The 72089-nt window shown below is 47.3% G+C and overlaps 1 protein-coding gene and 2 pseudogenes across 1 annotated transcript; all 3 read right to left on the bottom strand.

Moving 5' to 3' along the window:
* Nucleotides 1–31810: 31810 nt before the first annotated feature.
* On the bottom strand, nucleotides 31811–33944 carry LOC141026612 (disease resistance protein RPM1-like; annotated as a pseudogene).
* Nucleotides 33945–34845: 901 nt separating this feature from the next.
* Nucleotides 34846–40541, bottom strand: LOC109780909 (disease resistance protein RGA2-like; annotated as a pseudogene).
* A 23594-nt stretch (nucleotides 40542–64135) lies between these two features.
* LOC109780908 (ervatamin-B-like) lies at nucleotides 64136–65598 on the bottom strand. Its single transcript, XM_073503428.1, has 3 exons — nucleotides 65369–65598; nucleotides 64956–65161; nucleotides 64136–64710 (listed from the first exon to the last, which is right to left on the bottom strand). The coding sequence occupies exons 1-3, from the start codon at nucleotides 65596–65598 to the stop codon at nucleotides 64136–64138; spliced, it is 1011 nt and encodes a 336-aa protein (XP_073359529.1).
* Between the last annotated feature and the right edge of the window lie 6491 nt (nucleotides 65599–72089).

Here is a 72089-nt window from a genome sequence, read left to right as displayed (position 1 = left end):
GGCAGTGCCACAAATAAGTTGCACTATCATTATCAACTCTGCATCTTTTGGCTTCAACATTATGAATATGTGTATCACTACTATCGAGATTCATCAAAAATAGACCACTCTTCAAGGGTGCATGACCATAAAAGATATTACTCATATAAATAGAACAATCATTATTCTCTGATTTAAATGAATAACCGTCTCGCATCAACAAGATCCAGATATAATGTTCATGCTCATCGCTGGCACCAAATAACAATTATTTAGGTCTAATACTAATCCCGCAGGTAGATGTAGAGGTAGCGTGCCGACGGCGATCACATCGACTTTGGAACCGTTTTCCACGCGCATCGTCACCTCGTCCTTAGCCAGTGTCCGCTTAATCCGTAGTCCCTGTTTCGAGTTGCAAATATTAGCAACAGAACCAGTATCAAATACCCAGGTGCTACTGCGAGCTCTGGTAAGGTACACATCAATAACATGTATATCACATATACCTTTGTTCACCTTGCCATCCTCTTATCCGCCAAATACTTGGGGCAGTTCCGCTTCCAGTGACCAGTCTGCTTGCAGTAAAAACACTTAGTCTCAGGCTTAGGTCCAGAATTGGGTTTCTTCTCCTGAGCAGCAACTTGTTTGCTGTTCTTCTTGAAGTTCCCCTTTTTCTTCCCTTTGCCCTTTTTCTTGAAACTGGTGGTCTTATTAACCATCAACACTTGATGCTCCTTCTTGATTTCTACCTTCGTAGCCTTTAGCATTGCGAAGAGCTCGGGAATCGTCTTATCCATCCCTTGCATGTTATAGTTCATCATGAAGCTCTTGTAGCTTGGTGGCAGTGACTGAAGAATTCTGTCAATGAGGCTATCATCCGGAAGATTAACTCCTAGTTGAATCAAGTGATTGTTATACCCAGACATTCTGAGTATATGCTCACTGACAGAACTATTCTCCTCCATCTTGCAGCTGTAGAACTTATTGGAGACTTCATATCTCTCAATCCGGGCATTTGCTTGAAATATTAACTTCAACTCCTGGAACATCTCATATGCTCCATGATGTTCAAAACGTCATTGAAGTCCCAGTTCTAAGCCGTAAAGCATGGCACACTGAACTATCGAGTAGTCATAAGCTTTGCTCTGCCAGACGTTCATAACATATGGTGTTGCTCCCGCAGCAGGTTTGGCACCTAGCGGTGCTTCCAGGACGTAATTCTTCTGTGCAGCAATGAGGATAATCCTCAAGTTACGGACCCAGTCCGTGTAATTGCTACCATCATCTTTCAACTTTGCTTTCTCAAGGAATGCATTAAAATTCAACGGAATAACAGCATGAGCCATCTATCTACAACAACATAGACATGCAAAATACTATCAGGTACTAAGTTCATGATAGATTTAAGTTCAATTAATCATATTCCTTAAGAACTCCCACTTAGATAGACATCCCTCTAATCATCTAAGTGATCACGTGATCCAAATCAACTAAACCATAACCGATCATCACGTGAAATGGAGTAGTTTTCAATGGTGAACATCACTATGTTGACCATATCTACTAGATGATTCACGCTGTACCTTTCGGTCTCAGTGTTCCGAGGCCATATATGCATATGCTAGGCTCGTCAAGTTTAACCTGAGTATTCTGCGTGTGCAAAACTGGCTTGCACCCGTTGTAGATGGACATAGAGCTTATCACACCCGATCATCACGTGGTGTCTGGGCACGACGAACTTTGGCAACGGTGCATACTCAAGGAGAACACTTTCATCTTGAAATTTAGTGAGAGATCATCTTATAATGCTACCGTCAATCAAAGCAAGATAAGATGCATAAAAGATAAACATCACATGCAATCAATATAAGTGATATGATATGGCCATCATCATCTTGTGCTTGTGATCTCCATCTCCGAAGCACCATCATGATCACCATCGTCACCGGCGCGACACCTTGATCTCCATCGTAGCATCGTTTTCGTCTCGCCAACTATTGCTTGTACGACTATCGCTACCGCTTAGTGATAAAGTAAAGCAATTACGGGGCGATTGCATTGCATACAATAAAGCGACAACCATATGGCTCCTGCCAATTGCCGATAAGTCGGTTACAAAACATGATCATATCATACAATAAAATATAGCATCATGCCTTGACCATATCACATCACAACATGCCCTGCAAAAACAAGTTAGACGTCCTCTACTTTGTTGTTGCAAGTTTTACGTGGCTGCTACTGGCTGAGCAAGAACCGTTCTTACCTACGCATCAAAACCACAACGATAGTTCGTCAAGTTAGTGTTGTTTTAACATTCTCAAGGACCAGGCGTAGCCACACTCGGTTCAACTAAAGTTGGAGAAACTGACACCCGCCAGCCACCTGTGTGCAAAGCACGTCGGTAGAACCAGTCTCGCGTAAGCGTACGCGTAATGTCGGTACGGGCCGCTTCATCCAACAATACCACCGAACCAAAGTATGACATGCTGGTAAGCAGTATGACTTGTATCGCCCACAACTCACTTGTGTTCTACTCATGCATATAACATCAACGCATAAAACCAGGCTCGGATGCCACTGTTGGGGAAAGTAGTAATTTCAAAAAATTTCCTACGCACACGCAAGATCATGGTGATGCATAGCAACGAGAGGGGAGAGTGTGTCCATGTACCCTCGTAGACCGAAAGTGGAAGCGTTAGCACAACGCGGTTGATGTAGTCGTACGTCTTCACGATCCGACCGATCAAGTATCGAACGCACGACACCTCCGAGTTCAGCACACGTTCAACTCGATGACGTCCCTCGAACTCTGATCCAGCCGAGCTTTGAGGGGGAGTTCCGTCAGCACGACGACATGGTGACGACGATGATGTTCTACCGCCGCAGAGCTTTGCCTAAGGACCACTACGATATGACCGAGGCGGATTATGGTAAAGGGGGGCACCGCACACGGCTAAGAGATCCAAGGGATCAATTGTTGTGTCTCTAGGGGGTGCCTCCCTCCCCGTATATAAAGGAGTGGAGGAGGGGGAGGGGGCCGGCCACCCTTGGCGCGCCCCATGAGGAGTCTCTTTACTCGTTCCGTAATACATCATCCCGCAACTAACTCATTAGTTGCAATGCTTGCAAGGCTTATAGCGATGTGCATTACCGAGTGGGCCCAGAGATACCTCTCCGACAATCAGAGTGACAAATCCTAATCCCAAAATACGCCAACCCAACAAGTACCTTCGGATACACCTGTAGAGCACCTTTATAATCAACCAGTTACGTTGTGACGTTTGGTAGCACACAAAGTGTTCCTCCGGTAAATGGGAGTTGCATAATCTCATAGTCATAGGAACATGTATAAGTCATGAAGAATTCAATAGCAACATACTACGATCAAGTGCTAAGCTAATGGAATGGGTCAAGTCAATCACATCATTCTCCTAATGATGTGATCCCGTTAATCAAATGACAACTCATGTCAATGGTTAGGAAACATAACCATCTTCGATTAACGAGCTAGTCAAGTAAAGGCATACTAGTGACACTCTGTTTGTCTATGTGTTCGCACATGTATTATGTTTCTGGTTAATACAATTCTAGCATGAATAATAAACATTTATCATTATATAAGGAAATAAATAATAACTTTACTATTGCCTCTAGGGCATATTTCCTCCAAACCTATATGGCATCTTGTCATCTGGGTATTTTCTTGTCATCTGGGTCGCATCTATCACTTTTTAAACCTATCGGGTGCTTCGGTTACAAAACCATAAATGTTTCCTTTACTCTTGAGAAGTAATTATTATGTTATTCTTCTTTGGTCATGATTTACTATTTTCAAAGCACATGCAAGTTACTGTAATTTGACTGATATCATGTTGTACTAAGATATGCGACTTGATTGACATTGTATTGTGTAAGACAGATGGGAAATCAAGGGTTTAAATATTGCTCAGCTAAACAAAATGTTGACAAATTGTTGGTTGGCAAAACAGAACAGCGTCTCATTGTTGGTCGGGAAAGGGTCATGCTAGTACCAATGGAAAGTTGGTCGGAAAAAAGGATACCATCGCACAGTTGGTCGGGAAAGTTTCAGGACAAGGACAACAGAAAGTCGGTCGGCAAAGATTATACTGTCAAACAGTCGGTCGGGAAAACTTCAACAGCAGCGCCAGCTGAAAATCGGTCGGCAAACATTACCATCGGGTAGTCGGTCGGGAAAGATTCCGAGTAGGGCCAATAGAAAGTCGGTCGGCAATTCTCTTTATAGGCGTCCAACTGTCGGTCGGGAAAGATATGTCTGTCGGGAAAAAGCTTTCCCGTCTTGACTTTCCCCAACAAACGCTGTCAGTCGGCAATACTCTTTCCCGACCAAGTGTATGTCGTTAGACCTAATTTTTCCGACCAACTTGTTTGTTAGGGATGTGGTGCTGTGGTGTAGTGTATGTGTCGCCCTAGCATGAACGCTGTCTGGCTTAGTTGCACCACTAAATGAGCAATTTGTGTCAATCTATTGGTACCCACCTTTGTGAAAATTTTGAAACTCACGTTAAGAAGACATATGGGAATGAATTGTTCGATCTAAACTGCCTCTTCTTTCTTTGGCAACAGCGTAATCATGCCGAAGTTAAGATTAAACAACTCTAGATGACCGTTAAAGAAATCATGAAACATAGGCATAAGATCATCCTTAATAATATGCCAACATTTCTTATAGAATTCAGCAAGAAACCCATCTGGTCCCGGTGCTTTATTCGGTTTCATTTGTGAGATTGCATCCAGAACCTCTTTCTCAGTAAACCATGCAGACAGAATATCATTCTCCTCTACCTGGAGCCGAGGGATATCTCCAATAACAGATTCATCTAGGGCCACCGTGCTTGTTTCCGGAGGCCCAAAAAGTTGTTTATAATAATTAGAGATAGAGGCTTTCAGATTCTCATGCCCCACAATTGTCCCCTCATCCTGTTCAAGCTGTGTGATTTTCTTCTTCCTGTGTTTACCATTCGCAATCATATGAAAGAATTGTGTATTGTCATCTCCTTGGACAACCTTAAGCACTTTAGAACGCAATGCTCACTTGAGCTCCTCTTCTCTAAGGAGAGCTTGTAAGCCTTGCTCAGCTTCGAACTTGGTACTTGCTACCTCTTGAGCATGCATTTGTTTTTCCCTTGAAGAGGAAAGGGTGATGCAGCAAAGTAGCGTAAGTATTTCCCTCAGTTTTTGAGAACCAAGGTATCAATCCAGTAGGAGGTTACACGCGAGTCGCCTTGTACCTACACAAACAAATAAGAACCTTGCAACAAATGCGATAAAGGGGTTGTCAATCCCTTCACGGCCACTTGCAAAAATGAGATCTGATAGAGATGATAAGATAATATTTTTTGTATTTTTATGATAAAGACTGAAAGTAAAGATTGCAAAATAAACAAAGATAGAAATAGCTAGTTGACGGAAGATAGACCCGGGGGCCACAGGTTTCACTAGTGGCTTCTCTCAAGATAGCATAAGTATTACGGTGGGTGAACAAATTACTGTCGAGCAATTGATAGAAAAGTGCGTAATTATGAGAATATCTAGGCATGATCATGTATATAGGCATCACGTCCCCAACAAGTAGACCGACTCCTGCCTGCATCTACTACTATTACTCCACACATCGACCGCTATCCAGCATGCATCTAGAGGATTAAGTTCATAAGAACGGAGTAACGCATTAGGCAAGATGTCATGATGTAGAGGGATAAACTCAAGCTATATGATATAAACCCCATCTTTTATCCTCGATAGCAACAATACAATACGTGCCGTTTCCCCTACTGTCACAGGGATCAAGCACCGCATGATTGAACCCAAAGCTAAGTACTTCTCCCATTGCAAGAAAGATCAATATAGTAGGCCAAACCAAACTGATAATTCGAAGAGACTTGCAAAGATAACCAATCATAAATAAAAGAATTCAGAGACGATTCAAATATTGTTCATAGATAATCTTGATCATAAACCCACAATTCATCGGATCTCGACAAACACACCGCAAAAAGAGTTACAACGGATAGATCTCCAAGAAGATCGAGGAGAACTTTGTATTGAGATCCAAAGAGAGAGAAGAAGCCATCTAGATAATAACTATGGACCCGAAGGTCTGTGGTAAACTACTCACACATCATCGGAGAGGCTATGGTGTTGATGTAGAAGCCCTCCGTGATCGATTCCCCGTCCGGCGGAGCGCCGGAAAAGGCACCAAGATGGGATCTCACGGGTACAGAAGGTTGTGGCGGTGGAAATAGGTTTCCGTGGTGCTCCTGGATGGTTTCGGGGTACGTAGGTATATATAGGAGGAAGAAGTAGGTCGGTGGAGCCTCGAGGGGCCCACGAGAGTGGAGGGCGCACCCAAGGGGGTAGGCGCACCCCCTGCCTCGTGTCCTCCTCGTTGATTGCTGGACGTCCACTCCAAGTCCTATGGATCACGTTTGTTTCAAAAATAACTCTCCCGAAGGTTTCATTCCGTTTGGACTCCGTTTGATATTTCTTTTTGCGAAACACTGAAATAGGCAAAAAACAACAATTTGCACCGGTCCTTGGGTTAATAGGTTAGTCCCAAAAATAATACAAAAGTGTATAATAAAGCCCATTAAACATCCAAAATAGAATATATAATAGCATGGAGCAATCAAAAATTATAGATACGTTGGAGACGTATCAGTACTTTGCTCATTAACCGTAAGAAGGTTACCTTCAGCTTTTAAATCTAGCGCTGCAATTAATTGAGTGAGTCACTCTTTTTCTTGTTTGTAAATCTCGCTCTTGTTTCTGGCCCAACCTCGCAAAAACTGTCTCAGATGTCTGATTTTATTTTGCCATCTCTCAATACTAGTTCTTCCACTAACAGGCTTTTCCCATTCGCGTGCAATGATCACCAAAAAGTTTTCTTTCTCGAACCAACCTAGTTCGAGAGAAAAAACACTCTTGTTCGCAACATGTGTAGCCTCTCCCGAGTCTACAAGAAGTGGTGTGCGGTCTGAGAACGCTCTTTGCATCGCATGAACCGACACCAATGGATACTTTTGTTCCCATTCCACACTAGCGAGTACCCTATCCAACTTCTCATAACTCGGAGTGGGCAACGAATTGGCCCATGTAAATTGTCTACCGGTGAGCTCATTTTCTCTCAAATTAAGACTCTCGATAATCATGTTAAACATCATAGACCAATGTCCATCAAAATTGTCATTATTCTTTTCATCTCTCCTCCGAATTATATTAAAGTTCCCATCGACTAGCATTGGCAGAGTTTCATCTCCACAGATACACACCAATTCGGCTAAAAAGTCTGGTTGAGTTCAGGTTGTGCTGTCCCATATAAAGCCACGAGAGACCATCGGAAACCATCCAATTTTGATCTCACCCGAAACTTGACCGCAAAATCTTGCTGAACCACGTTAAGCACACAAGTGTTTCACACAGAACCCCTAGTAATATCCCACTAGATCTTCCTCTAGGAGGTAAGACTGCCAGTCAAAATCCATTCCTCCGGATAAATATCCAAGGAACTATGAGTTAAACTTATCTCGTCGTGTTTCCAATAGCGCAATAAAATCTAATTGTTGCACTATCGTTGTCTCCGCCAAGAACCTTCGTTTAGCCAAGTCAGCTAGACCTCTGCTATTCCAAAAGATTCCTTTCATAAGTCATCATGGAATTTTTTTTCTTAAGCTTAACCCTAGCACTTCTACGAACTGCCGAAGTAGGATAAATTTTCCGTTTCCAGGTTCGCTTCGGCTTCTCCCCATCACCCTCCGGGAGCGTTGGAACGGCAAAACATGAGACATTGCCCTCCATCATTAGAGGCTGTAAAGTGTCCGTAGTTTCCGACACCTCCTCATCTTCGGCCTCCGCACTAGGCAAGAGATTAATGCAAATGTTTTGAAGAGCAACCATTCCTAAATTTTTCATGTCATCGTCATTCATAGGTTTGACAGATGCAAGATTCCGAATTATTTCTGAAGCCCGCTCTGCTTCTAAGTCTAAAAGATCATTTACGGATTTCGTAACCACCTTCTCATTTGAACCCAAAGAATTACCTAAGTCGTTTGCCTTATCAACCAATTCATGCTCGGTGAAATGCATAATTGAACAACTCTTATCGAACGACATACCTGTAGTTGCCTCGACATCTTGAAGCATGCCCGCCCTCTTGGCGCGCGCTATCTGCAGGTCGTCAGCATCCGGCTGTCCTTGGATCCAGCTGCTGACACGCCTGTGAGCTGTCACCAGATCCGTGATCCCACCAAAAGCGATAAGCTCCTCCGCTGTCTTCTCCCGAGGCGTATGCACCTGACTCCCACACCCTTCCCTTAGTGCCGGTGAAGAAGGGTAAGGCGCGGTCGAGCGGGTATCACCAACGGTAGTAATGGGGGAAGGAGACCGTGGAGCCACCTGCTCGATAGTCCCACTCCCCCCCTCAGCATCAAAGTGGCATGGCCCCGTCCGTGCTGCTCCGTGAAGTCCCACGAAGAGGAGAAGCCGCGCGCTGATGACGGGAAAAATGGCGGGCGTGAGACACGCGTCCACGTCATTGATACAGAGTGAAATTTAAATGCATAAAATAAAAATAGGATCAAACATTGCAGGTACATTATTTCCAGATCTCTTACATTTACATAAAAATTATGTTAATTACATCTCCGAAGAGAAAACCCCTGATTAAGAATTCCAACATATCTATTACATAGGATTGCATCACATTCCTATTACAACATACTACAAGAGAAATCCTCCTCGCGGTCGACGAAAAACTCCTTCTTGGTGAGCTTGAAGTTTGGTTCCATGCAAGTACTCCTCTATGATTTTATGTGTGATGTTTGGGAATATATTTTCCTAGCATGCAACAATTTGTGTGTGTTCAACCTCATTTATATGCGGAATGCAGGTTGATTTTGGCTAGGCATAGTTTTATCCTACGTTCAGCATATAGGATATGTATATGTTTTCTTTGGGAATTTTATATGACATCTTTGGTTTTGGTGGCATGGATATATGTGACATGCCAATTTTAATAAGTTTTCCATCATCACATTACTACTATCACAGCGCGACACTGATATGGTGCCCGTGTGTAGCGTAATGGACTGAAGCTTTCTGACACAATTTTGATGCTTTTTATGGTGCATATGATATGTGCCATATTTTGTTGACTTTGACTTCACACGGTATCAAAACTAACCACGCGGTGCAATGATATGACACACACATATAACTTGACCCGAATGGAGTTTGTTTATGATATTTTTATTTGTTTAAAGCCTATGAGGGCTACATGAAATATGCCTTATCATGTATTTTGCATGAATTTTGTATGCATATTTGGATGTGGAGTGAACTTATTTTTTATTAAGTTCTGCTTTACCTGTATTACTACTAACACCGCGTGGCACTAAGATAATGCCCGCGTGCAGCGTAACCAAGCAAAGGTTTGTGGAGGAATTATGGTGTTGCATGAGTCGTATGACATCTATCATTTTTGTTTATGTTTGTACCTCACATGGTATTAGCACTAACTCCACATAGCGTCATTTCATTGACGCTAGTGTGTAGCATAGCCCAAGTAAAGTGAGTTTGTGATATCCATTTATGACGATGCTAATAGTTTAGGCTCTTATAGCATCGGAGCATTTCATGACATGTTTTATTTGACTTTGGACCAAATATGTGGCCTGAATACTTTCTTTATTTTTCTCTTACTTGTATTACTACTAACACCGTGTAGCATTATGATAACGCCCACGTGAAGCGCAACCAACTAAGATTGGTTTTTATGATGCAACATGTTTTATAATCCATCTTGCATGATTTTGGTTTTTGGGTGTGTAACATGAACACATTTTAAATTAAGTTTCGCCATGCTTGTATTACTACTAACACCGCGTTGCATTAAGATAATGCCCACGTGCAGCGTAACCAAGTGAGGGAATATATTTTTATGCTCTTGTTTGTATTGCAACTAGCGTGACACATAATGCCCGTGGCGCAACCAAACAAGAGACTATCATGAGTTCAGTTTGGTGCCTTCGTAATTTCATTCCAACTTAGTCGTATCCTTTTTTTATGATGACCAAATTAAGTTAATTTTTTATGAGGTTTCCGCACCTATGACACTCTCTTGATTTGTATCCATGTATAGAGACCAGACCAAGGAACGAGGCGTTCATCTTGGCTTGTATCGCTAAAGGGACCGAACCAAGACGGAGATCAATAGGACGAAGAGCACGCAACATTTAAAGGGCTAAAGGGACCGAACCAAGACGGAGATCAATAGGACGAAGCGCACGCAACATTTGAAGGAACCGTGCTTACAAGAACCATGCATGGTCCTTGACTCGTACCGCGATGGCCGAGCCGAAGGCGAAAGTTTGGGAACATGCTCCTTAATTTGTACCGCGATGGCCGAACCGAGGACAAAATTTTGGGAAGGATGCAACATACTCTTTAGTATGTACCGAAATGGCCAAATCAAAGGCAAAATTTTGAGATAGATTGAACATGCACCTTAGCCTGTACCGCAATGGCCGGACTAAGGGCAAGAATTTTGGGAAGATGAAACATGTTCCTTGATTTGTACCATGATGGCCGGACCAAGGGCTAGAAATTTAGAAGAAAAAGGAGAAGAAAGCTCACTGACCTGTACCACAATGGGGCCAAACCAGGGGCTAGTGGAGAGCCATGGAATCTCACCTTCAATCAACAGGACGCAGCACGCCTGCCTCTTTCTCTTTTTTTTTGTGAGTTCGTATGTGTGTGTGTTCTAGCAGAGCAGATGGGAAGACAAAATGAAGGGCCGACCCTAGAGCAGTGCATCTGCCTGGTATTTATAGGGGCTAGGGAGGAGCAGCGCTCGTTGGCTGTAGGGCGCGCCCACCCACGTCCCATCACATCGTGTGATCGTGCGGGAACGTGAGAACGTGAACTGCTTATTTTTTATTATTATTCCATTGATTACTAATTGATCCACGTAAGGTTGACCAATAACTAGCTCCATTACGTGATTAGTCACTATGGGCTGGCAATTTTTCCTTTTAAGTAACATGTGGGCCTTCACTAGTAGAGGAAGAGGCTTCCATACGCCCCCATTAGTCCCTAAAATAATCGAACCGCGACCAAAGGGGTCTTTAGTCGCGGTTCGGGAGGAGACCCGCGACCAACTATCTGGGCCCAGCGCGCTCGGTCGACAGCTGGCGGACGGGAGGGGCTTTAGTCCCGGTTGGCCTGGCCAACCGGGACTAAAGGTCCTCAGGCTGGCCCGAAGGCCTTTAGTTGCAGTTGGCCAGGCCAACCGGGACTAAAGGCCCATCCCTATATATAGGACTCAGCTCACTTCACTTAGCCACAATTCAGAAGGGGGGTGGTGGGTTTGCTTTTGGTTCCTCCTATGCACACAAGGTGTTCGATGAAATGCCCGAGAGCATGAAACAAACATGATATGAAGTGTCCGAGCCACACTTGAGCTTTCTCATTTATTTTTCCTCCGCGATCGCGGTTAGCAACTTGAACCTTTCATGTGTCATTGATAAAATATGCATGTGTGTAGTTCATTGTTTAATTTGTATTATTTCTAGCTAGTTAGTTTAACAAATGCATGATGGTTATTTGTATACTTTATATAATAATAATGCAGATGAATCGGCAATGGATGTACGGTCCCCGACTCTCCGGCGAGTTCACTACGGGTTTGAAAGATTTCCTCGTAGTGGCAAATGCGAACAAGCAGCGAGGTTTTATTATCTGTCCATGTGCTGTCTGTAAGAATCAGAAGGGTTACTCCTCCTCAAGAGACGTTCACATGCACCTGCTTCGGCACGGTTTCATGCGAAGCTATAATTGTTGGACCAAGCATGGAGAAAGAGGGGTTAGAATAGAAGAAGATGAAGAAGGGGATGATATCGATGACAACTATCATGATCATTTCGGTGATACTTTCATGGAGGATGATGCTCAAGGTGGGGAAGGGTTAGGTGAAGGTGAAGAAGAGGCACATGATGAGCCCGCTGATGATCTTGGTCGGACCATTGCTGATGCACGGAGACGCTGCGAAACTGACAAGGAGAGGGAGAATTTGGATCGCATGTTAGAGGATCACAAAAAGTCGTTGTACCCAGGATGCGATAATAGTATGAAAAAGCTGGGCTGCACACTGGATTTGCTAAAATGGAAGGCACAGGAAGGTGTAGCTGACTCATCATTTGAAAATTTGCTGAAAATGTTGAAGAATATGTTTCCGAAGAATAACGAGTTGCCTGCCAGTACGTACGAAGCAAAGAAGGTTGTCTGCCCTCTAGGTTTAGAGGTTCTGAAGATACATGCATGCATTAACGACTGTATCCTCTACCGCGGTGAATACGAGAATTTGAATGAATGCCCTGTATGCACTGCATTGCGTTATAAGATCAGAGGCGATGACCCTGGTGACGATGTTGAGGGCGAGAAACCCAAGAAGAGGGTTCCCGCCAAGGTGATGTGGTATGCTCCTATAATACCACGGTTGAAACGTCTGTTCAGGAACAAAAAGCATGCCAAGTCGTTGCGATGGCACAAAGAGGACCGTAAGTCCGACGGGGAGTTGAGACACACCGCTGATGGAACGCAATGGAGAAAGATCAACAGAGTGTTCAAAGATTTTGCAGCTGACGTAAGGAACATAAGATTTGGTCTAAGTACTGATGGCATGAATCCTTTTGGCGAGCAGAGCTCCAGCCATAGCACCTGGCCCGTGACTCTATGCATCTACAACCTTCCTCCTTGGTTGTGCATGAAGCGGAAGTTCATTATGATGCCAGTGCTCATCCAAGGTCCAAAGCAACCCGGGAACGACATCGATGTGTACCTAAGGCCATTAGTTGATGAACTTTTACAGTTGTGGGGCAGACCTGGTGTACGTGTCTGGGATGAGCACAAAGAAGAGGAATTTGACCTACGAGCGTTGCTTTTTGTAACCATCAACGACTGGCCTGCTCTCAGTAACCTTTCGGGACAGACAAATAAGGGATACAATGCATGCACGCACTCCTTACATGAGACTGAAAGTGTACGTTTGAGTAATTGTAAGAAGAACGTGTACCTGGGTCATCGTCGATTTCTTCCCCGAAATCATAACGTAAGAAAGAAAGGCAAGCATTTCAACGGCAAGGCAGATCACCGGCCGAAGCCTGCGGAACGTACTGGTGCTGAGATATTTGATATGGTCAAGGATTTGAAAGTCATCTTTGGAAAGGGTCCTGGCGGACAATCAGTTCCGCGGGGAGTTGACGGGCACGCACCCATGTGGAAGAAGAAATCTATATTTTGGGAGCTAGAATATTGGAAAGTCCTAGATGTCCGCTCTGCAATCGACGTGATGCATGTTACGAAGAATATTTGCGTGAACCTGCTAAGCTTCTTGGGCGTGTATGGGAAGACAAATGATACAAAGGAAGCACGGCAGGACCAGCAACTTTTGAAAGACCCAGATGACCGGCATCCGGAATGGTTTCAAGGTCGTGCCAGCTACGCTCTTACCAAAGAAGAGAAGGTCTTTTTTTTTGAATGCCTGAGCAGTATGAAGGTCCCGTCTGGCTTCTCGTCGAATATAAAGGGAATAATAAACATGGCGTACAAAAAGTTCCTAAACCTGAAGTCTCACGACTGCCACGTGATTATGACGCAAATGCTTCCGATTGCTTTGAGGGGGCTCCTACCGGAAAATGTTCGAGTAGCCATTGTGAAGCTATGTGCATTCCTCAATGCAATCTCTCAGAAGGTAATCAATCCAGAAGATCTACCACGGTTACAGAACGATGTGGTCCAATGCCTTGTCAGTTTCGAGTTGGTGTTCCCACCATCCTTCTTCGATATTATGACACACCTCCTGCCCCACCTAGTCGAAGAGATTTCCATTCTCGGTCCTGCATTTCTACAATATATGTTCCCCTTTGAGAGGTTCATGGGAGTATTAAAGAAATATGTTCGTAACTGTGCTAGGCCAGAAGGAAGCATCGTCAAGGGCTATGGAAATGAGGAGGTAATTGAGTTCTGTATTGACTATGTTCCTGACCTTAAGCCGATTGGTATTCCTCAATCGCGGCACGAGGGGAGACTAAGTGGAAAAGGCACGATCGGAAGGAAATCAACGATATGTATGGACGGTCATTCTATGACTGAAGCACACCACACAGTTTTGCAAAATTCCAGCTTGGTGGCTCCGTACTTCGAGCAACACAAGAATATTTTACGCTCGGACAACCCGGGGAAGCCTGAATCCTGGATTAGAAAGGCCCACATGGAGACTTTCGGCAGTTGGTTGCGAAAACATTTAATGAATGACAATGATGTTGGAGATCAGCTGTACATGTTGGCCAAGACACCATCTTCGACTATAACGACTTTCCAAGGGTACGAGATAAATGGGAATACATTTTACACCATCGCCCAAGATAAATAGAGCACCAACCAAAACAATGGTGTACGCTTTGATGCAGCAACCGAGAATGGGCAAAAGGTCACATATTATGGTTACATAGAGGAGATATGGGAACTTGACTATGGACCCTCCTTTAAGGTCCCTTTGTTCCGGTGCAAATGGTTCAAGCTAACAGGAGGTGGGGAAAGGTGGACGAGCAATACGGAATGACAATGGTGGATTTCAACAATCTTGGTTACCTTGACGAACCATTCGTCCTTGCCAAAGATGTCGCTCAGGTTTTTTATTTGAAGGACATGAGTAGCAAACCGAGGAAACGGAAAGATAAGAGAACGATCAGTACATCATGCGATGATCCAAAGCGCCACATTGTTCTTTCAGGGAAAAGAAACATCGTGGGAGTGGAGGACAAGACAGACATGTCAGAAGATTATAATATGTTTGGTGAAATTCCGCCCTTGAAAGTGAACAATGACCCAAGCATTAAGTTAAATGATGAGGATGCTCCATGGATACGGCACAATCGTAAGCAAGCAGGGACACAAGGGAAGAATTGATGTGTAATAATTTATTGTACCAAACTTTGTTGAATGGATCATGTGAATTAAAACGTACGATGGCGAATCCGGATGATTTGTATTTGGTCGATGCACTGACTGATGTATCAAACCTTTTGTCAAACCTTCAAGGGATCGAGGATGTAGAACAAAACAATCGGTCTGAATTTTTAAAATGAATTAGTTTTATTTTTCTAGATTTTTTATATATTATTTGTATTTTTAAGATTTTAAAATGAATTAGTTTTATTTTTTTGAATTTTTTGATATATTATTTCTATTTTTAAGATTTTAAAATGAATTAGTTTTATTTTTCTGGATTTTTTATATATTATTTGTATTTTTAAGATTTTAAAATGAATTAGTTTTATTTTTTTGAATTTTTTGATATATTATTTCTATTTTTAAGCTTTTAAAATGAATTAGTTTTATTTTTCTGAATTTTTTGATATATTATTTGTATTTTTAAGATTTTCAAATGAATTAGTTTTATTTTTTTGAATTTTTTGATATATTATTTCTATTTTTAAGATTTTAAAATGAATTAGTTTTATTTTTCTGGATTTTTTATATATTATTTGTATTTTTAAGATTTTAAAATGAATTAGTTTTATTTTATTGAATTTTTTGAGATATTATTTCTATTTTTAAGATTTTAAAATGAATTAGTTTTATTTTTCTGAATTTTTTGATATATTATTTGTATTTTTAAGATTTTCAAATGAAAAGTATATGAAAAAGGACCTTTAGTCGCGGTTCGTGACACGAACCGCGACTAAAGGCTCTTTTCGCGCGGGAACGAAAGCCCAACCGGGACTAAAGGGTACCTTTAGTCGCGGTTGGTGTCCCCAACCGGGACTAATGCTCTGTCTATATATACAACACTTAGTAAATTTTCCCCCACCTCCCATTCTCCTCTCGACGCCGACGCCCTGCCCCGACGCCGATCGATGCCGACGCCGCCAGGCTACTGCCCCGACGCCGATCGACGCCGACGCCCTGCCCCCAGTGAGCTCCCCCGCCCCCAGTGAGCTCTGCCCCCACTTCCCCTGCCCTACGCCGCCGCCCTTGCCCTGCACTGCCGCCGCCGCCCCTGCCCTGCCCTGCGCGCCGCCGCCACCGCTGCCCCTGCCCCTGCGCGCTGCCGCCGCTGCCCCCCAGTGAGCTCCGCTCCCCTTCCCCTGCGCGCCGCCACCGCTGCCCCTGCCCCTGCGCGCCGCCACTGCTGCCACTGCCCCTGCGCGCCTTGCCGTCCTCCGCCGCCCGCCGCCGCCTGCCTGCCGTCCTCCGCCTCCCGCCGCCGCCTGCCGTCCTCCTCAAACAAAAACCTGAGCAGAGAGGAAAAAGAAAAAGAAAAGGAAAAAGAAAAGGAGAGAGAGAGCATAGAGGAAAAAGAAAAGGAAAAAGAAAAGGAAAAAGAAAAGGAATTTTATTTGGGAATAATTGTATAAATCATTAAATTTGAGCGGCGGCGGAGGAAAAAGAACAGGAAAAAGAAAAGGAAAAAGAAAATACTTGGATGTGCTCAAACAAAAACTTCTATGCAAATTAGTGCTCAATAAAAAACTAAAAAGGAAAAAGAAAAGGAAAGAGAGAGCAGAGAGGAAAAAGAAAAGTAAAAAGAAAAGGAAATTTATTTGGGAATAATTGTATAAATTTGACCAAAAAAACATCAATTTTATTTTTTAATAGCTCTTAATCATTCAACCGTCGGTGCTCCTCCTCTATGTCCCCTTAATCTTATTTTTTAATTTCTTTATACTTAATTAATTTTTACTACATGCAGGAGTGACATATAGCGGACGATAGAGCCGAGCCGCTTAGGGATCCGGAGGCTGAACGTTATTTAATGGGCATCATAAACAACGAGATTCCTTATGTGCTGGGCTCAGAATATGAGCAAGAAGAGGATGTAGTCTCTTCTTTTCTGAACCTTGACAGTGGTACAGACATTGTCGATGATCAAGAAGGTGAAGGAATGGACATTGTCGACGGAGGTCAACCGTCAACAAACGACGATCTCGAATTGCAAGTAGCAACCACCTCCGGCGAGGTATATATATACATTGAGCCTCTCGTGATACAAACTTACTGAAATGTGAATACATATGTATTAACGCGCGCGACTCTCTTTCTTTTTTTAGCCCTCGGCCGGATCGAGTACGACAAAGCGTGGCAAATCCAAGGCGATGAAAACAGGAGAAACATATGCCATTGATTTTGTCAGTGAAACCGGCAAGCCCATACAGCACACCTCAAAGTTTATCAACCAAAGCGGAGTCGTTGTTAGAGACAACGTCCCGATCACCGTCCAGGAATGGAAGGAGCCAAAGAAGACACGTCTTGGTTTCAGTTTTGTCGACAAGAGAACGAAAAAGGATTGCTGGAGAAAGCTTATGGAACATTTCATTCTACCTCCGGAATACAACAAAGTCGATGAATTCGGTAACGAGGTTCCGGGTGGACGTGAGAGGAGGAGGCTAGTTAAAGAGTTCCCACTTCAGAAGATGGGCGAAGCATTCCGGAACTTCAAGAAAAATTTAACCCGTGACTATGTCAACAAGGGCAAGACTCCGGATTTCAATGGACAACATGAGAAACTGAAAGATGATTGGCCAGAATTTGTGAGGCAAAAGAAATCGGAGCATTTCAAGGAAATATCGAAAAAAATAAGGATAATGCGAGTAAGAAAAAGTTCCATCATATTATGGGGCCAGGAGGATACCGCCTTTCGGAGCCTAAGTGGCAGAAGATGGAGGAGGACCTAAGGGTGCGAGGAATCCCTCTAGGTAAAGAGGGATGGGACCCAAGGGCCAAAAGCTGGTGGTACGGGCATGGGGGATCGCTAGACCCGGAGACAGGGGTGTGTGTTCACCGGAAGAAAAAGTTTGCTCCCACCCAAGCCCTTATTGACGCAATGACCCAAGCTCAAGAGGGCTTTATCAAGTTCAACAGAGAGAAAGACGCACTGACAACAGCCCTCGGGAATGATGAACACGGAGGACGTGTACGAGGCAAAGGCAGAATTCCGTGGAAAGTAGGGTTTTCCCAGGACAATGACCCGTACTGTTACAGAAGCCGTAACAGAAAGACGGACCGGGATGCAGATATTTTGGCGAAGTTTGCATCGGAACTCCATGAGTTGAAGCAGACCATGCATGAACTAGTAAAAGAAAAATCGGCTGCAGGGCCGCATGAAGATCATGAAGCGGATCGCGGAAGCCAGCAGCGGAGAAGCAGCGTGGCTTCCACGGATGCCCCGCCTGGTGCTAATGCACCGATGATCGAGATTCATGCACCGGAGCCTCACTACCCCGTGGATGATGTAAAGGAGATGAAAGAATGTGATCTGCATTATCCCGTGGGGAACGTTTCCACGAAGGTAGCTAGCGGCAGTGCTTTACCCTGTACACCTGGAGCACTCCACCACAAAAACCCCATTGCATATGGCTATGCTCGTGTCACGGTGGAAGACATAGTCCAAGAGTTTGAGGACCTGGAGATTGACAAAGCTACACCCGAAGGGGAGAGAAGACTTGGAGATGTCAAGCGCCAGATCATTCTATGGAAAAAGAAGTACATAGTGTTTCCAGGTGAGGCGCCAAGGCTAACAAGTCCACCCCCATCCGATGGTGGTGGTGGTGGTGGTGGCGGCGGTGGCGGTGGTCATGGTGGTTCACCTACACCTCCTTCACGCCATTCGACGCCGTCCCCCGATCCACAACCTTCGGCGGGTAAGCAGCCGCCGCCCCCCAATCCTCCTCCGGGGGGTGCGACGCCCCCAATCCTCCTCCGGCGGGTACGACGCTCCCCAATCCACCTCCGGCGAAGAAGCAGAAGCAGGCGGACAGCAAGGAAACCCGCTCCTAGACTATTAACCCGGACCCTTATGTACCTAAGACCACAAGGGTACCGGAGCCATCACTGAAGCCTCTCCTCCCAAGGCCTTGGGAACTTAGTGAAGGTGAAACCAAATTGGCTGCGTCTGCTCATTATGAGAAATGGAAGGCGGATACGAAGGCGATAAAAGAGCCTGAGCCCAAGCAAGTATTCACTGAGAAGCAAAAGAAGTGGGCTAAGGTTTTTTTGACGACACCGTCCCAAGCCGAGCTGAATATGCCTGACGACTATGGACATGAACTTCGTAGGCAAGCAAAAATATTGAAGGAGGAGAAAGAAGAAAGTAAAAAAAGCGGGAAACAAGTTGACCAGCTCGGGATGCAGAATAAACAATCGATCCCCCCGCTCATAGTGAAAGCCGGTCCGGAAGAGGACCCCGAGATCATAGCAGCTGTGGCAGCACTTGGATTGACTGTAGCGAGTGCCATGAAACAAGCATCCGAGATGGGTTTGACTCTTCGTGCCTTCTTAGGCCTTGAGGATGCGCCAGTATGTGAGATAGCATTACAATATGTGCGGAATGGGCCTCTCGTCGAGCCTGCGCGGGAAAAGAGTCTACCACCACAAATGCAAAATCTGCTACGTTGGTACAAGCAATTCATAACATGGGCCGACAAAGAATATGTTTATGCGGATGTTACAGAGGAGCATCACACCAAACGGTACTCTGTACAAGTTCATATGAGTGAATTGTTCCAGCTGTTCAATCTGCGCGAGCTCGACAAATCTATCCTGAGTTGCTACGTTCTGTATGTGATTTATTTCTACCTCATCTCGTTCTTCATTGCCTGTACTATATATATATATATATATATATTGTCCTAACTATATTTTTGCGTACGCTATTATGCAGATTGAAGATTTGGGAATGCAAAATAAGAAACATCCATGATGTTGGGTTCATTGACCCACATATCGTAAATGGACATGTGTTACAAAATCACCCCGAAGACATGGAGAAAGACTTGTACAAGTTTCTTAGAAAGCATCAACTCAAAAGTCATATTCTATTTCCTTACCATTTTGGGTGAGTGTTTCTCTCTTGTGCCCATTCTCTTTTGTTTACTCCATGCATGGTATGTCTAATCGATGAGTTATGCATGACTGTGCATGTAACGTGTCCGCAGGTTCCACTGGATTCTGCTAAATATTGAACTTCACACCTCCAGAGTTCTAATCATGGACTCTATGGATTCGGATCCAAAGCGTTGGGCCGACATGAGAAAAATTCTGCAAAAGTAATTATTTTCAATCATTTGAGCTCTATATCGATCGGTCTCTTTCGTTTATTTCCTAATATCAAGTAACTAATAACTCCCTTGTTCATTTAATTTTCTTTGCCCTGTAGGGTTTGGAGACGGTTCTCAGAAGAAATTGTCGGTGAATTCTAACATGAGCTAGATTTTAGAAGGTTAGTTAATGTGGATAAGCAGCCACCGGGGACCAATCTATGTGGATACTATGTTTGTGAGAACATCCGGAGACACACCTCTGAGCGGAAGGCTTCGGATAGCGTGCGGAAGGCGACGGATAACTTGCGGAGGAGGCTTAGTCCAGAAGCTCGCTTCCGACCAATTCAAGATGAATTAGCAGGATTTTTCATTAGGGAAGTCATCAATCCTAAAGGAGAACACTATACCGAGGACGAAGAAATTTATATGCATACCCGAGATTGAAACTTGTTCGAAGTTGTATATGGTCATCCATCCTAATTGTGTATGTAAACTTGTTCGAAGTTGTATATGGTCACCCGAGATTGAATATATATTATATATTCCTCTTGAATTCTTCTTGTTTGAAATTTCATATGCATGTATATAGTAGCGTAGAATATGTGTACTGAAACTTCATCAAAATTAAAATAAAACACAAAATAAAAAATAAAAGAAAGAAAACACTACAAATTAAAAAGAAACCAGGTTTAGAGGGGCTAAAACCCTAAACCTACGGAGGAGGCCTTTAGTCCCGGTTAGCCACGAGAACCGGGACTAAAGGTCCTCCGCCCCGACGGATTCCTGGCGCCCACGTGGACGGGCCTTTAGTCGCGGTTCGTAAGAGGCGCGACTAAAGGGGGAGCCTTTAGTCGCGCATATTTAGTCCCGGTTGCACAGCCGGGATTAATGGCCTTTGCGAACCGGGACTAAAGACATATTTTCTACTAGTGCTTCCCCCACACTGTTCGCATGCATGCATGCACGTCAACTTTATGGGGAGTACGGCCATGCATTTGTGGACTCTTTTATGGGCTAAGCATGGTTAGCTACTAATGGCTCATTAAAATTTAGGGTGTGCATGCTAATTAATTATTATTTTTTGCATGCAACTCAAGGTCTATAATCAGATGTATATTTGACCAAGTATACTGCGTATATTTCATCGGGACGATATTTTTTTATGTGCCGTTTAAATATTTCATTCTGCCGATGGAACAAAGTCGAACATTTATCATATAGTCGCCATTTTGGTGATATTAGCGTCCCTCATGACAATTTTTTTATTTTCGCCGTTAGTAGCGGCGCGCATGTGTGCGAGCCATGTGCTCTCCATATTTTCATCAAAACTTGACGAGTTTCGTCGTATTTTAAAATGGTCGGTTTGATGTGTGCACTGTCGACAAAAAATATATCAGACGCCTATTTTGTCTATCATCACTTTGAGCGATTGATTATATTTTTAAGTGATTCTTCTCATTATAAAACGGATTTTTGCCGTTTTGAATATATATTTTATGTGGGTCATGGATTTTATTTTATCTTGGTCAAAATCTATGTCAACACGCGCCTCCTGCCCGCGCCCCTCCCCCAGCTCACTCGGGACCGCCGGATGAGAGAGGGCTCTGCGGACCTCCTGTCCGGGCCCCTCCCAGAGAAGCTCGAGGCCGCCGCGTGTGGGCGGGTGCTACATGCCTCCTGCCCACGGCACCCCCCACGCACAGTCAGCAAACCAGTGCCATCCGAACCAATGGTCATGGAGATGATCTGGGCACTCGTCCCCCAGTGACCAGGCGGCCACCGTTAGCACGTGTATGTCGCGCCTCCTGTGCGGCTGGCTCTAGGGTAACCATCGCCTCTCTCGGCGTGACCGTCAGCCCGGCGTCCGCCCGCTGAGAAGAGAGACCCGTCGGCGACTCACAAGGCAGCAGCACCGGTGGTAACTCAAGTTCCTCCGGATCGTCCACCTCTACTCGGTTGCTCCATAACCGACTAGGCGCAAACCTCGCTCCAAAAGTACCAAACCGAAGTGTGTTCATCGGAGTTCTGGACGGTGGCGCCTCATGGGCAAACATATCCGCCTTATCCGGCTGCGAATTCGGCCCCTTAGCCGACTCCCGTGGCGTATTCTCGGGCCCCTTATCCTGATTCCCGGGGGCTCTTTCCCCCTCAGTTGTGTCCATATCCTGAGGCTCATCGCGCTCCTGAGGAATCGGTGTGTCCTCAATCTCGATCTCTAGGACGTATGTGACTCCGGCTTGTGTCCACTTGACTACATCCGGCACAAACTCAACGCTGGCTACACTGACAAGTAACCTCGCGGCACCCTGTGCACGAGTGAAAGGCATGTCCACTGTTCTGTCTTGCCAATCAAAGATCCCATGCTCCAGGCTACCAGAAAGTGATTAATCGTTTTGGGTGGTGCACCATGGAACCGTACCCATACCTTCTCCAAAGGTGTACCCTCTGGTTGTTGCTGCTTCCACTCATCGAAAGCCATGATAATGTTGGTACTTGGAACTCTGCACATACCCCACTTAAGAATATGCAATTGATGCTCTTTAGTGGGAAAATCCACCTTGTAAGTCTGGTTCTCCAACTTGTCAAGAAGCCACTGATAATTACCCGATACCAACCCTCGCAACTACCTCACAATCTGAGCCTCTGTCATATTAATTCCCATTGGTAACCTTAACCACTACTGGGAAAGAGCTCTCCGCCACCTGGGTCAAAGGTGCCACCTCAGGAGACTAAAAAAACATCAACTATTTGCAGCACACTCTGAAAATGTTAACCCCTGGCTTGGGACCGGACAGGAGTGGGCAGTCACTGGTCACATGCTGCGATCTTTGGCAGTAGTCACAAAGTTCATTAGTACACTCTGCGACAAAGTGTCCCGGCTCGCCACTTCTATAGCAAGGTAGTTTCTTCTTCTTAATTTCCCACTTCGAAAGCTTTTCTCCATCCGCTTTGTCCGAGCCTTTGTCCCCCCCACCATCACTTATCTTAGCAGCTCCACTGGCCGCCGGAATAGTAAGCGCTGCCAGGGCCCTGATTGTGTCTACATCCACCGCGGGCAAAGTAGGTATAGCTGCCACCGCAGTTGTTGCGGTATCCATCACCGCCCCCGGTGGCGTGTGTGTCGTGTCGACAGCCGTTGGTGGTGGTGGTGGAGGTGGACGCGGTAGTGGTGGGCGCCTCCCATCCCTTCTCCCGCCGCGGCCATGCCCCCCGGAAACGGTCATTGGGGCCGGCGACTCCTTCAACAAAATTCCCGGGCAGACTCAGAAAGCCACGTCCTGGGCCGCCGCCATTGTGCCAGTTGTATCCTCGACTGCCACTCGAAGATGACCCACGGTGCCGACCCTCGCCATACACATCAGAGCCATCATCGCCCCACTGCCCGTACCGGTTGAAATGATGACCTTCTCTACCATAGCCGCCTTGGCCATGGCCATCCCAGCCCTGGTTTGCACCGTGCCAACGCCCCACGGCTTACGTTTTGCCGCCGGCGGCTGTGCCGGCTCCTCCGGCTGCCGCGCGTTCGACCGGCTATTAGCAGCTCGCGCCGGCGGTCCTGATGCTTGCGGACCTGAAGCGGCCGGCAGCGTCCCCTACCTCCTAGGAGGCGGAGCACCTCTACTGGCTCCAGCGGCGAGCGGCGGCCCTTGCCTTGCGGGCGGCGGTCCTCCGCGCACAGCCATCACGCCGGCGCCGGAGACCTTGGCTGCTCTCCCGGACCAAGCGAAGGGGACCCTGGTGATATAAAAACCCTAGCCGCAACCACGATAGACGACTCGGGCATCGTCACCTCATGCATGTACGTAGAAACGATCGTTAACGTGGCTTGGGTTTCCGACTGGGCCTCATGCCCCGAATAATCCAGAGAGCCCACGACCATCGCGGATTCCAATCCGTTATCGAGGCCTAGCAAAGAATTCAAGCGTGCCCTTCTAGCCGCTCGAATTGCGCTAGCCGTCGCCACCACCGACGACCGCTGCGGCGGCGGCCCCGATGGCCGACCTTTCTTTCATTTCTTCTTCCTAGTTACTAAAGTCCATGTCTCCGGAATGAAATCTGACAATGTAACGGGTGCGCGAGATACCTTAGGGATCGACCCGATCCATGGTTTCAAGATCTTCTTCAAGCTCTGAAGTTTGGACCGACGATGATCAAGTGCAGGTTTAAACTCCGGCTGACTCTCCGCTCCCGTTGAGGGAGTCCTGGATTAGGGGGTCCTCGGACAGTCGGACTATATACTTTGGCCGGACTTTTGGACTATGAAGATACAAGACTGAAGACTTCGTCCCGTGTCCAGGTGGGACTCTCCTTTGCGTGGAAGGCAAGCTTGGCAATTCGGATATGTAGATCTCCTCCCTAGTAACCGACTCTGTGTAACCCTAGCCCCCTCCGGTGTCTATATAAACGGAGGGTTTAGTCCGTAGGACAACAACAATCATAATCATAGGCTAGCCTCTAGGGTTTAGCCTCTACGATCTCGTGGTAGATCAACTCTTGTAATACTCATATCATCAAGATCAATCAAGCAGGAAGTAGGGTATTGCCTCCATCGAGAGGGCCCGAACCTGGGTAAACATTGTGTCCCCCGCCTCCTGTTACCATCCGCCTTAGACGCACAGTTCGGGACCCCCTACCCGTGATCCGCCGGTTTTGACACCGACATTGGTGCTTTCATTGAGAGTTCCACTGTGCCGTCACGATAAAGGCTTGATGGCTCCTTCGATCATCGGCAACGATGCAATCCAGGGTGAGGTTTTTCTCCCCGGACAGATCCTCGTATTCGGCGGCTTCGTACTACGGGCCAACTCGCTTGGCCATCTGGAGCAGATCGACAGCTACGCCCCTAGCCGTCAGGTCAGGTTTGGAAACTTAAACTATACTGCCAACGTCCGCGGAGACTTGATCTTCGACGGATTCGAGCCCATGTCAGGTGCGCCGCACAGTCACGATGAGCATGACTTAGCTCTGCCGTCGGACGGTGTTCATCACACCTATGGCCACTCCGGCCCTCAATCCGGAGCAGATCGTGCCGTCCGAGGACGGGTGGAGGGACCCCGCCACGGAGGCCGCACACTCTGCGGCGATAGAGCCGAATACTGACTTCACCTCCTATGAGACCTGTGTTGCCGGACCCTTGGATTCGTCCCCGGCCACGGGCTCCGAACCGCCTGCGTCCGTGCCTATCGAATTTGATTGGGCACCGATCATGAAGTTTTCCTCCGCGGATATCTTTCAGCACAAGCCCCTGGGCGACGTGCTAAATTCATTATGGTCTCTCTCCTTGTATGGAGGCCCTTGGCCGAACTATGTCCGGCTTGAGTGGGAAGCGGACGACGAAGAAATTCGTTTCCCACCCACCACCCACTTAATAGCCACTGTCGACGACTTAACTGACATGCTCGATTTCGGCTCCGAAGACATCGACGGTATGGACGACGATGCAGGAGAAGAACAGGAACCACCGCCCACAGGGCGCTGGACTGCCACCTCATCGTATGATATATACATGGTGGACACCCCCAAAGAAAGCGATGTCAATAAGGCAACGGAGGATAATCCCCCCGAGAAGCAATCTAAGCACCGGCGTCATCGGCGCCGCTCTAAGCCCCGCCATAGCAAAAGCAGCGATACCGGCACAAGAGACAATAACGCTGCGGATAGTACCGAAGACGAAGACAATCCCCTCCAGCCAGGTTTCGAGCGGGAGGATGGGCAAGCTAGCCCTGAGGAACAGCCAGCAGACGGAGAATCAGAGGATCCCAATTACATGCCCCTCTCCGAAGACGAGGTGAACCTCGGCGACGAAGAATTTATCACGCCCGAGGATCCCGTCGAGCAGGAGCGCTTCAAGCACCGGCTTATAGCCACAGCAAAAAGCCTGAAGAAAAAGCAACAACAGCTTCAAGCTGACCAAGATCTGCTAGCGGATAGATGGACCGAGGTCCTGGCGGCCGAGGAATACGAACTCGAGTGCCCAACCAAAAGTTACCCAGAGCGCAGGTTGCTACCCCAACTCGAGGAGGAGGCATTAAAGCCTACACTTCCAGTGTATGATGCGGCTGACTGGCCACCTCGTGGCCGAGACAAAGTGGCATATCAGCCCGAAGCCCAGCCCGCACCCCGCCGCCAATCAAACAAAAACACCAAGGCCCGGGGCAACACGCAGGACCTATGAGACGTATTGGAAAACAAATCAGGACATACAAGATCGATCTATGGATCACGGGGGCGCGCCCCAACGCGTGACGACGACCGTCACGCCGGATATAATAAAAGAAAATCCGGCTGGGCCAAATATAGCAGACAAGACTCGTAAGAACTGCGTCGTGACATAGCCCGGCACAGAGGCGCCGCACACCCCCTATGCTTCACGGATGAAGTAATGGATCACGAATTCCCACAAGGTTTTTAACCCGTGAACATTGAATCATATGATGGCACAACAGATCCCGCGGTATGGATTGAAGATTTCCTCCTCCACATCCACATGGCCCGTGGTGACGATCTACATGCCATCAAGTACCTCCCACTAAAACTCAAAGGGCCGGCTCGGCATTGGCTGAATAGCCTGCCGGAACTCCATTGGTAGTTGGGAGAATTTGGAAGACGCATTCCTTGACAACTTCCAGGGCACTTATGTGCCACCACCGGATGCCGATGACTTCAGTCACATAACCCAACAGCCAGGGGAATCAACCAGGAAATTCTGGACTCGGTTCCTAACTAAAAAGAACCAAATTGTCGACTGTCTGGATGCCGAGGCCTTAGCGGCATTTAAGCATACAATCCGCGACGAGTGGCTCGCCCGACACCTCGGCCAAGAGAAGCCGAAGTCCATGGCAGCCCTCACGACACTCATGACCCGCTTTTGTGCGGGCGAGGACAGCTGGCTGGCTCGCAGCCAAAACACATCAAGAAATCCTGGCAATTCAGATGCCAAAGACAGCAACGGCAGGCCACGTCGCAACAGACACAAGCGCCGCAACAACGGCGACAACGCCGAAGACACGGCAGTCAATGCCGGATTCAGTGGCTCTAAATCCGGTTAGCAGAAAAAGCCGTTCAAAAGAAGCAATCCGGGCCCGTCCAGTTTGGACAGCATACTCGATCGCTCGTGTCAAATTCACGGCACCCCCGATAAACCAGCCAACCATACCAACAGAGAATGCTGGGTGTTCAAACAGGCCGGCAAGATGAATGCCGAAAACAAGGAAAATGGGCTGCATAGCGACGATAAGGAGGAGCCCCGAACACAGGAGGACAAAAGAAATTTCCTCCCCAAGTGAAAACGATGAACATGATATATGCAACCCATATTCCCAACCGGCATTTCCAGCATTGCAGATCCGAGGCAAGTCTGTGAAAAGTGCAGAAAGAACGGCATTTCCAGCAACACCATTTACCATCTAGGTGGCAGTAAACTGGCAAGACAGCTGCAGCAGGCCAACACTATCAGCAACAGGCACTAGGGACTAGGCCCACATGGCAACCCGTCCATCAAGTTAGTTGCAGTAACAGGAACCCGTCAACATGGTTTGTGCCAGCAGCAAATATAGTATTACTCCCTCCGTTCCTAAATACTCCACCTTGATGACCATATATAAGTCTTTAAAGATTTCAATAAGAGTTATATACGGATGTACATAGACATATTTTAGAGTGTACATTCGCTCATTTTACTCCGTATGTAGTCCCAATTAAAATCTGTAAAAGGACTTATATTTAGGAACGGAGGGAGTATATTACATGAAAAGACAACGAAAAAACAAAAACATGAAAAGACGCTGCCGCTCTCTTGGATGATGTCCATAAATAACTTGATCAGAAAGGATGTCGTACTTGCCATTTTTTTAGTGCAAATCAGGGACCTCTTAATTGTGCAGCATATTCATTGGTGCCACATATCAAGCTTCTTATGAAAATATTTGTGTTAACATCCAGACCAAGTTTTCTGTTGAATAAGGAAGAGTAGTGTGCAGCAGGCAAGCAACTACCATGAAAATGACTTGGGCCAGCAGAGATACATAGTGACCTTTTGGAACCAGTAAGAGCCCTCAGATGATAATGTCGACCATATAGTCCAAAATTTTAAACTATGAGAGGGAGACGATAGTCGATTAGTTGACCAATTGGGAGTCCTGGCACCGCCGCGCTGCCCAGATCCTCTTTCCAGTGATCAAGCTCCATTGACTCGGTATCATTTCTACTTTCCCCTCCACAAGCTCATCCCTGCACTTATCTCATCAGTTGCTCACCGGCTTTTCATGCATGGAGTCTCTGTTTCCATTCAACTTCAAGCACCATGGGTCGTCATGCCGGTCTGTTCTTCCTGCTACTTGCAGCTGCACCACCATTGCTCTCCATGGCAGAAGGCTTTGGCTATCCAATAGTTCAACAACGATGCCTCACTCCTGAACAAGTTTCACTATGACGGAGAAGGCTTTGGCGACCCATTCTCCTCTATTCACAAAGTACCTACTATCGGCAGTCCTTTGCCATAGGATTCTTCTGTGCCCCACCTTGTGACATGTTCTACTTTGCCGTGTTCATTGCACAAAGGGACCCTGGCAGTTGGCGGCCATATCCTTCATGGGAACCCACAGGTGGTCTGGACTGCCGACCGGGCTAGTCCTGTTAAGGAGAATGCCACTGTTGAGATAACTTTGACAAAGAAGGAGCCGGAGGTCAAACGAAGAAAACATCGACAAGAAAGTTGAGATTGCGGTTGATAAGAAATCAGCTGAGACAGTCAAAGCAGCAGTAGCTGTGGCAAGAGAGAAAATGGCAGCTTCGTATGGTGTGTTGATTTCGGCTATCGTCAATTGGAGCAAGCAAAATCCAAATAAAGAGCCAGCGGACTTTCCCCCTTCCAACATCTTCAGCACCTACTCACGCAACAGCACCTGCTCCCGCACCTGCTCATAGCAGCCCGTCCTCTGTCTCTGGCTTGCTCGACGGGGCTTCGTCCTTGGCTGAGCTCGACGCCCTCACGGTACCTGTCACACGGGCCCTCTTCAATATATGTATAATCTCACGTTTCCGTTGCCTTTCGAATGTCTCACATCGCAGACATGTCTTTGCAGGCCGACGTAACCCCGTGCACCATACTGTACACCATCAGCGGCCAGAAGGTGGACGTGGGAAAGGCGACAATAGTGAAGCCGAAGGAACAATTGTTTGACCGCCGGACGATCCCCCCGACGTCTTCAAGGTTTTCGTGGCCAGTGTCGAACCGGGCCACGAGAATTTGGCTCCTCCGGTAGCACTAGGGGGAGATGACGACGAGACTCCGCGGCGGCTTGGCGATTGCAAGCGTTGGGTCCTGTTGTGGTTGAAGAGTCTGCTTCGTCTGGAGACGGCTGGGAGCACACCCACGACTAAGCAGACTCAACAAGATATGAACACCAACACCCCACCTACCCAATTAGCGTCGCCTGTCATGCCAGGTGGGGAAGAGGCTCCATTTGTGGCTGATAACGTCGCTGCCGTCGAAGAAGCAATGCATGATGCCATCGATGAGGATGACGATGACCCTCTAAAGTATCTCAATACCGGCGCCTATGACGACGGAGGATTCATGGCTCGGCAGTATGACTACTCAGGGTTTGAGCGTGATGAGTTGGTGCCTGAATTGCCGGAGGATGAACGTATTATAGGCTCACTTCCAGTAGCAAAGAAGCATGTGAAGAGACCGAGGAAAGGCAAAGTTGCTTCTATGATCCAGCCGCCTCCGCAGCCTCGGGTTCAAGACGGTATACCTATCATAGGTGAGGCAAAATGGCATATCCCGGTGATCCGATCCTACCTAAGGCAGCGGTAGAGGCCATGTACGACGATCTAAGGTGACTTCATGACGATGTGTTGCGGAGAGAGAAATGCTTGATCGCCTCAAAAAATCCAGGATACCCGCTCTACGTGGTTAACGTGCCGCAACAAAGGTTGTACGTCGACACATTCCCCGCGGAGAAGTTCGTCCTTCGATTTGATTACATCTTCGACATGTTTCACTTGAAAAGCTGGATTTTACATTTGTCTGCCTTTTTGCCTTGTACATGAACTACATCATCAAGATTGAGCAAATACCTTATATCTGTCTCGTTGACCCATACTTCATGCACGAGGGCTTCTTTGCAGTCTGCCCAAAGCACCGTGAATACGCGAGTAACTACATTGCCGATTTCATGGTCGGCAATAAGGACAAGGAGACGATTCGCGTGCCTTATCATCCCATGTAATTCATCTGCACGGATATCCTTCCTTCAATTTCAATCATTCATTTGCACGTGTGGAGGCTAATTTGAGGTGTACTTATTTTGCGCAGCGACGGGCGCACCGTCCTCATCATCCTTTACCCTCGATTCTCCCACGCTCTTTACTTGGACTCATCTAAGAACATGAAGAAAAAGGATTGCACCCACATCAAGTCTGTTCTCGACAGTGCTATCTTTATCTACGGCCTATGGGGTGGAGAGATCACATTGAAGAAGACAAGGAACCGCGCGCCCACCTTCGGCCATAAGACCGATTTCTGCTGCATCCAGCAACCGAGTGGTACTCTTAGTGATGGATTCTATGTCCTCCACCACATGCTAGAGTACAGACTGGATCAACAGAACCTTCGCATGTCACCTAGTTCCGGCTATGCCGATATTCTGCGATGGGCAAAGAACCTAGGAGATATCCTGGGTCATCGACTTCGAGCTAAGTTCTATCACATCCAGCGTGAACTTGCCCAAATCATCATGAGGAGGTCCTTAAAAAACAGGGATGTTCTACGAAGAAGGGCAAATTTCACGGGAAGACGTCCGAACATGAGTAGTCGCTCAGCGTCTCGACCTGAAGCCTTTCGCTGCGCTCGGGGACTATCTCCTAGACTTGGATGGACGGCACGACATGTTGGAGTGATTGACGATATATGACAATGTGTCCGTTTAGTCCATACTTTCTCTATGACGAAACTTTGAGTTATGCACGACGAAACTTTATTTGTGATTTAATTAAATTGTCCTCCTCAACTAGCGAAAATCACTCTAGTTAGGGCATTTTGGGTATGATGAACTTTGTTATTTATGCTTATGATATGTTGCTTCTATTTTTGCCAAGTTTGTCTCTTTCTGTTGCTCAACTATATATGTTTCATATTATCGACTCATGTGACGATGCAGGTACATAGATCAGCGATGGCGAAAAAGTGCTACGCCGGGAGTATACGATGAGTGGCCGGAGTGTCAGGCCCAGGTGTACCGGTTTCCGAGCGACAGCCAGAGAGGGTTCGATAGCAGAGCTGAAGCGGAAAATAGTTAGTTTAGGTTCACGCTAGTGCGAGAGAGGGATACGAACCAACGCCTCAAGAAGTACTTCATTATGTACGACGAGACATGTCTTGTAACTTGTATAGCTATATCGTGATTATGATGTGACGACAGGATTTGTGTTGGATGATATGATGAGACTATTATGTGTATGATACGATGAGCATATGGCATGTTTATGATGTGATTAGAATACTGTATAAAACCTGTACAAAAACATCACAAATATGTAGAAAAAAAAGATATGTGAAAATATAGTAGTAGCGCTCTTTAGTGCTCGACAAGAAAACGCTACTGCTAAGGAACTTAGCAGTAGCGCTGGTTTAGAAAGCGCTACTGCTAAGTAGGTATAGCAGTGGCGCGCGTCAAAACGTGCTACTGCTAAACATTAGCTATAGCGCGGTACCCCGCGCTACTGATAGCCCTTAGACCCGCACTACTGCTAGGCTTTTCTCTAGTAGTGACACCAAATGTTCTTAGCTCTATCAGAGCTCCAACTTCACGCATAAACTCCAGAGTGGCTTCTAGGCACACATGAGGCCACAATCCAGCCAAATGATGCATGCCATTAGGCACCTTGACTCCAATTTCATGTACATCTGATGCATCACTGAAATGTGTGTGAGTGCAGATATCTCAACTTCTGATGTTTTACAACATTGTTTGTCAAATACGTCAGCTTAGAATCTCAAGCATCCAAGACTTCCAATTATTTTAACCTTCCCACTGCTTCAGGCAGGGTTTCAATCTCGGTATCTCTAAAACCCAAATACCGCAGATTAAACAAGTCAAATATCTCATTGGGCAGCATTTTAATAAGGGTACCTTGCGGATCCAACATAGACAGCAGATTCGAAGATGTTATAAAGGCTTCAGCAAATAAACGTTGATATACCTCTGGAATACATGGAGTGCACAGAGTTGTGCTGCACCAGGCTCAGTCGTTCAAGGGTTTCCCCTAGACCAATATGGGGCGTTTATCCTCTACAGAGAATGCCCTAGTAGCCATCATAAACTTTAACGAAGCATTCCTCCTCGGCTTTGTTGAGGGCAAGAAGGCATATGACATCATGCATCCGACAATCTTTCAGTCGTCCGACATAATTCCTTTCACTACTTGTAATAGGCTTCGATTCCCAAGATCAACCAAGTATCCCTCTGCCACTTCCTCCAATGTTTTGCTCTTATCTTTTTCCCTGATAAACCCCGCCGCAATCCACTACCTCATTGTCTTCTTCCTCTTCAATACATAATCTTCTGGGGACAATGCATAGTGTAGGAAACAATTCTTCAAATCATACGGAAGGTCCTCCAAGCTGACCTTTAGGATCATATGAGCATCGGGGATGACATATTTTGCCAACTGAGAATCCAAACCCCTATACACATCCTCCCATTCAGCAGAAGTTGGGGGTTTCAAGGAGAGTAGGCGGCCAATGCAAGCAATAGAAATAGGCAAGCCTTGACACTTTGTTATGAACTTACGAGCCAATTCATGCAGTTCCACCGGGCACTCTTTGTCATTACTATTCCAAAAGGCTCCATTGCAAAATAACAGCCAGGAGTGATGTTCTTGTAGTGGTTCCAAGTGAATTGCAGACTCCCTAGTTGCCGACAGTGACACTTCATGCTTTCTCGAAGTGATAACAAATCGACTGTGTTAGAAGAGATAGCGAGGGATTGGCAGAATATGATGGACGTATTATTGAGCCTCGAGGGGAGTATATATTGAGTACAAGACTTGAAGGGTAAGACGCCTCTCCTGGAGATAAGGTAGGAGACAGATTACAAATCCTAGACTACCAAATACATGTATCCCAAATATATCTCTAACATTCCCCCGAAGTCGCAGCGGTAGCGTTGCGAACAACAGGAGCGTCGCGGACGGTCAGACTAGAGAGAATAGCAGCCGACAGGCTGGCAACCCCCCCCCCCCCCCCCCCCCCCCCCCCGCGCAGTTGTAGCGGGGGCGTCGTGGACGGTGTCGCACCGCAGACGTGCTAATTGTAGAGGAGGCCGACAAGTTGCTCAAGCGGATGATAACCCTTTGTGCCGATGTCGAGGTAACCGAGAGCGTAGGGTGGTTTAGCCGTGTGAAGAACGTTGTGGTCGATGTCGAGTCGGGGTAGCCGGTGTCGAGGGAGTCGCCGTGGAGCCGCGGCCGCAAGGAGTCGCCGAGTTAGTCATGGGCGCAATGGTGTCGAAATAGTGGTGCGTCGGGAAGAAGATGGTGTTGATGAAGCGTCGTGTCAGGTGTGCCAAACCCGGGGACACATTGTAGATGAAGGCACACATCGGTGTTGCCAGCACCGAGCACGCGTAGACGGACGAATACAAAGTTGACGAAGTGCCGCACTAGGCTTGCCAGGCCAGGGGACACGTCGTGGACGAAGGCACGCATCCGTGTTGTCAGCACCGGGCATGCATAGACGAGGGACCTGCATGAGATGTATGCCATGTTGGAGAAGTCAGAGGGGCCCACAGAGAAGATGTCGACGATGATTGCGGTGTCCATCGGCGTGGGCCGATGTCACCAATGGTGGTCGGAGTAGACGAAGTGGTCAGGGTAGATGACGGTGACGCTGGCGACGGGTTGGTTCTTGGAGAAAGACGAAGGGGGTGGACGGGCGGCGGCGGCTTCGGAGGTAGCGGTAGTGGCGACCGAAGATGAGCGGCGGCGGCCTAACAGGGACGGAGGCTAGGTTAGTTGCGCGGCGGCGGTGCTCGAAGTAGGCGAAGAACCCGACAGTATGACGAAGACCAGCGCGGATGGTGGCGTTCCCATGCCAAGTGAGGCGGCATGACGCATATCACGAGAGGTCGACGCGCGGGGACGGCGGTGGACCGCGGGCCGCTGCACTATGACCCGAAGGGGCGATGCAGTGCCGGCGGGCAAATCGGAGCGATGGCGGAAGACCTTAGGGCGCTTGCGGGGAATACGGGCCGCGGCGCTACAGTCAGAAGGGGCAGCACAGCGGCGGAGCGCGGGTTGGTGCAACCGCGGGGACGGCCTTGGGGCGGCGGCGGGGACCGCATAACGCGGCACTACGGCCCGAAGGGGCATCGCAGCAACAACGTGCGAGTCGATGCAGCCGTGAGGACAACCACGGGGTGGCGGTGCTGCGGCCCGATGGGGCGACGCAGCGGTAGCCCGATTCTCGATCGATGAAGAGGCGCGCTGTACTCGGGACAATCTTCACGGGACATGCGGACGCGCGCACAACCGACGAGCCAGGTCGGTCGCGCAGCGTAGATGGGGCAGATCGCAGCGGCGGGCAGGTGATCAATCCGATCGTGCGCGAGGCCGAGGACGCTGCTCGGTGGAGGCGGGATGATGGCGGAGTCCGAGATGAAGCCGGCGACGACAGACGGCGTGGGACGACGTGCAGAGAAGCTTAAAAGCATCGACACCCGGGCTACCAAAGCAGCGCTGGCGCCCGGCCAGCTAGGCCCGAGCGACCAATGGAGCAGCGGCGCCCGAGCTCGAGGCAACCGACGAGCCTGAAGCGACCGGGGACGAGGCCGGCGAGGCACACCTTAGGGCCGCCGTGCAGACACGGCGGAGGCAAGTGGCGATGGACGGCGTGGATCGACAGGCGGGCCGGTGCGCGAACGGCGGCATTGATGGGCCGCCGCATCGCGCGAGACCGCCGGGTCGGGGCGATGATGAGTCCGGTCAGAGCAAGGCGGCGACACCGGCGAAGGGCGAAGGCGGGCCGACGCGCGGACGGCGGCAGCCCTGACGGGCCGCCTCGACACGCGCGGCCGCCGGGTCGGAGGAGAGGCCGGCCGGTCGCGCCGGTGTTGGAGTAGAGGCGCGCGATAGGGGTCGACGACAGCGGCGGACGATGCAAACCGATCAAGCATAGATCGGAAAACCAAAAAAATATACGCCAATCAAGATGGCCGGTGGGAGAGAGAAATATCCGGAGCAAGGCCTCGGGAAAAAGACTCTCTAGGGCAGCCAGAACGACCGACGGACGAACTCTAGATACGGGTGGCGCGGCCTTCACATCTCGGAGGAAGGATCTCCAAACCAAATAATTGAAAATCAATTCTCCTTTCTTTACTAAATCCATTAATTGTAACCTCTTCTTGAAGAAATCCATTTGCCATCCGTAGTTGGATCAACATGTCCTTTTCCATCTCATAGTCCTTGGGAAAGACTGCACAGAAGGCAAAGCATTGCTTCATTTCACATGTCAAGTGCCTGTAGCTCAACTTCAATATGCTTGGGACCTCATCTCTGCCTCTATCACTATATCCCCAACTAGATCACTGATGGCGCGCGTTGCCGCACCCGTCAATTTATGCAATATAAAATTATATGAAATTTATTTAATAAATGTCCGAATATAACGCATTGTATAAATATATTTTTAGCTGGTTAATCAAAGAGTAGTTTTAATCAGCTCAGGTACAATGCAAATTATCTTGATGCTGCCTTTTTTTGTTTGGTCTAGAACCCTTGATTGAACTATCAATCCCTATCATTATTATATGATAAAATCATAAAATGGATGAGTGAGGAAACCACCAACGCCCATTTGGTCATAACTTCAGCAATAATCTCATAAACTCAATGTCGATCTCCCTTTAGGGTGACTTGAAAGAATTAATAGTTAGACATGCCCAGCTAGCAGATTTAATTTACAATCCGACAAAAGTGCCCAGGAGGGCTTGAAACAAATTCCAACCATGCATAGCAACCTACCCTTTTTTCTTTTCTTCTTTTTTTTTTACAAAGTACAGTGCTATAGAGCAAAAGAGATATGAATACACAAACCAGTAAAATACCTGAGGACATAGTGATGCACAGAAGCATGTACACGTGTTGCTGGCTGGGTGTGGTCACTGTGGTAGCCACTTGAACTTCATGGTTGTGCACCATGATATGGTGCATCAAGTCATCAACTTCTAGGAGCCCCACAGCAGCAGCAAAACCCTGTCCCCCACCACGCTGCGAGCATAGGGTAGTCTGTTGTAAATATATTTAGAGTTTAATAAATATATTATGAAATACTTGCACAACATTAATTTGTATATCCTTGCTTTGATGAGATCAAGGAAATGAGGACATATGCTACATCACTTGACTGTTGTTGTGCAACCGGTCCTTATCTCTGCAACCTACAAAACTAAGATGAGTATGTAGCCAGAAATTTACATTTGAGATACTGAACAAATATACACAGATGGGACAAGTGTGCAAATGACTAAATCACCTTGAAAATCCAATAAGAAAAGTTAGCAGGGAGTATATGGTCCCGATGAAGCTTTCTTATACAAAACATAAACAATTGAGACATTGTCCATCTTGAATTTAATTCACAAATAGTTTCACTTTGTATATCCCACCAGTGAAAGACATCACATGTTCTCCGCCTCCACAACTTATGCAAAATTAACTAACAGCTCCGAAAGTATAGAAACTATGAATTTGGCCTACTTCTATGAAGGAATAGAACTGAAGAAAAATGTCGAAGCACACTGCAAAAAACGTATTGTACCGAACTCAATGTGGTATGCCTCATATCAAACTATCTGGTACATAACAGCTATGATATGATAAAACTTGGAGGGCTAATATTCCAGTCATCCAATATGACTCCGGAGGAAAATGTACAGGCATGCATAACATGAATCCTGGAATAAGATCACAAATGGTGATAGAAAACATAGTGCAATACAAGCAGGAAATCCAGAAGAGGGATTTTTGCCCTATATTCTTTCAGAAAGCAAATTAAATGTTAAATTTATATAGATGGTATCATATCACAATTGTGTTACACATAAATTAGAAAGTAACGTGAAAATGTGAAATAGATGAGAGATCTGATTTACACGTAAGATTACCAATAAAAAGCTAATAAAAGAATGGGAGTGTATTTGGGGAGATCATTAGTGCGATGCACTCAATCGTTAGACTGCAAAATAAATAAAAAGTTGGCAGCGAACAACATATATGTTTATCATCATGATGCGATTGGAAATACTTTAATGTTTTAAGGCTCACCTTACAACAAATGTGATAAACATACAATTGTAATAATTGAATGACCAAAATAGGAAATCACCTCCCAAAATTCAAGAATGAAGGCAGAATCTTTGTAAGGTTCAAATATCATGAGAACACACCCATATAATATGTACTGGCTCAAACCATTACATAGATAAAATTCAATTAAAGTAAATTGAATAAGATTGATTCTCATACTAACAAAATACATACCGAGAATCGTTACAGAAACAATTAATTTGGGATGGAGCGTTGCATCCACCTGAGTGTCCTGTCGCCACCGAAGGGCTCTGGACACGAGTTGCCAATATTTTGGACTGAGCTGAAGCAACAAAAGAATTAATGCTACCAACTAATTCACAATAAAAATTCACATTTAGGAGATCATGGACTTAGTTTTTCGAACAATCATAAGCCATCAGATATGCACATCACAACTTTGCAACAATAGGACGACTGAGTTTTTAAAATGATTGTAGTTTATTGAAAAATTTAAAAACTTTGTTCGTTAGTACTTTACGATGTGAGATAGTTACATTAGATTGTAGAGATCCAGTTTATTGTCTTCTTCTTGGGAGGTTGATCGGTTCAAGAAGACATGATCATATGTTTATTAATTGCATGCATCGGTGGCATCCATGAGATCCCAATTCCCACAGTTGACCAAGAAGCTCTTGAACCTGAGAATAGAAAATTAACCATTGATGAGATTGCGCATATGATGGCCTTAAAAATGCAATTTTAATTTGCTTACCTGGGTCGCTACCCAGACTTGAGGATGTCTGCATCGTAGCACAATGTGACTTACTGGATCGGAGCCGCGGGCGCAACGGCGGTGGCGGCCTGCCACACAAATCAACAATTGGTGCAGAGTGTAGCACAATATGAACAACATATATGGCAAAAAAATAGAGGGTGGTGATTAGGTATGCAACAACCCAATCTGACTGGAATCATCACTAAATTTTGAGGCAACAAACTCGGAAATCATGCAGTGGAGAAAACGGCGCGAGAGATGAAAAAATCATCAAGCAAAGGGGACGTGCATATACAATACCATGGTGGCCGAACACAAAGATTCAGCATCGGATGCAAGGAGAGGAATCGGGAGGGCTTGGCTGTTATGTGTTGTCACCTCACACCAACACGAGAGGAGGGCTCAATCACTGTCGCCTCACGCCGCCATGAGTGGAGGGTATAGGGTTTCGCCGCTGTGGATTCAAGTGATGCACGGGGCAGGGGAGGATAGAAGAGGATCTGCGGCAGCGGCAAGGAGGGTCGTAGGGGATTGCCACATGCCCACAGAGAGAGGTTGAGGGAGAAGTAAGAAGAGGTGGGGGTGGCGATGGTGATGCCGTCGCAATCCAGTGGAAAGGGGGGCGAGAGCGAGGAGGGGATTAATTTTTTTTTGCATGATAATACGTGTCTCATTTATAAAACAAAGATCCGGTTACAAGGTACGTAAACACCGACATTACAAAACTGAAAAGATAGGATAATCCTATGCAAAATACCAGCGCTTGTTCCTCGAGTGAGGAGGGGATTAGGGTGTGGAGACATCGCCCATGCCTGTGTAACCGGCCGAGAGTGGACCCGCGAACCCAAATTACCACAGGCCTCCGAAAATGCAACGGGAGTAGCAGCCCATTAGGACACCAGGCCCAGTTCGCACCATCAATTCAGATCGAACGGCCATGAATGTCTCGTGCACGAAATCCAACGGTTCACAAGCGAGGATGAGTGAGAGGGCTCGCTTTAGGTTCAGCTATACAGTCCTAAATAAATAAATAAATGTTGCTATTTTCTTTGTCCCGGCATTCGCGCACTTGTCGTTTGGGGCTCATCAAGCCACCCATTGTCTTGAGAGCAAGAGGCAGCCCCCTGCATTTCTTGACAATATGTCTGCCAATGGTGACCAACTCTGTTTGCTCCTCTACACCACAAAATGCTTTGTTTGAGAAAAGCTGCCATGAGTCATCTTCACTTAGACACGCTAGCTCATGTGGTCCTAGCGTGCCCATTAAGGAGGCCACTTCCGTGCTTCGACACGTGACAAGTACAGTGGCGGAGCTAGGTAGAAACTGCTGTGGGGCCAAGGCTAAAACCTGACTGTTTGAGGGTGTACAATGCTAAAAAAAGTCACATCTAAGTCCTCCCCCCAAAAATTCTTCATAGTTTAGTACAAAGTTGGGGGGGGGGGGGGGGGGGGGGGGCTGAGGCCCCCAGACAAGTATAACACTTCCTGGTCCACCAACTGAACACAAGAGTGGCTTCAGCAAATCCTCCCACTTTCTCTCCTCTGTATTCCACACATCATCAAGGACAAGCATATATCTCTTCTGTCCAATGACTTCTTGAAGTCGTCCTTGCAGCAGCTCAATGGTGTCGGACAGGTCGCATCTTCCTTTGGTAGCCAATTTAGTGACTGACTTCACAAGAGCAGTGGCTTCAAAGTTTTCTGACACACAGTGCCACATGTTCAACTAGAAATGTTGCTCGACCCTAGGGTCATTGTACACCATCTTGGGAAGAGTCGTCTTGCCCAGGCCTCCCATCCCGAAGATGGCTAGCACCTGCACATTCTCCTGATCTTGCTGGGCGAGCAACAAATTTACCACCACCTTCTTGTCTTCATCCCTGCCGAAGTTCTCAGCAGGCCTATCCAGTCCTCTGTGTGTTTCCCGATCCCGATCAAACGGCGCCTCCGCACGGTTTTCTACCAGGTCAAACGTGTTGGCCTCTTCAACAAGCTTGTTTATCTTCTCGAGGACGTTGCTCAACTTCCTGCTCATGGTGAGGCTGAAGAGGAGCGGCCTGTGGCTGGTGAAATGGCTGATTACCTTGTGTGTCATGGAGGAGCCGGTACAGGAAGTCATCGACGGTCTAGAGGGCCTTCATCCACAGCTTGCCGTACCTACCAGTCTCGTTCTTCATCCCAGCGTCGGCAAGCTTGTACTGGACGGCCACCAGCTAGCGCTGCAGCTTGCGGCGGTCCCCATCGATGTTGTACATGTGGGTCATGGTCATGACAAGCGCGTCGCCAGCCTTGCCAGCCGTGACGTGAGCCACCGGGAGAAGCAGCGACTCGGCCATGGCACTTCTTCTCACCAAGCAATACGTGTGAAGTGGTCTGGAGGGGAAGTGAGTATGAGATGTTGTGGAGTTGAGATCAAGAAGGGAGGGACTATTATGAAGTGAAATTATTGTGATGGAGAAGAATTGTTGAAGATAGAAAATGCGTGTTGCTTGCTTGCTGCTCGATATTGTGTTCTTAACATCACTGACTTGTGGACCAGTGTGTACGCGGTTTCAAAGAAACTTCAAGAACTAGTGTGAACGAAGGAGGCCCTCTCAACCAATAGTGATGCCTTGGCGGCGATGAATCATGAATGCGTTGGCGTGAAGAGTTGAATCATGCACTACGAGAAAAAAGCCTAGCAGCAGCACAGGTTTAGGCCTATCAGTAGCACGGGACGATGCGTTACTGATAAGGCGCTACAGCTAACTGATAAGGCGTTGCTGTAGCCAGACCTCTTAACCTTGGAGACATATGCATGCCGTGACACTCTTGCTTTGGCGGATGACCTGGGACAGCAGAAGATTTCCGTGGCATCGGACTGCCAAGAGGCGGTTAATGATATCAACAGGGGAACAGGAGGCCCCAATGCTGCGTTGGTACATGAAATAATGAACCATTGTAATAGTTTTACTTCTTGCTCTTTTGTTTTCGAGCCTAGGAACTTCAATTATTCTCACAATCTCGCCAAATTTGCTTGTAACCTAGATATAGGTAGACATGTTTGGTTGGGCAATCCCCATGACCCCAATCTTGTACCTATGACAATTGCTCTTGAATAAATAAAGCAGGCGAGATTTCTCAAAAAAAAAAACTTACGTGTAGCAGTAGCGCGCTTTGGTGAAGAGCGCTGCCGATATTATTTGCAGCGCCTTTTACAGGGAAGCGCTACTGGTAAGGCGGCGCTACTGCTAACTTTGTTCCCCTCGCTACTACTAATTTTATTAGTTTTTTTTCTACATATTTGTTTTGTATTTGAATAGGCTTTATACAATAATATTTAGCATATCATACACATAAAAATGTAATCATAGCATATACATACAACTAGTCTCATCAAATCATGTCATCATCATAATCATCATCCAACACAAAGTGGTCTCTCGTCATCATCTCGAAAATAGCGATACAAGTCTCGATTAGTTGCAACTACATCGTCATCCATCTAAACAATGATATACGCGAGAAGAGCTATCACTTTGAGTGAGAGCGGAACTATGCTGTACATGAGTTCGTATCCCTCTCGCATTAGCGTGAACCTAAACTAACTACTGCCTGTCGCTCGGAAACCGTAAACCGGTACACCTGGGCCTGACACTCCGGCCACTCATCGTACATATACTCCTGGCGTAGCACTTCTTCACCATCGATGATCTATGCACCTGCATCGTCACATGAGTCGATGATATGCAACATATATAGTTGAGCAACAGAAAGAGACAGACTTGGCAAAAATAGAAGCAACATATCATAAGCATAAATAACAAAGTTGATCGTACCCAAAATGCCCTAACTAGAGTGATCGTCACTAGTCGAGGAGGACGGTTTAATTACATCACAAATAAAGTTTCGTCATGCATAACTCAAAGTTTCGTCATACAGAAAGTATGGACTAAACGGACACATTGTCATATATCGACAATCACTCCAACATGCCGTGTCATCCATCCAAGTCAGGGAGATAGTCCCCGAGCCTAGTGAAAGGCTTCATGTCGAGACGCTGAGAGGCTACCCGTGTTCGGACGTCTTCCCGCGACATTTGTCCTTCTTCGTAGAACATCCATGTTTTTCCGACGACCTCCTTCATGATGATTTGGGCAAGTTCGCGCTGGATGTGATAGAACTCAGCTCGAAGTCGATGATCCTCGATATCTCCTACGTTCTTTGCCCATTGCAGAATATGGGCGTCGCCGGATGTAGGTGACATGCGAAGGTTCTGGTGATCACGTCTGTACTCCAGCATGTGTTGTAGGACATAGAACCCATCATTAAGAGAATCACTCGGTTGCTGGATGCAACAGAAGTCGGTCTTCTGGCCGAAGCGAGCCTGCCGCCCCTTCTCTTCTTGTCCTGGACCTCTTCACCCCGTGCTTCGTAGTAAAACATAGCACTGTCGAGAACATCCTTGATGTGGGTGTAATCCTTTTTGTTAATGTTCTTCGACGAGTCCAAGTAAAGAGCGTGGGAGTATCGGGGCAGAGGATGATGAGGACGGCGCGCCCGCCGCTGCGCAAAATAAGTACACCTCAAATTAATTAGCCTCCACCGTGCAAATGAATGATTGAAATCGAAGGAAGGATATCCGCGCGGATGACTTACAAGGGATGCTAAGGCACGAGAATCGCCTCCTTGTCCTTATTGGCGAGCATGAAATTGACGATGTATTCCCTCGTGTATTCACGGTTCTTTGCGCAAACTCCCAAGAAGCCCTCGTGCATGAAGTACGGGTCAGCGACACAGATATGAGGTATCTGCTCAACCCCGGTGATGTAGTTCATGTGCAAGGCATAAAGCCGGACAAACGTAAAATCCAGCTTCTTCACGTGCAACATGTCGAATATGTAATCGAATCGAAGGAAGAACTTATCTGCGGGGAAGAAGTCAACGTACGACAATTGCCGCGGAACGTTAACCACGTAGAGTGGGTATCCTGGATCATTTGAGGCGATGAGGCCTTTCTCTATCCGCGGCACATCGTCATGAAGTCTCCTTAGATCGCCGAATCTGGCCCCTAGCGCTGCTGCAGGTAGGATTGGTTGACCGGGGATATGCAATTTATCCGCACTGGGGATATCTATACGGTCTTGAACCCGAGGCTGCTGAGGCGGCTGGATCATAGAATCAGCTTTCTTGCCTTTCCTCGATCTCTTCCTAGGCTTCTTTGCCGAAAGGTCGTTATAATACGTTGAGCCTTCGGAGGCGGCAATTCAGGCACCGACTGATGACGCTCAAACCCGGAGTAGGCGCCAGTATAGACATACTGTTGAGTGCCATCGTCATCCTCATCCTCATCCATGGCGACGTCATCAGCGACTAATGGAGCCTCTTCCTTACCCCGTCCGCTATCACCCAACCCGACACCCGACGCTAATTGGGTAGGTGGGGTGTTGATGTTCATACCTTGCTGAGGCTGCGTGCTCGTGGGTGTGCTCCCGGCCGCCTCCAGACGAAGCAGACTCTTTGGCCACAACAGGACCCACCCATTGCAACAATCACCAAGCCACCGCGGGGTCTCGTCGTCACCCCCCCTAGTACCAAAGGAGGCAAATTCTCGTGGCCCAGTTTGACACTGGCCACGGAAACCTTGAAGACGTTCGGGGGGATCGGCCGGCTATGGATCAATGGTTCCTTCGGCTTCATTATCGTCGCCTTCCCCACGTCCACCTTCTGGTCGCCGATGGTGTACAATATGGTGCACTGGGTTTCGTCGGCCTGCAAAGAAAAGTCTGCGACGTGAGACATCCGAAAGGCAACGAAAACGGGGGATTATACATTTATTGAAGGGGGCCGGTGTGACAGATACCGTGGGGGCGTCGAGCTCAGCTAAAGACGAAGCACCGCTGAGCATGTCCGGTGCGGGAGCCGGTGCGGGAGCAGGTGCAGCTGCAGGTGCTGGTGCAACGCTAGTCGAGCTCCTCCCCAAGAAGTCAGCAAGGGGAAAGTCCGCTGCATATTTTTCTGGATTTTGCCTAGTCCAATTGAAAACGGCCGGAACCAAGGAAGTAGAGATATCTACAACCATATATTTTGCGGCAACTACCGCTGTTGCGATTATCTGAGATGATTTCTTCTCAACTGTAATCTCAACCTTCTTGTTGATGTTTTCTTCGGTTAACCTCCGTCTTTCCTTTCTCTCCTCCATGGTCTCACTGTAGTAATTCTTCTATGTGGCGCCATCTCCGACACCGTGCACGCATGCATTCAACGGTCGAGTATCCACCGGGAGTCGTTTCAATATGTTCAACGCCCGGTTGAATGGAGTGTCCCACTTGGGCCTCGCCAACGCCTCAGATGGCGAGTCGCTTTCGGCCGCAATCCTGTGCTGCTCTCTCTGCAAAAGGCACAAGGATCGTTTACAAATATGCATGACTATCGTGTAGTCGAATTGATCAGAAACTAAAATTACCAGCAGTCTCATGAACTCCGTCGTGAGCGCGTTCGTCTCGAAAACCTTCTTCACTGGGTCCCAACGGTGCCGGGCCCTGAGGACGTCACGCTCCTGCGGGACGGTGAACTCCGCAAAGGGGTCTGGAATGCCCAGACTCGCGGCTTCCGCATCCTCCTTGGCCCATATGGACCTCTTCCCGCCGTAACCACGGCTTCCGAGGTGGTGGCACCCAATGTTCCTATGTTGAAGCCCCTTCATGTACTTCGACTTTTTTTTGGCATCTTCGGCCTCGCAAGCCGCCTTGAATATTTCAAATTGCTCTGTCGTGATTGTCGGATTATCCCTTACAATCTCGGAGTAGGGTTCTTTTTTGTCGATCTTTGCATTCACCCTTGTTTTCCAGGCGGCCAATGCGTTGCTAAACTTGGACATGGCGTGTTTGTTTATATTCTTCATTGCCGGGTCCTTATCTGGATCTTTATAATCCTTTTCATTCCGGCCCGGGAACAAGAATATCTGGTGCAGCTTCTTTAGGAGGGAGGGCCTCATATTATCTATCTTCTGTAGTTTCTCATCGTTGATGGTGGGGTTATCCGTACGATACAGCCTATTTGATTGCCGTAGCACGCGCGCGCTTCCTCGGGCGCGGCTGGCTCAAAATTGCCGTCGTCCACCGACGTGACCACCAGTCTAGTAGTCCTGAGTTTGTTAGGAAGCCGTTGCGTCTTTGCTTTCGGTTCTACACCGGCTCCGCTCCCCGAGGCAGCGCCGGCCTCAGTCTCGGCGCCGGTCTCGATGCCGGTCTGAGTCTCAGCGCCGGTCTCAGTCTATGCACCGGTCTGCGTGTCGTTCTCAGTCCCCGATGCGACCGGTGGGCCCAGCAACAACATCGGTTGATTGTCGGCAAGGCTCAAAAATTCGTCTGCCGCCAGGTAGACGTCGTCGCAATAACCAGAACCCTGTCCTTCATCGTTGCTAGCCATGTTTCCTACGATTAAATCTAGTCAATTAATTCTAGACCTAATAAAATGAATAATGACATAAAAAAGGCCTATGTTTTGCAGGAACGTTGACTCCTTCCCGGTGCGGCAAATCCTGGGCACTCGATATGTCCTACTTTGTAGCACAAGTCATGCCGAAATTCACGGAAAATTTCGGCATGACCATTGCTAAAAAGTGGACAAATCAAGAACCTGAAATTTGCTGAAACGGAAATGAATCGACATTCCGGCAAAACATAGGCCACTCAGCTTCATTCCCTGGAAACAACAAAAGGCCACTTGGGCACAATCGAAACATGGGCAAACACAATTGAGGAATTTGCATATATCCTGACCACTTCAAATTTGCATGTCCTAGCGTTTGACACTTCAAGAAAATCTACACAAATCTCATGCTCTCTCAAACTCAATTCAAAAACCAAATATAGATTATATTTAGTTAACTGCTGAACTAAACTTTACTCTAAACTAAACCCTACTGCCCTAATTAACATCTAGTTAAACAAGCTCAATTCAAAAACTAAACCCTACTGAACTAATTAACATCTATTATTACCCTAACTAAAAAACATCAACATTATCTACTACTTAACATTAACATCTATTAACTAAAAAGGATGGGTGGGGGGTTTACAAAGAGGGGAGAGACAGTGGCGGGGAGGTGCTCGGCGACGGAGGTAGGGGAGGTGAGGGCGGGCTCAGGATCGGGACGCGGCTGTCCTGGCGGGCTCGGGGGCGGTGAGGTCGAGGGCGGCGGCGGTGAGGTCGAGGGAGGCGACGGTGAGCACGAGGGCGGCCCAAGAGGCGGCGGCGGTGAGGCTGGGCGGCCTCGGGCGGCGGCCGTGAGGATGAGCGCGGCGTCGACGCCGGCAGGAGACGGCAGCAAAGTGGGGGCGACGGCGAAGTGGGGGAGACGGCGGCGAAGTGGGGCGAGGGATCGATTTGGGGGAGAAGTGGTGGCCGGGGGAAAACCGTTTTTGGTTAAGTCAAAAGTAACGGTAGCGCGTTACAGAAAACGCGGTATAGCTAAGTTAGCTATAGCGCGTTTCAGAGAACGCGCTACTGCTACGTCTTCATCATATTTTTTCTTTTTCATTTATTTTTCTTTACATTTTATATTTTTTTTCCTTTCTCCTTTTTCTATTTCTTTCATTTTCATTTACTTTTCTATTCGTTTTTCATTTTATTTTATTTTCGTTAGCTGTAGCGCTTTACGCATAAACGCGCTGCTATAAGTATATTAGCGGTAGCGCGGTTTTTGAAAGATCGCTACAACTATGTGTAGCCCATCGGCTAAGTGATTGGAATTTTAGTAGTAGCGAGTTTTTGGTGAGACGCGCTACTGATATATGTCCATCTGCAGCGCGCTTATTTTGCACGCGCTACTGCTGTCTAGCAGTAGCGTGCTTTTTTAACAAGCGCTACTGCTAAAGTTCTATGTATAACGTTTTCCCTAGCAGTGATGGTAAAGTAGACTCTTGACGTACTGGTTGTTGGGTTGGGTCTCGCTCTTCACTTCAGGGTCTGCTAGCAGCAGTCATAGACGACGCCCCACATCACATGTGGGTCATGGTCTGGACGAGTGCATGTGTCGGTGGGAAGAAGCAGTGTTGACCAGAACCGACAGGAGCTCTGTCATTGCATTAAAGGAGAGGAAAAAAACTGTACATTTTAGAGTTTACATGGGGAATAGGGAAAAAGACTAGTCCACTAAGCAACAAAGACAGATTTCAGTGGCAACAACTAAGGATTACTCTCTAAATGCCTCCCTGAATAAGCTAATATCATTGATCACCAGCATATAAACTTGATGAGGCAGCAGGAACTTGTTTTGGAACACCCTCCTGTTCCTTTCATTCCATAGATGCCAAGCTACATATGCAGCAAACGTAATCTGCTCCTTCCTGATATCTTTGGGAGCGATCAAATGCAGCTTGCGCCACCATCTTTTGACTGAATTGGAAAAAAGGGCCACGTCCATCAGCTGAGGGTGGATGGAGCTAGCCTCTGTCCAGACCTCTTTAGAGTAGGGGCAGCCCAGAAGGATGTGCATGGCAGTCTCAGGGGCTTGATCACAGAAGGAGCAGGTCGGATTGCAAGGCCATCCTCTAGTGGATAATCTGTCTGTGGTCCAGTTTCGGTTCTGGAGCAGCAACCAAAGATAGAATTTTATCTTGTTCTCAGCTTGACTTTCCAAGTTTTCTCCAGAAGTGGTTGCTTAATTCGCCCTATGAATTGGGCATCATAAGCATCTTTGGCCGTGTATATTCCTTTGGAGTTAAAAAGCCACAAAATGCTATCACTGTCCTCAGAAAGCTGCACTTCTTGGATCTACTCCCACAAGTTAACAAATTGCAGAACTTGCTCTTCGTTGCCTATCCTTTGTAGCCCCTTCATCCACTTGTTGTCGGCCAGAGCATCAGCCACCTTGAGGTTTTTCCTCCAGGCCAGCTTTGCAACATCTGGAGCCACCGCAATGGGTGCAACTGAAGGAAATATGCCCTAGAGGCAATAATAAAGTTGTTATTTATATTTTCTTATATCATGATAAATATTTATTATTCATGCTAAAATTGTATTAACCGGAAACTTAGTACATGTGTGAATACATAGACAAACAAAGTGTCACTAGTATGCCTCTACTTGATTAGCTCGTTGAATCAAAGATGGTTAAGTTTCCTAGCCATAGACATGAGTTGTCATTTGATTAAGGGGATCACATCATTAGAGAATGATGTGATTGACTTGACCCATTCCGTTAGCTTAGCATTTGATCGTTTAGTATATTTCTATTGCTTTCTTCATGACTTATACATATTCCTATGACTATGAGATTATGCAACTCCCGAATACCGGAGGAACACTTTGTGTGCTACCAAACGTCACAACGTAACTGGGTGATTATAAAGGTGCTCTACAGGTCTCTCCGATGGTACTTGTTGAGTTGGCATAGATCAAGATTAGGATTTGTCACTCCGATTGTCGGAGAGGTATCTCTGGGCCCTCGCGGTAATGCACATCACTATAAGCCTTGCAAGCAATGTAACTAAAGAGTTAGTTGCGGGATGATGCATTACGGAACGAGTAAAGAGACTTGCCGGTAACGAGATTGAACTAGGTATTGAGATACCGACGATCGAATCTGAGGCAAGTAACATACCGATGACAAAGGGAACAATGTATGTTGTTATGCGGTTTGACCGATAAAGAACTTCGTAGAATATGTAGGAACCAATATGAGCATCCAGGTTGCGTTGTTGGTTATTGACCGGAGATGAGTCTCGGTCATGTCTACATAGCTCTCGAACCCGTAGGGTCCGCACGCTAAACGTTCGGTGACGATCGGTATTATGAGTTTATGTGTTTTGATGTACCGAAGGTAGTTCGGAGTCCCGGATATGATCACGGACATGACGAGGAGTCTCGAAATGGTCGAGACATAAAGATCGATATATTGGAAGCCTATATTTGGACATCGGAATAGGTGCGGGTGAATTCGGGAATTTACCGGAGTACCGGGAGGTTACCGGAACCCCCCGGTAAGTGTATGGGCCTGATTGGGCCATAGTGGAGAGAGAGAGAGGAGGAGGCCAGGGCAGGCTGCGCACCCCCTTCCCCTCTGGTCCGAATTGGACTAGGAGGGGGGCAGCGCCCCCCTTTCCTTCCTACCTCTCTCCCCCTTCCTTCTCTCCTAGTCCAACTAGGGAAGGGGGAATCCTACTCCAAGTGGGAGTAGTACTCCAGGGTGCGCCATAGGAGGGCCGGCCCTCCCCCTCCTCCACTCCTTTATATACGGGGGAGGGGGGCACCCCATAGACACACAAGTTGATCATTGATTTTTTTAGCCGTGTGCGGTGCCCCCCTCCACCATAATCCACCTCGGTCATATCATAGCGGTGCTTAGGCGAAGCCCTGCGTCAGTAGCTTCATCATCACCGTCATCACGCCGTCGTGCTGACGGAACTCTCCCTCGAAGCTCTACTGGATCGTGAGTTCGTGGGACGTCACCGAGCTGAACATGTGCAGATCGCGGATGTGCCGTACGTTCGGTACTAGGATCGGTCGATCGTGAAGACGTACGACTACATCAACCGCGTTGTCATAACGCTTCCGCTTACGGTCTACGAGGGTACGTGGACGACACTCTCCCCTCTCGTTGCTATGCATCACCATGATCTTGCGTATGCGTAGGAAATTTTTTGAAATTACTATGTTCCCCAACAGCAACCGCATGCATCCACTTGTCCTTCTAGAAGTTCACCGTCGATCTTGCTGTTAATCGGTCTCTTCTGTGAGCAAAGTTGGTGAAGCAACCGAAGATGTGCTCCAGTGCTAGTATGAATACCCAGACCCAAAATGCAAGGGTGACCCAGAATGCAAGGGTGACCCAGAATGCAAGGGTGACATCGCAGCCAACCGGGACTGGCTATCTATCAGTTCCCTGAAAACACTATTTGACTTCAGTTGATTTCCCTTCCCTAACCTTATGCTGGAGACACCGCAACCATCATCACTGCTCATGTTGCCCTTGCATACGCGGTACAAAAAGCTTACAAAGACACGTGTTCCCTTCTAGTCGGTGTGAAAGCATTAGAAAACTAAGCCAAGATTCAGCAGTGACATTTTTGGAGGTGCATCATGGAACTTTCGAACCACCATCTAACTGAACTGATCAACATATTTATCACAAAAAGCACCGACTAGCTAAATGAAGACCAACCGTAATACAGCAGAAACTTCCCCTGGTCCATCAAACTGGTTGTATGCTTGTAAATTTAGTTGCTACGTGCCTAAACTGTTGCTTATTTTAGAGGTTTCTATTTTCTATAATGCCACAACTTCATGTTTGCATATTTACAAGTGTTTGTTGTCTATCCTTTCTTATTGGCTGGTCCACTCACTACTGTGGTACATTTTACATGTTCTAACAAATCAATCCTCTGAATTACAGGCCTTTCCATTGGATTTTAACTTCTGTGCGCACCTCAAAACACATGCATCTAAGAGTACATTGTGAGAGGGATTACATCTTTAGACGAGGGAGCTAACTTGGCATTCAAGCTAAGCCAAGATCCAACTCCTGCTGATCTATGACTACCTATATACAGTTAAGTTTGGAGGGCCCAATCGTGTATTCCACTGTCTTTGGCAGGTCAATCATCGGCTAGCACAGAGGGGGATGTGTGTCTGCCATCTATTCGGCCATGGCAACCAACTACTTCTCACTCTCATTGGCTCCCTACTTTAAGTTTTATTCGGCAGGAATGGCTGATATGCTGAAGCTCTAGCGACCCCGAGCCCGCCTGTCAGACCACCAAGAATTCTCTAATGGAGTGGGCTCTCAAAGTTGGCAAATCACGTTGTTTTCAAATGTTCTCATGTTCCATTTTTCTCTTGTTGGTCTTCGTGTTTCCTAGCATGTTGCTACTTTGCACCTTGCTATGGGTGAGAGAAGCTGCAACAGTATAAATTGATCGATGATGTTGGAATTTGGCCCTGCAGGATCGATCACATCAAATCACACCAACGCATGCACATACAACACTGATAGCCGAGGGCCCTTGTCGTTCCATTTGTTGTATTTATTTCTTGCTCTTTTTTCTGGTTTTCTCTTGGTGAAACCATCCATGAGGGCAAGGTGACATGACAAAGCAACACAACAACCACACATGTTGCCATCTATTCGGAGGTAAATAATTAAGGTGCTCTTTGATAAACTGCTTGAAATAGCAAGCGGTTTACTTAACCATAAGACGATTTCATCACGGGTTCATTTAAATACAGTTTCAGTTTACAGCAACATCATTTCAGGTTGAGTTTCCAGCATCATATGGTCATGCTCTCATGAACAAAGTTCAGCCTGCCGAAGAACACATATATTGGCATTGTTGCAGAGCTTCTCATATCCCCCTTGAGGACCGTGCTCTGCCAAGTATCACAAAGACATAAGTAGTAGTTCTTCTTCTTCTTTGCAGCTAAGAAATGGTTGCGGTCATGGAACTACATGATTGTCTTCAAAAACCAGAGCCAATTATTTCCAACACTGATTTAATGGAACCCGCTGTCGTGCTGTAGTTGTTGCATATACTTACAGCTGAAACCTAGTCTTGCCGAACGTCACTTGTGCTTGCGACAAGGGGCACCTCGTGGAAATTCCAGTAACACTCACATTGCCATGTCCTGCATGTGTCTATTTAATGACTGCATTGCGGATCTGGCCCCTCGTGAGATAGCCCGGGTTGGGGCTAGGTTCATGTGGACGAATAAGTAGGCTAACCCCATCCGGAGTGTTTTAGATCGGGTTTTTGTGTCGGCCCAATGGGAATTAATGTTCCCGCTGTGCTCACTCGGGGCGGTTACTCGGATTGGCTCCGACCATGTCCCCTTGCTCTTTTCGTCCGGGGATGATGCCCCCCGAGACCTCGTCGCTTTCACTTTGAGGCATTTTGGTTGGAGCAGCCGGGCTTCATGGAGATGGTGCGCGGCCACTGGATAAAGGCGGTTGCGGTCCCACCCCGTGTTTTTTGTGCTGTGGATGTCTGGCACCATTGTGCCAAAATGGCTAGACAACTCATGAGGGGCTGGGTCCGAACCTGGGTGCCGATCTTCGAGCCCGTAAAGGGGCCTTGTTTGACCAGATTAAGGTGCGGGATGGTCTTGTTGATGGACCGGAACTGTCTCCTGATGACTGGACTAGGAGGTTTCCCTCGAGGCCTCGCTCATGGATATCTATAAGTACGAGGAGCCATTTTGGCAGCGTCGGGGGGGGGGGGGGGGGGGGGGGCAGAACTGGCTCCTTAAGGGGGATGCAAACGCTGCTTACTTCCAGGCGTTAGCCAATGGCCGTAGCAGGAAGTGTGCCATCCCTTGCCTCTGGGACGGGGATGTCCTTCTGGAGAGCCTAGAGGACATCTCTGCCCATATTTACTCCTTTTATGGAGTTGTTTTCGGCTGAGCCCGTGGAGGTGTCTCCCTCCGCGAGTATTTTTGGCCGCCAAAGGACCAAATCACTGAGGAGGAGAATGCGGAGCTTACGCTCCCTTTCTCGTCTGAGGAGGTGGGGTGAGCGATTGCCTCTATGAAGGCTATCTCGGCCACGGGTCCGGATGACCTGTCGGTCGCATTCTTCCAGAAATTCTGGGAGGTCCTGCGCCCGGTCATTATGCCTATATTCCATGAGTTTTGTATTGGAACTTTGGATATGGCTAGAATAAATTATGGTGTTATTACCTTGATCACCAAGGTAATTGGGGCGATGGATATTCGGCAATTCCGCCCCATCACGGTGATTAACGTGTTGGAGCGAATCTTCGCGAAGGTGTGCGCGACCCGGCTATCCCCAATGGCAGAGAGGATGGCTCACCCCCTTCAGACCGCATTCTTGAAGGGCCGCCGGATCCATGATGGGATCCTGGCCCTTCACGAGATTGTCCACGAGGTGGCTTCGCGGGGCCATAAGGGTGTCTTCCTTAAATTGGACTTCCAGAAGGCATATGACCGTTTTGATTGGTCCTTTTTGAGGTTGGTTATGTAGTGGAGAGAATTTGGCGAGAGATGGTGTTCCTTGATCATGCAAATGGTTATATCGGGGAACACGGCGATTAATATCAATGGAGAGGTTGGGCCTTTCTTTCAGGCTTCCAGAGGTGTAAAGCAGGGTGGTCCTGTCTCCCCCTTGCTTTTCAACCTTGCTGTGGATGGCCTTCCGGGCATCCTAGATAAGGCCCAGTTGGCCAGCCACCTTAAGGGTGTGGTTAGTCATCTCATCCGGGAGGAGGTGTTACCCACTTGCAGTATGCGAATGACACCATGATCATGGTGGAAGGCTCGAACATGGACATTGTCAACCTTAAATTCCTCTTGCTCTGCTTTGAGGAAATGTCTGGTCTTAAGATAAATTTTGTCAAGAGTGAGGTGATGGTCCTAGGCTACTCAGAGCTTGAGCATCAGAGGATTGCGCACAAACTCAACTGTAGGCTGGCATCTTTCCCCATATCATACCTGGGGATGGCCCTGTCGGAGTCCCGGATCCTGGTGAGTGGGTTTGATCCGCTTGTGGGACGAGTAGCGTCCCGTGCGGAGCCCTCGTGCGGAAGGTTCACTTCTAAAGGAAGCAAAACAGTGCCGATTAGCTCTAACCTCGCTAACCTCCCCATGTATATGATGGGGATGTACATCTTGCCCGAAGATGTGCATAGCTCCTTTGACATGGAGCTGGCTAGGTTCTTCTGGCAGGCGGTGGATGGTCGCCCTAAATACCATATGGTGAAACGGGCGGACATCTGCTTGCCCAAGGATCGGGGTGGTCTAGGCATCTCGGCGTCTCAATGCATGAACGCGGCCCTCGTGCTGAGGTGGGTTTGGAGGATCTTGCGGGGCGATGGTGGGCTGTGGCTACAACTGATTCAGTCCAAGTACCTGCAGGGCCAGCCCCTCTTGGCGTGTTCCCACTCAGCTGGGTCACAGTTCTGGAAACATATCCAGGCCATCAAGGAAGAGATTAGGCTGGGTGTGTGCTTCTCGGTTGGCAACGGGTCTAGTACTCAGTTTTGGTTGGACCCTTAGATTGATGGGGAGCCGCTCCGGACTTGGTTCCCGAGGCTCTTTGCGATTTGTGACGACCCAAATGTGTTAGTTTCTGCGGCCGGTTTGGAGGAGGGGTGGAACATTATGTTCCGTCGCTCATTCGGTCCGAAGGAGGTGCCTGAATGAGAAAACTTGAGGGAAATAGTCCCTCGACCTTTGTCCCAGGCCTGAATGAGAAAACTTGAGGGAGACTGTTGGAAATATGCCCTAGAGGCAATAATCAAATGGTTATTGTTGTATTTCCTTGTTCAAGATAATTGTCTATTGTTCATGCTATAATTGTATTAACTAGAAACCGTAATACATGTGTGAATACATAGACCACAACATGTCCCTAGTAAGCCTCTAGTTGACTAGCTCGTTGATCAATAGATGGTTATGGTTTCCTGACCATGGACATTGGATGTCATTGATAACGGGATCACATCATTAGGAGAATGATGTGATGGACAAGACCCAATCCTAAGCATAGCACAAGATCATGTAGTTCGTTTGCTAGAGCTTTTCTAATGTCAAGTATCATTTCCTTAGACCATGAGATTGTGCAACTCCCGGATACCGCAGGAATGCTTTGGGTGTACCAAACGTCACAACGTAACTGGGTGGCTATAAAGGTGCACTACAGGTATCTCCGAAAGTGTCTGTTGGGTTGGCAGGAATCGAGACTGGGATTTGTCACTCCGTATGACGGAGAGGTATCTCTAGGCCCACTCGGTAATGCATCATCATAATGAGCTCAATGTGACTAAGGAGTTAGCCACGGGATCATGCGTTACGGTACGAGTAAAGAGACTTGCCGGTAACGAGATTGAACGAGGTATTGGGATACCGACGATCGAATCTCGGGCAAGTAACATACCGATAGACAAAGAGAATTGTATACGGGATTGATTGAATCCTCGACATCGTGGTTCATCCGATGAGATCATCGAGGAGCATGTGGGATCCAACATGGGTATCCAGATCTCGCTGTTGGTTATTGACCGGAGAGTCGTCTCGGTCATGTCTGCATGTCTCCCGAACCCGTAGGGTCTACACACTTAAGGTTCGGTGATGCTAGGGTTATAGAGATATTAGTATGCGGTAACCCAAAAGTTGTTCGGAGTCCCGGATGAGAACCCGGACGTCACGAGGAGTACCGGAATGGCCCGGAGGTAAAGGTTTATATATGGGAAGTCTTATTTTGGTCGCCGGAAAAGTTTCGCGCACTATCGGTATTGTACCGGGAGTGCCGAAAGGGGTCCGGGGGTCCACCAAAGGGGTCCACCAGCCCTGGGGGGAACATGGGCTGTAGGGGTGTGCGCCTTGGCCTATATGGGCCAAGGGCACAAGCCCCAAGAGGCCCATGCGCCAAGAGATAAGGGAAAGGGAGAGTCCTAAAGGGGGAAGGCACCTCCGAGGTGCCTTCGGGAGGATGGACTCCTCCCTGGCCGCACCCTTCCTTGGAGGAAGGGCCAAGGCTGCGCCCCCCCTCTCCCTTGGCCCTATATATAGTGGGGGGGAGGGCAGCAATACCTAAGCCCTGGCACCTCCCTCTCCCTCCCGTGACACCTCTTCCTCTCCGCTTGCGCTTGGCGAAGCCCTGTCGGGATCCCGCTACTTCCACCACCACGCCGTCGTGCTGCTGGATCTCCATCAACCTCTCCTCCCCCCTTGCTGGATCAAGAAGGAGGAGACGTCGCTGCTCCGTGCATGTGTTGAACGCGGACGTGCCGTCCGTTCGGCGCTAGGATCATCGGTGATTTGGATCACGACGAGTACAAATCCATCAACCTCGTCCTCTTGAACGCTTCCGCTCGCGATCTACAAGGGTATGTAGATGCACTCCTCCCCTCTCGTTGCTAGCATCTCCTAGATTGATCTTGGTGACACGTAGAAAATTTTGAATTATTGCTACGTTCCCCAACAGTGGCATCATGAGCCAGGTCTATGCGTAGATTCTATGCACGAGTAGAACACAAAGTAGTTGTGGGCGATGATTTGTTCAATTTGCTTACCGTTACTAGTCTTATCTTGATTCGGCGACATTGTGTGATGAAGCGGCCCGGACCGACCTTACACGTACACTTACGTGAGACAGGTTCCACCGACTGACATGCACTTGATGCATAAGGTGGCTAGCGGGTGTCTGTCTCTCCCACTTTAGTTGGATCAGATTAGATGAAAAGGGTCCTTATGACGGGTAAATAGCAATTGGCATATCACCGTTGTGGCTTTTGCGTAGGTAAGAAAAGTTCTTGCTAGAAACCCATAGCAGCCACGTAAAACATGCAACAACAATTAGAAGACGTCTAACTTGTTTTTGCAGGGTATGCTATGTGATGTGATATGGCCAAAAGGATGTGATGAATTATATATGTGATGTATGAGATTGATCATGTTCTTGTAATAGGAATCACGACTTGCATGTCGATGAGTATGACAACCGGCAGGAGCCATAGGAGTTGTCTTAATTTATTGTATGACCTGCGTGTCAATGGAAACGCCATGTAATTACTTTACTTTATTGCTAACCGTTAGCCATACTAGTAGAAGTAATAGTTGGCGAGACAACTTCATGAAGACACGATGATGGAGATCATGGTGTCATGCTGGTGACGAAGGTGATCATGCCGCGCCTCGAAGATGGAGATCAAAGGCGCAAGATGATATTGGCCATATCATGTCACTTTATGATTTGCATGTGATGTTTGTCATGTTTACATCTTATTTGCTTAGAACGACGGTAGCATAAATAAGATGATCCCCCTAACTGTGCACCGTTGCGAAGGTTCGTTGTTTCGAAGCACCACGTGATGATCGGGTGTGATAGATTCTAACGTCCGCATATAACGGGTGTTGACGAGCCTAGCATGTACAGACATGGCCTCGGAACACAAGCAAAACACTTAGGTTGACTTGACGATCCTAGCATGTACAGACATGGCCTCGGAACACAAGAGATCGAAAGGTCGAACATGAGTCGTATAGTAGATGCGATCAACATGGAGATGTTCACCGATGATGACTAGTCCGTCTCACGTGATGATCGGACACGGCCTAGTTTGACTCGGATCATGTATCACTTAGATGACCAGAGGGCTGTCTATCTAAGTGGGAGTTCATTAAATAATTTGATTGGATGAACTTACTTATCATGAACATAGTCAAAAGGTCTTTGCAAATTATGTCGTAGCTTACGCTTTAGTTCTACTAAGATATGTTCCTAGAGAAAATTTAGTTGAAAGTTGACAGTAGCAATTATGCGGGCTGGGTCCGTAAACTGAGGATTGTCCTCATTGCTGCACAGAAGGCTTATGTCCTTAATGCACCGCTCGGTGTGCTGAACCTCGAGCGTCGTTTGTGGATGTTGTGAACATCTGACATACATGTTTTGATGACTACGTGATAGTTCAGTGTGTAATGTTAAAACGGTATAGAATTGAGGCACCGAAGACGTTTTTGAAACGTCGCAGAACATATGAGATGTTCCAAAGACTGAAATTGGGATTTCAGACTAGTGCCCACGTCAAGAGGTATGAGACCTCTGACAAGTTTCTTAAGCCTGCAAACTAAGGGAGAAAAGCTCAACCGTTGAGCATGTGCTCAGATTGTCTGAGTACTACAATCGCTTGAATCGAGTAGGAGTTAATCTTCCAGATGAGATAGTGATGGTTCTCCAAAGTCACTGCCACCAAGCTACTAGAGCTTCGTGATGAACTATAACAAATCAGGGATAGACATGATGATCCTTGAGCTATTAGCGATGTTTGACACCATGAAAGTAGAAATCAAGTAGGAGCATCAATTGTTGATGGGTAGTAAAACCACTAGTTTCAAGAAGGGCAAGGGAAAGAAGGGATACTTCATGAAACGGCAAATCAATTGCTGCTCCAGCGAAGAAACCCAAGGTTGAACCCAAACCCGAGACTAAGTGCTTCTATAATGAGGGGAACGGTCACTGAAGCAGAACTACCCTAGATACTTGGTAGATGAGAAGGCAGGCAAGGTCGACAGAAGTATAATAGATATACATTATATTGATGTGTACTTTACTAGTACTCCTAGCAGCACCAGGGTATTAGATACCGGTTCAGTTGCTAAGTGTTGGTAACTCGAAATAAAAGGCTACGGAATAAACGGAGACTAGCTAAAGGTGAGATGACGATATGTGTTGGAAGTGTTTCCAAGGTTGATGTGATCAAGCATCACATGCTCCCTCTACCATCGAGATTGGTGTTAAACCTAAATAATTGTTATTTGGTTTTTGCGTTGAGCATAGACATGATTGGATTATGTTTATCGCAATACGGTTATTCATTTAAGGAGAATAATGGTTACTCTTTTTATTTGAATAATACCTTCAATGGTCTTGCACCTAAAATAAATGGTTTATTGAATCTCGATCGTAGTGATACACATGTTCATGCCAAAAGATATAAGATAGTAATGATAATACCACATACTTGTGGCACTGCTATTTGAGTCATATTGGGATAAAACGCATGAAGAAGCTCCATGTTGATGGATCTTTGGACTCACTCGTTTTTGAAAAGATTGAGACATGCGAACCATGTCTATTGGTATATATATGCATGAAGAAACTCCATACAGATGGATCGTTTGGACTCACTTGATTTTGAATCACTTGAGACATGCAAATCATACCACATGGGCAAGATGACTGAAAGGCCTCGTTTTCAGTAAGATGGAACAAGAAAGCAACTTGTTGGAAGTAATACATTTTGATGTGTGCAGTCCAATGAATGCTGACGCACGCAGTGGATATCGTTATGTTCTTACTTCACAGATGATTTGAGTAGATGCTGAGAATATTTACTTGATGAAACACAAGTCTGAATTATTGAAAGGTTCAAGTAATTTCAGAGTGAAGTTGAAGATCGTCGTGACAAGAGGATAAAATGTCTATGATATGATCATAGAGATGAATATCTGAGTTACGAGTTTGGCACACAATTAAGACATTGTGGAAAGTGTTTCACAACTAATACCGCCTGGAACACCATAGTGTGATGGTGTGTTCGAACATCATAACTGCACCCTATTGGATATGGTGCATACCAAGATGTCTCCCTTATCGAATTACACTATCGTTTATGGGTTAGGCATTAGAGACAACCGCATTCACTTTAAATAGGGCACCACGCAATTCCGTTGAGACGACACCGAATGAACTATGGTTTAGAGAAACCTAAGCAGTCGTTTCTTAAAAGTTTGGGGCTGCGACGCTTATGTGAAAAAGTTTCAGGCTGATAAGCTCAAACCCAAAGCGGATAAATGCATCTTCATAGAATACCCAAAACAGTTGGGTATACCTCCTATTTCAGATCTGGAAGCAAAAGTGATTGTTTCTAGAAACGGGTCCTTTCTCGAGGAAAAGTTTCTCTCGAAAGAATTGATTGGGAGGATGGTGGAGACTTGATGAGGTTATTGAACCATGACTTCAACTAATGTGTAGCAGGGCACAGGAAGTTGTTCCTGTGGCACCTACACCAATTGAAGTGGAAGCTTATGATAGTGATCATGAAACTTCAGATCAAGTCACTACCAAACCTCATAGGACGACAAGGATGCGTACTACTTCAGAGTGGTACGTAATCCTGTCTTGGAAGTCATGTTGCTAGACAACAATGAACCTACGAGCTATGGAGAAGCGATGATGGGCCCGGATTCCGACGAATGGCTCGAGGCCATAAAATCCGAGAGAAGATCCATGTATAAAAACAAAGTGTAGACTTTGGAAGAACTACTTGATGGTCGTAAGGCTGTTGGGTGCAGATGGATTTTAAAAGGGAAGACAGACAATGATGGTAAGCGTCACCATTAAGAAAGCTCGACTTGTCGTTAAGATGTTTTCCGGCAAGTTCAAGGAGTTGACTGCGATGAGACTTTCTCACTCGTAGCGATGCTAAGAGTCTATTGGAATTATATTAGCAGTTACTGCATTATTTATGAAATCTTGCAGATAGGATGTCAAAACATTGTATCCTCGACGATTTTCTTGAGGAAAGGTTGTATGTGATACAACCAGATGGTTTTGTCAATCCTGAAAGATGCTAACAAGTATGCAGAGCTCCAGCAATCCTTCTAAGGACTGGAGTAAGCATCTCGGAGTTGGAATGTACGCTTTGATGAGATGATCAAAGATTTTGGGTTTTTACAAAGTTTATGAGAAACTTGTATTTCCAAAGAAGTGAGTGGGAGCACTCTAGAATTTTTGATGAGTATATGTTGTTAACATATTGTTGATCAGAAATGATGTAGAATTTCTGGAAAGCATCCAGGGTTATTTGAAAAGTGTTTTTCAATGTAAAACCTGGATTAAGGTACTTGAACATTGAGCATCAAGATCTCTAAGGATAGCTAAAAACGCTTAATAGTACTTTCAAATGAATACATGCCGTGACAAGATTTTGAAGGAGTTTAAAAATAGATCAGCAAAGAAGGAGTTCTTGGCCGTGTTACAAGGTGTGAGTATTGAGTAAGACTCAAGACCTGACCACGGGAGAAGAGAGAGAAAGGACGAAGGTCGTCCCCTATGCTTTAGACGTAGGCTCTACATTATGCTATGCTGTGTACCGCACCTGAAGTGTGCCTTGCCATGAGTTAGTCATGGGGTACAATAGTGATCCGGGAATGGATCACATGACAGCGGTCGAACTTATCCTTAGTATCTAGTGGACTAAGGAATTTTCTCGATTATGGAGGGGGTAAAAGAGTTCGCGTAAGGGGTTACGTCGATGCAAACTTTCACACTAATCCGGATGACTCTGAGTAGAAAATCGGATTCGTATAGTAGAGCAATTATTTGGAATAGCTCCAACTAGCGCGTGGTAGCTGCATCTACAAGATGAAATAGAGATTTGCGAAGTACACACGGATCTGAATGTTGCAGACCCGTTGACTAAAACCTCTCTCACAAGCAGAACATGATCAAACCCTAGAACTCATTGAGTCTTAATCACATGATGATGTGAACTAGATTATTGACTCTAGTAAACTCTTTGGGTGTAGTCACATGGCGATGTGGACTATGAGTGTTAATCACATGGCGATGTGAACTAGATTATTGACTCTAGTGCAAGTGGGAGACTGTTGGAAATATGCCCTAGAGGCAATAATCAAATGGTTATTGTTGTATTTCCTTGTTCAAGATAATTGTCTATTGTTCATGCTATAATTGTATTAACTGGAAACCGTAATACATGTGTGAATACATAGACCACAACATGTCCCTAGTAAGCCTCTAGTTGACTAGCTCGTTGATCAATAGATGGTTATGGTTTCCTGACCATGGACATTGGATGTCATTGATAACGGGATCGCATCATTAGGAGAACGATGTGATGGACAAGACCCAATCCTAAGCATAGCACAAGATCGTGTAGTTCGTTTGCTACAGCTTTTCTAATGTCAAGTATCATTTCCTTAGACCATGAGATTATGCAACTCCCGGATACCGTAGGAATGCTTTGGGTGTACCAAACGTCACAACGTAACTGGGTGGCTATAAAGGTGCACTACAGGTATCTCCGAAAGTGTCTGTTGGGTTGGCAGGAATCGAGACTGGGATTTGTCACTCCGTATGACGGAGAGGTATCTCTGGGCCCACTCGGTAATGCATCATCATAATGAGCTCAATGTGACTAAGGGGTTAGCCACGGGATCATGCGTTACGGTACGAGTAAAGAGACTTGCCGGTAACGAGATTGAACGAGGTATTGGGATACCGACGATCGAATCTCGGGCAAGTAACATACCGATAGACAAAGGGAATTGTATACGGGATTGATTGAATCCTCGACATCGTGGTTCATCCGATGAGATCATCGAGGAGCATGTGGGAGCCAACATGGGTATCCAGATCCCGCTGTTGGTTATTGACCGGAGAGTCGTCTCGGTCATGTCTGCATGTCTCCCGAACCCGTAGGGTCTACACACTTAAGGTTCGGTGACACTAGGGTTATAGAGATATTAGTATGCGGTAACCCGAAAGTTGTTCGGAGTCCCGGATGAGACCCCGGACGTCACGAGGAGTTCCGGAATGGTCCGGAGGTAAAGATTTATATATGGGAAGTCTTATTTTGGTTGCCGGAAAAGTTTCGCGCATTATCGGTATTGTACCGGGAGTGCCGAAAGGGGTCCGGGGGTCCACCAAAGGGGTCCACCAGCCCCGGGGAGGCACATGGGCTGTAGGGGTGTGCGCCTTGGCCCATATGGGCCAAGGGCACCAGCCCCAAGAGGCCCATGCGCCAAGAGATAAGGGAAAGGGAGAGTCCTAAAGGGGGAAGGCACCTCCGAGGTGCCTTGTGGAGGATGGACTCCTCCCTGGCCGCACCCTTCCTTGGAGGAAGGGCCAAGGCTGCGCCCCCCCTCTCCCTTGGCCCTATATATAGTGGGGGGAGGGAGGGCAGCAATACCTAAGCCCTGGCACCTCCCTCTCCCTCCCGTGACACCTCTTCCTCTCCGCTTGCGCTTGGCGAAGCCCTGCCGGGATCCCGCTACTTCCACCACCACGCCGTCGTGCTGCTGGATCTCCATCAACCTCTCCTCCCCCCTTGCTGGATCAAGAAGGAGGAGACGTCGCTGCTCCGTACGTGTGTTGAACGCGGAGGTGCCGTCCGTTCGGCCCTAGGATCATCGGTGATTTGGATCACGACGAGTACGACTCCATCAACCTCGTTCTCTTGAACGCTTCCGCTCGCGATCTACAAGGGTATCTAGATGCACTCCTCCCCTCTCGTTGCTAGCATCTCCTAGATTGATCTTGGTGACATGTAGAAAATTTTGAATTATTGCTACGTTCCCCAACATTTCTCCGTCCGGAGAATTCTCCGTTTGCTCGGCCTATCAGGCGCTTTGCCAGCTGCCGGTTCTCCAGTGGTTATCCCCACTTTGGAAGGCGTTGTTGCCCCTTAAAATCAAGATCTTCGTGTGGCAGCTCCTGCGTGATCGCGTTCCTTCAAGGACCGAGGTGCTTAAACGCCATGGTCCGAGCAATGGCCTTTGCCCTCTTTGCCTTGTACTCGAGACTGGTACTCACATTTTGTTTGCTTGCGTAGCAGCTCAGGCTCCTTGGTGCTTTGTTCGTGAGGCCCTCGGGCCGGAGTGGGAGGCCCGTGATCTTGCAAAGTTCCTGCAGGTCCGGGCAACCCAGGTTGGCCGTAAGCGCTGACTGTTTTGGCTCATCTTCGCGGCTATGTCATGGACCCTTTGGACTACTCGCAATAAGATAGTGATTGAGTGGATTTTCCCGCAGCGTGCTTCTGACTCGATGTTCAAATTTCTTGCTTTCCTGCAGCACCGGCATCCGCTCGCTAGACCGAGGGATCGTGACCGGCTTGAGCTCTCACTTGACGCATTGCTGGCTTCTGCGCGCCGGCTCTCCGTCCGTTCATCTACAACTTAGCTTGCCCCAGGTGGCTTTTTATGTTTCTTCTTCCTTTTTTGGGAACGATTGTGCTGTGGCCCCAACAGTCTTATTTTCGGGTTGAGCTTGGTAATTGGTTGTATGGACTATTGCTTTCTCCATAAAGCGGGGCGAAAGCCTGTTTCGAGAGAAAGAATGTGTGCAATGTCAGTTACACAGTAGATGGGGGCAGAAGACTCCTCTGTTCCATCTCCAGCAGTGCTGATATTGTGATATGGTCCTAAGACTGAAGCTGCTATTGTTGTCCCTGTCACAAACTGCTATTGTTGTTCTTAATCCACACCATACCTAACAAGCTCAAAATGTGTTGCAAACTGTCATACTGCCATCCAAGCACGAAGATCACCGTGGAATACATATAAAACCATGCATATTAATACAATAACACAACAAAGATAACCTTTCAAGTAGTGAGACAAAATCTCCCCATGAGAGCTACGACAAAAAAGAGGAGGGATTTCACAAACAAAGGTCCAACCAAGGATATTAATCAAGCACTGGATATAATCCTCCATACATAAAAATACCCAAGACACCTCGCTTGTCAGCAACGTGCCTACGGATCCTCCCAAATCCCCCCTCGCCCCAGTCCTTTCCCCACGAGTTCTTGAAGCGCCAATACTTAACACCGTCGGGATCCGTACCATAACCGACAATCAGGACAGCATGCCATGTAGTTGCACTAGCAGCAGGTAGAGCTTCGCACTCTATGATGCCTCCTTTGTAGTTAAATAGGTCAGGCGTACCCTGTAGACGGACAACCACAGGCCGCTTCGCTACTGCTTCCTCGAGAGCATCCTCGGTCGAGTCGATGCACCAAAACCCTAATATACGTGTTGCTGCTGCTACCGTCTTGTCCCTCTTGCAACCCGAAGCACTTCTCTTGGCCATGTATGGGTAGGATGATTCTCTCGAGAGCCCATTATCCCGTATGTACTTGAAGGCATGTTGATAGTAGCCACCGTTGCAACCATTGTTCTCCGTGTTGCAGTCGATAAGCTCCTGAACCGATAGGGAGATCGATTCCAAGGTCTGCAGATAGTGTGCTGCTTCGACTGATGCTGTCGTAGCCATGGCCCAACAACAGCCTGCAACAAATGCGCAAGTTAAGGTTGTGGTGTATGCTAGCTATGTCTTTTTTTTTTTGCGACTGTGTATGCTAGCTATGTCAACAACTGCCTTGCGTAATTACTCTTAATTAAGCGACCCCTGCCCGCAAGTAATATAAGACCTTTTAGATCTCTACAGAGGAAGTAAGATCTACACATTCAAACACATGCAAGTCAACAGCAGAGAAGATCCTTACCACAACCGTCTTGTTTCCTCACAACCGGAGAGACAGCGCCAGCTCCGACCCAGTCGATCTCTGATGGGCGGGTAGACTTCTCAGCATGCTCTCCAGTCTTGTTCATATGCCAAACTCCAAGACCAAGAGCAATGTGTGCAGTGCACCACGCAGGGATCGCTATGACATGCATCTTGTGGTCCCTGGAAAAACGATGCAACAACATTCTTGATTATAAGAAACCTGATGAGCATTATGAATATAACCCTGTCAGGTATATGATTTGATTAATAGAGGGCCATGATGCACGTTTACATTGTGGCAACCATGCATATATTCTAGGGTTTCCTCGCTGAGGAAACATGATGCATGTCTATGATGATGAAACTATAAGAGTCATATGCCGCGGGTTTGACAGATTTACTACTACGTACCTCACAAAGAGCCCAAAGCGGCGGACACTCCGAGACTGCAATTTGGTCACCAATGGTTGAAAGACCGAATTAAGCGATGGGCGTAGGTGTAGCAGCCTAGCTCCGGACGGCCTCAACAGTGATCCTGCCGCCGCCGCCGCGGCCTGGCAGCGGCGGCGCAACAGGATCCTGCCCACGGCGCCGAATGCTGGACGAAACATATGCCAGCCTGCACCAGCTCGCTCCTCCATTGCCCGCTCGACAACGGATCCGATGAATATAGCGGAGGAGGAGGAGGACGAGTGTTGGGCAAGAAAACCAGATTTATGAGCTGTTTTTTTTAGATTTATGAGCTGCTGCTCCGAGACGAGAAAGACCAGCCAAATCGCTTCAAGAGCTCATGTATGGACTGGCCCACTGGCACGACCCATTAGCCCTTTCTTTTTATTTATTTTCCTTTTCATGTTTTTTGGTGGGTATTTTCCAGAGAAAATTAATCAAGTAACAGAATTTTTTTATACAACGTGAAAAGTGAAAAACAAATGTGAACATATCTCAATATAATTGTTCAATTATATGGATTGAAGATTAATATCATATTTGGAAAAGGTTCCTGTAGATATAAGAAAACATTCATGTATTGGAAAATATTTGTATATATTCCTAAAAAAACAAATCGTAGGCTTAAACAAAGGTTCTTTCACGCACGTTTGGATATATGTTCATATAGTTTCCGACACATGTTCACACTTTTCCCAAAAAAAAGTAAAGGGAAAATGAGAAAGGAAAAGAAAGTGAAAAAGTTAAAAGGGGGGAAATAATAGACAAGGATAAAAAAAGTGAAAAAAAGCTAGAGGAAAGAAAAGGAAGATGAAAAAAGAAAATGAACGGGAGAGAAAAAAATAGCCAAAGAAGGGATGGTGCTTCATCTCGTTTTAGCCACGACCTATGGGCTGAATGCATAACATCCTCAAGGAGGGCCCTTTTATTAAGGAAGGCCATCATGGCTAGTTTTATTAAAACTCAAGTAATGTTTACAACGTCAAGGAGGGCCTTAGTGCCCCTCCTCCGCGTGGAAGGTCTTTTAGCTCATCAAACGGCCCCTTATCCTTCAACTCCTTATATTCTTGTAGCCAAAAAAAGAAGCGGTTCCTAGCTGAACTCTTAAATTTAGCTCTTAAAAATATTCACACAAATTTGAACATCAATAGCCCAATTTGATTAAAACTACATTGCATAGGGACAGCACCAATATGTTCAAACTACAGTGCATAAATATGAACTTAATCTCGTTGATTCGAACGAAACAATAAATAAACTAGTCGACTTAAACCTAATCAGAGTCTACTTCGGTGTCATCGTTGGAACCCCTTTCTTGTACAGCTCGAGCTGCCGGTGCTTCTCAGCGAAGAGCTTCGGATACATCCAGTGTAGCTCAGCCATGTACTGCTCATTGGCGCTCCCTGCCTCTAACCACTCGAGAGCCTCCTGGTTCTCTCGCAACTTGTGGAGGGAGACCAATAGGGGGTGAATCTCGACATTGCGGTTGTCAATGGGGAAGTTGAAGTTGAGTTTAGTAGCGCTGTCGTAGAGGGCCACCACATTGAAGCCATACACCCTCGCTGCTAACTTGACTAGAACGAGCCCAGCCAGTACCAGACTCCGGTGTCTGTGTCCTTTATTTCCGACACTCATGTCCCCCACCGTTGCTGCGGCACGTATGGTACTTCTTGTCCGGCTGTGGTGTCGGCAGGTCGGCCGTGAAGAAGCAGGAGGAAAGAGCGCCACCACGGCGGCCTTAGGTGGGTTGTATGCCGGGGCGTGGATCCACACTTCTAATCGGCGGCGACGACCTCCGACGGTTGGATTCCGCCATTTTGGGGTCTTGCCGGTCGATTGGAAGGTTGGGTGGAGGTGTGTGATGGTTCAAGGAAGGCCTGTGGGGACGTGCGGGCTGGATTTGGGCGGCGGTGACGTCGATGCGGTGTGGTGCGGGAGGGGTGGAGATTTTTGTTAGAGAAACAGCGCCAGAAGAGTTATTATATAAGGGCGGACCGATGCGAGAGTAAAAATTATTCTTCTCTAAGGGCATCTTCAATGCCAACCCGCAAACCTCACGCAACGGTCCGGACCACGCTGTCCGGTCCGCGAAAGTCATCCAACGTGGGCCTGTATCGGTCCGTGGGACGGTCCGACCGCAATTTCTCTCGTAAACTGGAGACAAAAGTTCGGGAGGTTTGCCGGAGTCCAGACCAATCCGAAGCCCATTTCTGACCGCCCTGTCCAACAAAAAACATCTCACCCCTCCCGCGCATTTTTGGTCAGTGCCGACATTGAAGTGGCGCGCCTGCTGAGAGAGCGCCGCCCGCGCCGCTTCCTGGTGTAGGCCACTGCTGCGCGTTCAAATAATACGACGGCTGCCCGTCCGTCAGTCTGCCGCCCGCATTGATGTCACATGGTTGCCGAGGCGTCTCCTCCGGCGCCACCCGTCCATCCGGCTGCCGCTCACCGGTGCTATATAAACCGCTACCCCGGTGCTCTGGCCATAGCCAAAGTCATCTCTCTCCACAGCACTCCCCGCCATGTATCCCTCCGCTGCCAAAGCTCTCTGGGACGGGCTGACGTCAGAGCAGAAGAAGGCCATGGAAGCCATTGCTGCGGACTGGCAGGCCGGTAGGCAGCCAAACGACGTGCAAATGCAAGACACCTCCTCCGACGAGCCAGCACCACCCCCCTCTTCCTTCGCGGCACCCTCCTCCTCCTCTCCACCCTCGCCGGTGCATTGCACCCTCACCATCGGGAGGCTCATGCCCATTATATGGACATGGTGTGGGAGGAGTGGGAGGAGCAGTTCCAGGAAGCGCAGGCCAATGCCAACTATAACCACAACCTCCTGCAGGAGCATCTGCATGCAGAGGAGCAGGTCGCTGCCGGCAGGGCAGTCGCGTCGAACACGGACCTGGCAAAGCAGGAGGCGTTGCTCGAGTCTTATCGGTCCTCCCGGGAGATCCGCCTCGCCCACTGGCGGTACTGGCAGCGTGTGACAGGTGGCGGCCACTAGCAAGGAGTGTGACGACACAGGCAAGGCGTTGTTCGGCGCCAACCAAGAGGACATCGCCGAGACCGCGCCCCGGCGCCACGACAACGAAGAAGCCGGAACATCCGCGGGCACCGCCGGCAACGAGGAAGAGTAGTGCATGGTAGGTCCCCGCCGCTCATGTCCCAGGAAGGCCACCGCTCCTCCCCTCCTGTCGACACCAAGCTTGGTGGGCTCAACATCTTCGGCCGATTATGTTGGGAATATGCCCTAGAGGCAATAATAAATTGGTTATTATTATATTTCCTTGTTCATGATAATCGTTTATTATCCTTGCTAGAATTGTATTGATAGGAAACTCAGATACATGTGTGGATACATAGACAACACCATGTCCCTAGTAAGCCTCTAGTTGACTAGCTCGTTGATCAATAGATGGTTACGGTTTCCTGACCATGGACATTGGATGTCGCTGATAACGGGATCACATCATTAGGAGAATGATGTGATGCACAAGACCCAATCCTAAGCATAGCTCAAAGATCGTGTAGTTCATTTGCTAGAGCTTTTCCAATATCAAGTATCTTTTCCTTAGACCATGAGATCGTGTAACTCCCGGATGCCGTAGGAGTGCTTTGGGTGTCCAAACGTCACAACGTAACTGGTTGGCTATAAAGGTGCACTACAGGTATCTCCGAAATGTCTGTTGGGTTGGCACGAATCGAGAATGGTATTTGTCACTCCGTATGACGGAGAGGTATCTCTGGGCCCACTAGGTAATGCATCATCATAATGAGCTCAATGTAACTAAGGAGTTAGCCACGGGATCATGCGTTACGGTACGAGTAAAGTGACTTGCCGGTAACGAGATTGAACAAGGTATTGGGATACCGACGATCGAATCTCGGGCAAGTAACGTACCGATGGACAAAGGGAATTGTATACGGGATTGATTGAATCCTCGACATCGTGGTTCATCCGATGAGATCATCGTGGAACATGTGGGAGCCAACATGGGTATCCAGATCCCGCTGTTGATTATTGACCGGAGAGTCGTCTCGGTCATGTCTGCATGTCTCCCGAACCCGTAGGGTCTACACACTTAAGGTTCGGTGACGCTAGAGTTGTAGAGATATTAGTATGCGGTTAACCGAAAGTTGTTCGGAGTCCCGGATGAGATCCCGGACGTCACGAGGAGTTCCGGAATGGTCCGGAGGTAAAGATTTATCTATGGGAAGTCCTATTTTGGCCACCGGAAAATGTTCGGGATTTTTCGGTATTGTACCGGGACGGTTCTAGAAGGTTCCAAAGTGGGGCCCACCTGCATGGGGGGACCCACATGAACGTGGGTAGTGAGGGCAAGGCCCCACACCCCTGGTCAAGGCGCACCAAGATCCCACATTAGAAGGAATAAGATCATATCCCGAAGGGATAAGATCAAGATCCCTAAAAAATTGGGATAACAATCGGTGGGGAAGGGAAATGATGGGATTTCTTTCCCCCACCTTTACCACAGCCCCTGGCGCCTCCCTCTCCCCCTGCAACACCTCTCCCTCTCGCAGAAGCTTGGCGAAGCCCTGCCGAGATCCCCGCTACTTCCACCACCACGCCGTCGTGCTGCTGGATCTCCATCAACCTCTCCTTCCCCCTTGCTGGATCAAGAAGGAGGAGACGTCGCCGCTCCGTACGTGTGTTGAACGTGGAGGTGCCGTCCGTTCGGCACTCGGTCATCGGTGATTTGGATCACGACGAGTACGACTCCATCAACCCCGTTCATTAGAACGCTTCCGCTCGCGATCAACAAGGGTATGTAGATGCACTCCTTCCCTCTCGTTGCTAGTAGACTCCATAGATGGATCTTGGTGATGCGTAGAAAATTTTAAAATTCTGCTACGATCCCCAACAGTGGCATCATGAGCCAGGCCTATGCGTAGTTACTATGCACAAGTAGAACACAAAGCAGTTGTGGGCGTAGATGTTGTCAATTTTCCTGCCACTACTAGTCTTTTCTTGTTTCGGCGGTATTGTGGGATGAAGCGGCCCGGACCGACCTTACACGTACGCTTACGTGAGACAGGTTCCACCGACTGACATGCACTAGTTGCATAAGGTGGCTAGAGGGTGTCTGTCTCTCCCACTTTAGTCGGAACGGATTCGATGAAAAGGGTCCTTATGAAGGGTAAATAGAAATTGGCATATCACGTTGTGGTTTTACGTAGGTAAGAAACGTTCTTGCTAGAAACCTATAGAAGCCACGTAAAAACTTGCAACAACAATTAGAGGACGTCTAACTTGTTTTTGCAGCATGTGCATTGTGATGTGATATGGCCGGAAGATGTGATGAATGATATATGTGATGTATGAGATTGATCATATTCTTGTAATAGGAATCACGACTTGCATGTCGATGAGTATGACAACCGGCAGGAGCCATAGGAGTTGTCTTTATTATTTTGTATGACCTGCGTGTCATTGAATAACGCCATGTAAATTACTTTACTTTATTGCTAAACGCGTTAGCCATAGAAGTAGAAGTAATCGTTGGCGTGACAACTTCATGAAGACACGATGATGGAGATCATGGTGTCATGCCGGTGACGAAGATGATCATGGCGCCCCGAAGATGGAGATCAAAGGAGCAAAATGATATTGGCCATATCATGTCACTATTTGATTACATGTGATGTTTATCATGTTTTGCATCTTATTTGCTTAGAACGACGGTAGTAAGTAAGATGATCCCTCACTAAAATTTCAAGAGACGTGTTCCCCCTAACTATGCACCGTTGCGAAGGTTCGTTGTTTCGAAGCACCACGTGATGATCGGGTGTGATAGATTCTAACGTTCGAATACAACGGGTGTTGACGAGCCTAGCATGTACAGACATGGCCTCGGAACACATGCAAAACACTTAGGTTGACTTGACGAGCCTAGCATGTACAGACATGGCCTCGGAACACAAGAGACCGAAAGGTCGAACATGAGTCGTATAGTAGATATGATCAACATGGAGATGTTCACCGATGATGACTAGTCCGTCTCACGTGATGATCGGACAAGGCCTAGTTTGACTCGGATCATGTATCACTTAGATGACTCGAGGGATGTCTATCTGAGTGGGAGTTCATTAATCAGATGAACTTAATTATCATGAACATAGTCAAATGGTTTTTGCAAATTATGTCATAGCTTACGCTTTAGTTCTACTGTTTAAGATATGTTCCTAGAGAAAATTTAGTTGAAAGTTGATAGTAGCAATTAAGCGGACTGGGTCCGTGAACTGAGGATTGTCCTCATTGCTGCACAGAAGGCTTATGTCCTTAATGCACCGCTCGGTGTGCTGAACCTCAGCGTCGTCTGTAGATGTTGCGAAACATCTGACATACACGTTTTGATGACTACGTGATAGTTCAGTGCGTAATGCAAACAGTTTAGAATTGTGGCACCAAAGACGTTTTGAAACGTCGCAGAACATATGAGATGTTCCAAACACTGAAATTGGGATTTCAGACTAATGCCCACGTCCAGAGGTATGAGACCTCTGACAAGTTTCTTAAGCCTGCAGACTAAGGGAGAAAAGCTTAATCGTTGAGCATGTGCTCAGATTGTCTGAGTGCCACAATCGCTTGAATCGAGTGGGAGTTAATCTTCCAGACGAGATAGTGATGGTTCTCCATAGTCACTGCCACCAAGCTATTAGAGCT

Source organism: Aegilops tauschii, chromosome 1 (genome assembly GCF_002575655.3).
Source record: "Aegilops tauschii subsp. strangulata cultivar AL8/78 chromosome 1, Aet v6.0, whole genome shotgun sequence".
Taxonomy (NCBI): Eukaryota; Viridiplantae; Streptophyta; class Magnoliopsida; order Poales; family Poaceae; genus Aegilops; species Aegilops tauschii.
The sequence above is the reverse complement of the archived record's forward strand: the minus strand, read 5'-3'. Positions and strand labels throughout refer to the sequence as shown.

Bases quoted from the DNA above. Each gene is read 5' to 3' on its own strand.
- LOC109780908 (XM_073503428.1), bottom strand. From the start codon at position 65,598: ATGGAGGAGCGAGCTGGTGCAGGCTGGCATATGTTTCGTCCAGCATTC. The intron at 65,162-65,368 runs GTACGTAGTAGT...CTTATAATCAAG, and splicing joins CGCTTTGGGCTCTTTGTGAG to AATGTTGTTGCATCGTTTTT. The intron at 64,711-64,955 runs GTAAGGATCTTC...TGGCTACGACAG, and splicing joins GAGGAAACAAGACGGTTGTG to CATCAGTCGAAGCAGCACAC.